Source organism: Rattus rattus, chromosome 6, assembly GCF_011064425.1.
Source record: "Rattus rattus isolate New Zealand chromosome 6, Rrattus_CSIRO_v1, whole genome shotgun sequence".
Taxonomy (NCBI): domain Eukaryota; kingdom Metazoa; phylum Chordata; class Mammalia; order Rodentia; family Muridae; genus Rattus; species Rattus rattus.
Genome location: NC_046159.1, coordinates 21,142,791 through 21,214,879, shown reverse-complemented (window position 1 = coordinate 21,214,879; position 72,089 = coordinate 21,142,791). Strand labels below are relative to the sequence as shown.

The window sequence follows — 72,089 nt, the reverse complement described above, 5'->3', positions numbered from 1 at the left end:
GGGGCCCACTGGGTATCTCCACACCCTGGCACTTCAAGTCTCTGTGAGGCTAGGCACTTCCTCTCCTCCTGATGCCAGACAAGGCAGCCCAGCTAGAAGAACATATTCCACATACAGGCAACAGCTTTTGGGACAGCCCCCACTCTAGTTGTCTGGGACCCACATGAAGACCAAGCTGTACATCTGCTACATGTGTTTATGAAGGCCTAGGTCCAGCCCATGTATGTTCTTTGGTTGGTGGTTCGGTCTCTGAGAGCCCCAAGGGTCCAGGTTAGTTGACTCTGTTGGTCTTCCTATGATGTTCCTATCCCATTAGGGGCCACAGTCCTTCCTCCTATTCTTCCATAAGCGTCCCCAGGCTCCATCCACGTTTGGCTGTGGGTGTCTGCATCTGTCTGAGCCAGCTGCTGGGTGGCGCTTCTCAGAGGACAACAAGCTGCTGTCGTGCCCGTCCTTTTGGGAATGCCACTGACGCTTTCTAAGCTTTCGGATCCTGGTCTTGCTTCCAGTTAAACAGAGCTGTATGTTGACTAGAGGCAATACAAGGTATAGTTTGTGTCATTTCTAAGGTTAATCCCTAAGTATCTTCCAGGCATCCCTCTCTTACCTTCTACCCACAAGCAGTGGGATGATGTGGGGGCTGGGAAATGCCAGGACTTGACCCTCTGAAAGACTCCATGGGACAGTACCCCTTCCCCAGGCCTCTTTCAACAGCTCACAGTCACCGTGATGTGAGCACAGGCAGGCTTGGGCGCTGAGGGTTGGGTGGAGCTTAACTGCCCTGACGTCACCACCCACAGGTCCATAAAGACTCGGTGCCCACATGTGTGGCCAGGAGCTGCTGTGGACCTCACCTTTAACAGGTGAGGACTTGTAGGGTCTTTGGAAGCTTCTCTACAAGTCGTGCCTTCTTTCCTCGTCCCTGGATCACTGTAGTACAAAACCTTCTTTCCCTGATGTGTCTGTCTTATTTCAGCAGAAGACAAGACAGCAATGGAGATAGAATGCTACCCCAACGGTAAGTCTGTTTCACATCTATTTCCTCGCTGCTGCTGAGCCCTCCTCTCTGGTCACTGTCTTGAATGTCTCATCCATGGGAGACTCCAGTCATGCCACTCTTTGCTCTGGTTCCAGAAGTGACCAATCGCTCCCATGCATGCTCCCATCACAATGAGCTGTCTGTCATCCACTGCCTTCAATAGCAGCCAAGCCATTGAAGCTGCCTGATCTAAACCATGAGCTTATAAACGTTTTCTCTTCATAAGTCAGCTGCCACAGGTGTCTACACTTGTCACCTGATACATAATGTTAATCTACTAAGAGTCGTTCGGTAATCTGCACTGTCTCTCCTGGCCATTACGCAATGGAGGTCATTTTCCTTTTTTTAAGATTTATTTATTTATTGTATATAAGTACACTGTTGCTGCCTTCAGACACACCAGAGGAGGGCATTGGATCCCATTACAGATGGTTGTGAGCCACCACCTGGTTGCTGGGATTTGAACCCAGGACCTCTGGAAGAGCAGTCAGTGCTCTTCACCACTGAGCCATCTCTCCAGCTTATAATTTTTCAAATTAGCCAAAACCAGAATAATAGAGAGAGCACCCTACTGTCAAAAGAAAATGGCTTCAGGCTGTCTACTACTCTTCTGGATGTTCAGGTGCCGTGGTGGTATTGAACTAAGAAACTTTAGACCTATGGTCATACCTGTGTCCCCGAAAGCATTCAGGGGTTCAAGCCTATCCCAATTTTCTTCCCTTGCTCAAATGGAATGAATCTGTGTCTCAGGGAAATAATATGGAGTCTGGGAGGTGGTCACATTCATCTGTCATCTTCCTTAATAATGCCATTCCATCCCTGCCCCCACCTCACCCCCATGTCACCTACCCCTCACCTACCCCTCACTCCTACCCTACTCCCACCTTATCCACACCCCACCTCCACCTCACTCCCCACCTCACCCACATCCCACCCCTACCTCACCCACACCTCACCTCACCTCCACCCTACCCCACCCCACCCCATCCCACCCCACCCCACCCCAGAATGCTCCTCATGGCCTTCTGAGCACCGAGTTCACACTTCCTTCTATCCCTCATCTCTTCTGAAGAGGAAGTGTCCCGAGCTGTCTCATCTCAACCTCTTTTTTGACAGTGAAATAAAAGACAAACGTTCACTCATGCCTGTCCTGCATCCAGCCACCCCTGGCCTTCCTTAGACACCACCCCGCCTCAGGTGTGTGTGGGGGGAGGGGTGAGACAATGCTGTCCTGCTCTGAGCCCTTGCCTTCTCTCCCCTGCTGTGTTCCTGGGCAAGCAGCAGGTCTGGAGGGAGCAGGGAGGCAGTGTGAGCTTCAGCTAAGGCCTTCCCTTCAACAGGGCTGTGCTGTTCAGATGGAGACTCATATAAACAAGAAGCCCCTGTTCTCCATCGCAGTGTCAGCTAGTGCCTGGCTCTCGGGCGGCTGAGAGCTGGGCTATGATCTCCGTTTATACTTGGGACGTCCTCTGAGAGCTAGAAATGTGTCCTGTGTAAACATTAGCACATGCCCTGACAGACACATGGCTGGAGAGTGAACCCTTGCTCCTGTGATGCTGTGGGCGCAAAAACGACATCACTTGCCTTCTTCCCCTCCAGTCCATCAGTCATGAGGGACACACTCAGCTGATTCTCTAGCCGGGCTTCCTGAACCTGTGTTCAATTGCTATTCTCTCCTTTCCACTGGCACTGTAACCTAGCAGCTGTGTGACCCTGGGCAAGTGAGTTAACCTCTCTGGGCACTGATGTTCTCAAATGAATAATGTAATAACCTAGAGATGCCCCCATGATCATTAGTACTTCAAAACCTATGTGTAGGGACCCTCACGTGATGGTTAGAGGCCTGTGAGGTGTCTCTAACAAGCATTAATTCCTTTCCTTCGCCTTGATCCCCCCTAGTATCTGACACTATCTCCTACTGCCACAGAAGGCTATAAAGGACCCAGTGACTCTCTGCCATCTTCACATCAGGTCCGCCCTGAGCAAGTTTTCCTGCTGCTGCTGAGGCCTCTCCCCAGCCTTTGCCCTGGGCTTCCCATCCATTGGCCCTCGAAACTCTACTGACTGCTCACTCTTCATGACCAACGGCTGCCTCTGCCCGTGACCTCTGCTCCCACACGGGGTCACACAGCTGCTAGGTTACGGTGCCAGTGGAACGGAGAGAACGGCAATTGAACACAGGTTCAGGAAGCCCGGCCAGAGAATCAGTCCAGTGTGTCCTTCCTGACTGATGGACTGGAGTGGAAGGCAAGGACCCTTCTCCAGCTGGACTTCCTCTTTGAGTAGGAAGGCAAGGGTCAGTAGCCCAGTAGCCCAGTAGCCCAGTAGCCCAGTAACCCGACTTGCTGTATCATCTCCCTCCCCGGCTCTGTGCTTGCCTCCTTGGGTTTTTGGGGGTTTTTTTGGTTTGGTTTGGTTTGGTTTGGTTTTGGTTTTTAGGGTTTTTTAGTTGTTTTTTTTTTTTTTTTTTTTTCACCTGAATTCCAAGAAGAAGAGGATGCCTTGGGCACCCTCTTGTGAGCAATGGAGATGTGCGTGCTTCTGCCTGTCCATGGCTTCAGAATTTACTGAGTGGCTATGTTAGTTGTATTGGCTACAACTTGTCAAGTAGACTGAATTGCCTTTGCCTGACAGCCATTGGAAAACACACTGAGATTTTTTTATTCCGATATTAGCTAATATTGGAACTCTCTCAGATTACACATCACAATCTATGTGCAATATATATGAACATGTGTATATGTGTACTGTGTGTGTATGTGTGCATGCGTGCGTGCATGCGTGTGTGTGTGTGTGTGTGACAGAATGCCACGAGAGGGCTCAAGAGACTGCTACAGAGTTGAAGGCCCTTTAAAGGCCTCCCTGAGTGATAGAAGGAGGGGGTTGACAGAAATTCAAGGCAAGTCTCTTCAGGCATGAGGTAATCCATCCTCCTGGTGGTACTAGGGGCCCCAGCGTAGAGTCAAGCCATGGGGTCAGAGTTCAGCTGGGCCTCAGGGTTGAGCCATCCTGTCCTGGTGAAAGGCTGTGAAATCGATACAGGCAAAGTACAGAACAGGAGGTGGTTAGACAGACAGGCAGACAGACAAATGATGGCCATTAGAGCTGGTCAACTCAGTCAAACTAAGACTCCTGGTAGAGTCAGGCTTTCTCTGCTTGTCAGACCCTTAGCATATATACTATGGGTCAGCTGACAGGTTGTCTGGGGCCATCACCACTCCAGTGTCTTCCTGCTTATGGGGTCTGCAGCCCTCTTCCTTGGTCTTGGGTGTTTGATATATTTGGTCCTAGTTTTCCTAATAAAATTTTAATTATACTTGTGTGCTCCTAAGGTCTAGGTTTATGTGGGTAAATTTAGAGGGGGCATCCTTTCATGAAAAAGTCATTTATCAGTCTGTGCCTTGTGGGTGGCAGTGGCCAGATGGTGTTATTTATACGTCCACCAAGGTACAGAGTCATCTGCCTCTGGGATCGCCCTCTAGATGGTATCCAATGCTGCTTCTGAAATGGAGTCTCCCAAAGCAAGACAGCTGAACCAGGTGGCTTCCCTAAAGCGACAAGAGCTAACTCCCAACAACTTCTCACCAGCAACTTCTCCAGCCCACCTTACAGAACTGAAAGATAATGACGAACCAGACCTGTCTCACCCAGGACTGCTTCATGATGCATAGCCCCGTCCTTGTTCTTTCTCCATTTAAACCTGAACACCCCAGAGGCAGACCCTCTTGTTTGCTTCTCTTCCCCATGGGGCCGCATTAAATAAATCTCCATGCTTTTCTTCACTGGGTATCTCCTTTTTCTATTGGATTGGGGGTGGGGGTTGTTGTTGTTGTTGTTGTTGTTGTTGTTGTTGTTGTTGTTCTCTTCCTCCTTCTCCTCTTCTTCCTCCTCCTCCCTCCCTCCCCCTTCTTCCTCTCCTCCTTCTCCTTCAAGGGAAGGTCTAATGAAGCCTACAATGACCTCAAACTCACTACGTGACCTGGACTAGCCTTGCACCTCCTGCTTTCACCTCCCAAGGGCTGGGATTACAAGAATGTGTCTCCATGGCCCACTCGGTTGATTCTTTAACTGGCATGCTGAGAGTGTAGTCTTTGGGGCACTTCTGAACCCTGGGCTTTTGCCCTTAAATCTTCAATTTTTCAGTACCCGAGGATGTCGCTCTTCTGGAGCTGACCGTCCCAACATCTGAGCTCCCCACCCATGTCAACTGAGTGACTAAATCAGTCACCAAATGAGTGAGTGAGTGAATATGTGCCCCATATAAATTAAAACGGTGTTTAATGTCCCTGCAGACCCTCTGACTCAAACCCCCTGAGTCACTGCAGGGGACCTATACCGACTAGCACTAATTTGTGACATTGCGTTTTGAGCTCCAGACAGAGGCTGTGGTTGACCCGTGTGTCTTAAAAGTCAGAGTAGGGGCTGCATGGATGGTTCAGCAGCTAAGAGCACTTGCTGCTCTTAGAAAGGCCCCAGGTTCAGTTCCCAGCCCATCTGTAACTCTAGCTCCAGATGACCCAATGTCCTCTGCTGGACTCTTCAGGCACAGCATGCTGTGGTACACAGACATACGTGCACATGGAACATCCAGACACACACACACAAAAAAAAAAATTAAATCTTTTTTTTTTTATCAGAAGAAAAATTTGCTGTTACCTCTCTTTGGGAGAGGGACCAGGCAGAGATGGAGTTTCAGCTGTAAGACAGAACCTCCAGAAACTTCCAGAGGCCCTAGAGTCAAAATGCTGCTTCCTGGGCTTCAGTGTCATGAGGAGAATCTGTGGCCTGGGCAAGCATTGTTGCTCCTCTTTTCAAAGCCTTCTGGGAGCTCCTGCCTGCGTGAATATAGGCCTGGGTGTCGTCGTGTGTCACACAAGGGTGTGCTGGGGCCAGCTTGTGCTAACTTCCTAGAACTAAATGTCAACTTTCAGGACGTCTGTGATGCAGGTGACATCATGCCGGGACCTTAAAATAGCCCGCGGTGGGAGTATTCACAAGGGAGACTAGCAAAGGCTTCAGATAAGGGCTTCTAGCCCAGAGGATGTACATTCACCGACAGACACCCACTACTCCCTCACCTCTGGGTGCTTTGGGAAACTGTCATGGTTAGTTTTAATCATCAGCTTGCTACATTCACCCCAGGCAGGAAAACAAGTCTCAAAGGTGGATTTTCTAGATCAGATTATCCTATGGGCACATCCATGGAGGCTTGGCTATATTAACTGATGGGAGAAGACACAGTAGTGCATCCCACTGCTCCCTGGGTTTGGGCCCTGGACTGTAGAAGAGTGGAAGAAACAAGCTGAGCACTGGGAATGCACACATCCATGTGTGTGCTCTTGACTGCATACAAGGCAATTGCCAGTTTAACAGTTTTAAGTTTCTGCTAACATGTCTTCTCTGCCTTGAAGAATATAGCCTGGAATCAGAAGCTAAAACAAGCCCTTTCTCTGGACCCTCGGCCTCCCTGACAAATGTAAGAGATATGCAGCTTGGTCTTCGTGTGGGTCTGAAAGAACTGGAGTGAGGCTATCCCTAAAGCTGTTGCCTATACAGGGGATATGTTCTTCTCGATGGGCTGCCTTGTCTGGCCTCAGTGGGAGAGGATGCACCTAGCCTCCCAGAGACTTGATATGACAGAGTAGGGTGGACATCCAAGAGTCCCTCATCTGCTCAGAGGAGGAGGAGGAGTGAGAGGATTGTGGGAGCAGGTGACTTGGAAGGGGCAGTGAGAAGGATGTAAAGTGAATAAGTAAAACTAACAACAACAACAACAATAATAATAATGGTGAGAAAAAAATAAGCTCTTTCTCCTCTAAGTTGATTTTTGTTGGAGGTATTTTCTCACAGCAACAGAAATTAGACTAGGACAAAAGCCACCACACACACACACACACACACACACACACACACACAATCTCAACTGGGTAAGAAGAGGGACTCCCTTCATAATTCACGCTTTGATTAGCACAGTGTAAGTTTCATTGTGCCATTTTATGTACATAGACTTTGCTCCCCATTCATTTCCTGTTATCGTCTCTTGCTCTCCCCTTGCCATTGCTCTCTTCTCTCTACTTCTCAATAACTCCCTTTCCACATCCACATATATACCTCAGGTATAGAGATCCAGATTCTGAATACGAGAGGAGATATGAGATGCATGTCTATCTGTATCTGACTCATATTGCATAGCACAGCCTGTTCATTTCCCTTATGAACCACCACTGTGCATACAGATCACAGCTTACTCATGACTTCATCTGTAATGGGCATCCAGGTTGGTTCCATTTCTCAGCCCCTGTGGATGGCGCAGCAGTAAACCTGGGTGTGCAAGTGTCTCTGTGCCGTGCTGACTTAGAGCCCTCCTGGTGCATAACCACGAATGGTATAGCTGGATCTTACTCTATGCTTGATATTTGAAGGATGAATGAGGGGAGTGTATCCACGGGTATGTACTACCTCTTGCATGGAGGAAGAGAGGACCCTCCTAGTTGTGTGGCAGGAAGGGATGTGGGTAAGATTGCCCCATCCAGCTCTTTCCACTGCAGATCCCTTTCTGATGCCCAATTCTGTCTTGCTAATTTCTCTGCTCAACAGCTTCTGATGGCTCCTCCTGACCTCTCAGGCAGAGTCAAGTCCTGATCTTCATTACCTAGCTCCTTCTGCTGCCACTGTCTTCTTACCAGACATATTCTGGAATTGTGCTCCATAAATTTTATGGTCGGTATTTCCAGCTATTGCCTTCTCCATACGCTGTCTACGATACCTTTTGTGCAAAGGGAACCCTATCGTCTCTCAGGAGACAAGAGAGCTCTTTACCTGAATGAACAATCTGGAATGCATGAATCAAGTAGGTATGGAAGCCATGGGTTCTCTGGGACTCTGCTTTCTCATCTACAGTAGCCCCCACTTTCAGGGTAGTTGTGAGGTTGGGGAGCTAGGGTATGCAAAGGTCTCGGAGAAATCCCAGCATGGAGAAGACGGTGCTTGGTACATCTCCGCCACAAGCAGCAATAGCAACCCAGAGTGAAAGCCTAGAAGCCTGGAATGGACTCCTGACCCCAAATGACCCACCTTTCCCAGCTTCGATGGCTCAGATGTCCACAGTCAATGTTCCCATCTCTGTCTTCATTTTCCACAACTCTCCCTACCTTCGCCACTCCATCGTGAGTCTCCAGCAGGTTACCTGTCCCCAGGCAATGTAGGCAATTGCATCTCAAGATGATTAGCTGAATTACAGCTGCAGAGAGCCTGCACCCCAGCATCCCTCCTCCTCGCTGACTGTTAGTCTCTGCCGATTTACTTCTCCTCGCCTGTTTCTCCCTGTCATCAGAACAATGCACACATCACTTCTTTGGGTTCCCGGGGACTCAGTGCCCATAAAGAGGATTTATATCCAATTCACAGGAAGCAGTAGGTAGGGGACTGGGGTGGGTAATCTTGGTTGTCAACATCTGAAAAGAGAGACCCTCAATTGAAGAATTGTCTCCATTTGATTGTCCTGTGGACATATCTATAGAGTATTTTTTTGATTGCTAATTTATGTAAGAGAGCCTAACTCGCTGTGTCTAGGTAGGTGGGCCTGGGCACACACACACACACACACACACACACACACACACACACACACACACACAGAGAGAGAGAGAGAGAGAGAGAGAGAGCTCACATATACACATTATATATTACACACATACACACTGTATTTATTACACACATAAACAATATATACACACACGCTGCTTTGCTCCCTTCAGATTGCTCATCATGTATGTATATATGCATATATATGCATATATGTGTGTGTGCATTATGTCATATATATAATGCATGTGTATAATATGTATGTGTGTATGTAATATATTTTATGTCATATACACATATACGTGCATGCACACATACAAGTACATACATTCACACATGCACACACACACACGTGCACACACATATATATACACAAAAGTCAGGGCAGGAACTCAAGGTGAGAACCTGGAGTCAGGAACTGAAGCAGAGACTGTGGAGGAACATGGCTCACCAGCCAAGCACCCAAGCACGGCTTCTGGACAAGGGACAAGGATGGGCTTTCTGTGTAGGAAGAGCAGGCTGAGGGGAGCTGGCAGCACCATGATTCGCTCTGTCATTGCTGAAGGGGTCAACGTCTCACGGCCTTGGGAGCTTCAACAAAGACGCCCATTCTCTCACATCTCTGGAAGTCAGACTTCAGAAACCAAACACCATCATGGCCATGTTCTCCACAAAGACTGTAGGGAGGAGAGCCCTTCCTTACCTCTTCCAGCTCCTGATGGCCTGGAGATCTACGACTGGCATTGCCAGCTCCACTGCCATCTTCCCTGGGTGTCTCCTCCTCTGCCACTCCACTGTGAGTCTTTAAGATGAGTCCTTGTTCTCACATTGCAGGGGCCACTTGCACCTCGAGATGAATAACTGAATTACATCTACAGAGCCCCTGTTTCCAGATAAGGTCACGCCTTTGGTTCCCAGGAGACAGGCTGATCTCAGCAGATATCAGGATTTACAGGCCACCGCCTCTTAATGGCTTCGAGGTTCTTATGCCATGGAACAAGGAGATGCTCCATTGTGGCGAACATAGACATAATTAATTAGGAGAAGATACACTTCCGGGGGGAGAGGCCGGAGTAGGGGGAAAGGTTTTAACAACCCAAGGGGCTGGTGCATAAAGGGCTGAGCTGATGTCATGGGCTTCTCTGTGGATGCTTGACCTGTGTTATGTTGCTCTCACTACAGCCTCGTGCACTGTGGGTCTCATCAGCATCCTTAATTTTCACCCAGAGATGTGCATCTTATTGTTAACATGGGGCATAGGTCATTGCCGAATACTCTTAAGGACCTTTGTGGTCAGAGGGTGCTAGTAGCTGAAGGGGGATATCATAACAGATTTAAATGGTTCCGAGTTTCTGAACAACGCTACCCAAATAACCCCCTGGCTGTGATTGTAATTGTGTCCATGGAGGTAAGGCAGGTCAGGGGAGAATCCTTGCTGAGTCTGTTTTCAAACCAGTGATTTGGTCAATACTTCTCTATCTGTTTATACGAGTGACTTCCTTCACTTTGGGGGTGGGGCAGTGCTGCTCTACTCACCCCAGAGTCCTGAGGGATTCCATTCAACATTTCAGGGAGGGTAACAGAAAATTGGGAATCAAGAGTCCCACCTTCCGGGTGTTTGGGCCCACAATCATGACAGTGACAATGTGGCCCGATTACATAGGCACATCATAGAAAAGCAAGAGGCTTATGATCAGATTGATTTCTCCACAAGTACCTCAAAAACACCCCTACGAAGCTTCCAGGCTTTAAGCCCTTTAGCCCATTGAAGCATCCTTTTGTTTTTGTTGGGCAAAGTGGCTGCTGTGGCCTTCCTCTTTGTCATCCTGACAGTGTCCAAGGTTGTGGCAAACTGCTTCTAGACGAAGTGTCAAAATGCATCTTAGACATCTAAGAAATAAAAAAGGGGCGTGGTGGGCTCATTTGACATGAGAGTGGCCCTGCCAAGGACATGTGTCTTGGCCCCATGTGAGTGTCAAAGTCTTCCCTGGATGAGCCTCTGAGGAATGGCAGAGCAGTCCTCCAGTCCAAGTACAAATATTGACAGTGCGCGCAGAAAACGTCTCCATAGCTTTCTCCTCTGGATGAGAACACCTCCGACAGGGTCTGCTCCTACTAAGAAGCACTGGACGTCCCTCCTTGTACACCAGATACCATAAGCCCCACCTCCCTGCTTAACTGTATATGATAAACATGCTGAACTTCCGGGGTGCTGTGGCTTCTCCATCCAAGAGCCTAACCCACTTGAACCCTGCCTCTCTGTGGACATGTCAGTTCTTCCTTCATTTCCTGGCTGCCTCAGTCAGATCAATCCCTGGGTTTGTGAGACAATGCCGCAAATGAATTCTCTTGATGCATCAGGAAAGCTCTTGCCTCCCTGGCCTAGGAAATAAATTGCATCCCCCATGACTTTAGCTGAGAGAGATCAGAGGTCATTTGAGGGCCTGACACAATTAGAGGCAGGGAACAGAGAACCTGCTCCCTACCTGCTGTCACTAACAAGCTGTGACACCATGAATCACCATGACCTTGACGGTTTGGACATCAGGTCCTCCTTATGCCTGGATGTAGGGCTTATGTTTGATGGTTATCATCACTCTCCTGTTCTGACATGTGGTGAGAGAGGAATCAATGTCTCTCATGCCCTGGAGCCTAGAGCAGATCCATTCTGTGTGAGAGGGACACTCACTTCCTTGTTACCTTCTTGGGAGAATAACCTACATTCCTCCGCTCTCGCACCAACCACAAAGGCCAGCATGCGACTCTGTAACCTTGGAAGAAATGGACATTTCTCCCCAGCAGGAGGCAGTAAAGCGACTGCAGACAGCAGCTGGGGCGCTTGAATCCACACCAGATCTGACACCATCCACCGGTAAATACCATAAGACTCACTGTGGGCGGTTCTGTCTGTAGACCTGTCACATGGAACGCAGGTCACAAGTTCCGCTTGCCTTACCTGTGACTCTGATCCACCTGCCTTGCCTTAAGGTCCCTCCAACACCCTCCTCAGCTTTGATGAATTAACCTGATTGGCTCCCAGACTTCAGAGAAACTACTAGCTGGTATAAAGAACATGGCCAAGGATCTTGACAAAGAGCTGCACGTGCCATGAGAGGAGGGGCAGGTAGAGAGAAATGTGTGGAGGGGGTTCTGTGTCCTATGTGGCCACACCAGATCTAGACACCTCCACATGTTCAGTTACTCAATGTTCTTGGCCCTTCGGAGATTTTTTTTTAAGAGTGTGAAATAGAATTACATTGCTTTATTACATTATTTTGCCATCTTCTTTTGTCCCCCCAGCCCCTCCTAGCTACCCTTCCCCAGACCCTCCCTTTGCCCCCTCTCAAGGTGCTACCTTCTTTTTTCTTGCTACATTTGTTACACATATATATGTACCTGTATGCGTGCATGGGCACACACGCACACGCACATCCACACAACTAAGTCCGTCTTTGTTGTTTGTGTGTTTAGGGCTTCAAAGCTGCACTCTCACCCTGCACGCTCATCCCATACAACCGGTAAGGGATCTCAGCCGGCTGGAAGTTCTTTGTTTAGGAGTAAGTGTCCTGTGAAACTTCCCACCCTCCACATCAACATACTGCTAGTATCTAGTCTGGTTTATGCAGCCATTTCTAGGAGAGACTGGTTCACAGCAGACTCCTGGTATTCTAGTTCTTGTGGTCTTTCAGCCCTCTCTTGCACGATATTTTCTGAGCTATGGATGCAGGAGCTGTGACATGCATGTATCCATCGGGGTTGGGCTCCCCCTGATCCACTGATCTCTGCACTGTGTCCGGTTGTGGTTGTCTGTGATGGTCTCCCTTTGTCACGAAGGAAGCCTAATGGGTACTAACTCCACATATCCAGGAAAGATGGCCCCCACCCATCCCTCTGGAGTTTTAGGGAGTTTGGTAGCATCGCTATGAGTGATGTCTTCATTGGAAGTTGGTGACCGACTCCATCTTGAGTCCCAGGGGGCTGGTAGGCTCTCCCTTCCCATCTCGCCTTGTCTTTCCTGTATCTATCCTCACTCTGAAGCAAAGGTGAGCCAAACGTGACCTCATTAGCATAAAAATGGTGCAGCCATTTCAAAACTTCTAGGATTGCTAGAAGTTGGTTACCAAGAGAGGGGACCAAACTGAATACAGACTTCACCCCATCCTTTCCTCCCTGTATCTCCACTTTGCTGAAGCCTCCAGCAAGGGTCAGGAAAAGGTGTCCTAGGGTCCCTCGTGTATGTCATCATGTACTTTGCTGCTACCTATTCATGCTACAACCGCCTACTTACTTAGGCAACAATGGTCTGTGCACACCAGTGTTGACTCGTGGCCAAAATAAACAAAAATCCCATTCCTCCTGGGATGCTGTGTTAGAGGACAGCCATAAGTAGAGTGATCACACATGGTGACAAAGTTAGGAAATGTGGGAAAGGGAGGAACTTTCACCTTACGCTACCTGTCAGTAAAGTCAGGTTGTTCTGGAAATGGATTCTAGTATGTGGAACAGGAATTCGTAATGTGAGCAAGAGTACAGAGTGTAGAGCAGAATTCCTGAGTGTGTGTTGTGATCTAGAGTGTGTGCTGAGATCCAGAGTGTGGGTTGGGATCCAGAGTGTCTGTTTGGAGTATAGAGTGTGGGTTGAGATCTAGAGTGTGGGTTGGGAGCCTAGAGTGTGTGTTGGGAGTCTAGAGTGTGCGTTGGGAGTCTAGGGTATGGGTTGGGATCCAGAGTGTAGATTGAGAGTCTATGGGTTGGGATCTAGAGTGGGTTGGGATCCAGAGTGTGGGTTGAGAGTCTAGAGTGTGGGTTGGGATCCAAAGTGTAGGTTGGGATCCAGGGTATGGGTTGGGATCCAGAGTGTGGTTGGAGTCTAGAGTGTGGGTTGAGAGTCTAGAGTGTAGGTTGGGAATCTAGAGTGTGTGTTGGGAGTCTAGAGTATGGGTTGGGATCTAGAGTGTGGGTTGAGAGTCTAGAGTGTGGGTTGGGAGTTTAGAGTGTAGGTTGGGATCCAGAGTATGGTTTGGGAGTCTAGAGCATGGGTTGGGATCTGGGATCCAGAGTATGGGTTGGGACCCAGAGTATGTGATAAGAATCTAGAGTGTAGGGTGGCATCCATAGTGTGAGCTTAGAGTCTTGGCAACCATGAGTCCTTCAGAGACTGATGGAAGCAACAACAACAATGTGGACAGACACTTGCAGGGATGGTGAATAACAAAGAGAAACTTCAGAGGGACACAGGGCTCTGGCATTGCCCACATCTGCTCGTGGAGGCTGGGAGGACAGGCTGCCCCTAACTGTGCCCAGTACTGACAGTGCTGGTCTCCAGGCCAGCTTCACCACAGGAGGATTGCCTCACCCAGAAGCCCTGGCAACACCACAGGGCCACTGCAGCACCCTCAGCCTGTGCTGGTCTCGGAGAACAGTGTGACAGTCTGCTGATGGATCAGGATGCAAGCGTCCCTCTCTCCCTGCCTCTTTCTATGTATGATATAAAGGAACTCCCAATCCAGTGGTAGAAGTAAAAGTGAGACAGGCACAGTGAACCCCAGAAAAGGAGGAAAAGAGCAGTTGGAAAAGGGCTAGACCTAGGGACTGCCAGAGGATAGAGCCAGAGTCTTATCAGCATGTTGGAGTGGTCTGGGGACATGAGCGTTGTTAGTCTTTAGGGTTTTTATTTACTCTGGGTGCACACACACACACACGTATGCACGCACACACATGCATGCTTACTCAGAGGCCAAAAGAGGACATCGGGTGTCCTCTCCATCACTCTCTGCCTATTCTCCTGAGGTAGGTCCTTTTCCTAAATCCAAGGCTCAAAGTCTGGGCTAGGCTAGAAGACAGCAAGCCCCCGTCATCCTCCTGTCTTCACCCTCCTTGGTGCTGGAGTTGCAAGCATTTGTAAAGATGGCCAACTTATTACACAAAAACTGGTCTCTGAACTCCGATCCTCATGATGAGTAAGCACTCTTAACTGCTGAGTCATTCCTCCAGCTCTGACATGGTATTATTCTAAGAAATCTTGTAGCTCCTGCAACTCTGGTATCCCTATACTCAGTAGGCTTTCTCTCTTGTGGGGAGGGCAACAAAGATGCGTATGGTACATATTATTAACAAAGGAAGAGAGGTATTGTGGGTAATTGATTTATGTATTAAGGGAGTGAGGAGTGGTTGTCTCTTGTCGCTATGAGGGTCTCCATATCTATCTCGTCTTCTCCTCACTCCTTGCCCTACTAGAGTTTAGAAGAGGAACAGGCAGAGCAGGTTGACATCAAGAACCCTGGTCAGTTTCAAGGAAGACATGGTCACAGGGACTGAATTTTATGAGGAGAGAGGAAGGGGGGTCATGTGAGGCCAACTGGTGAGGTAGCTGCCAGGCTGCCAGCTAGGCCATCCCCTCCATCCATTGTGTGCAAAGCAGAGACAAGGAAGTCTTTAGGCTCAGTCTATAGCATTGTCATCGTCTAGAATTTTCTGTCCTACTGCCCTCCTCCATTCAAGCAGGCCTGTGAAACCTGCTTCCAAATATGGCCGTTGGGGTGACAGGCTCAGGGAGACAGAAGAAAAGGACCCTGTGCAACCACTCTGAGGAGGACCTAGTACTCATTTGTCAGTCCCCTTCCCTTCTCTAAAGCCAGATCCCTTTGTCCTGCCACGTGCCGTCCCCTTGTACCTTGGCCAGCATATTGGCACACATAGCACTCCACCCACACACCCAGGGCTTTAACTCTACCTGCTCAGTGTTGGTTTCACGCTCAGCACAACATGGTCAGACCAACGGAAGAGCCAGAGCTATGATACCCAGGGGAAAGACAAGGTGATAAACTCAGTCAGTGGCAGTGTCCTCTCCACTGCTGGGTGCCGGCATTTGTAACACTAGGACTGGAGACTTGGGAGCTTGACGCAGAGGCAGAGAGGTTCTTACTCTTGTGTCCTGTGTGAAAGCAGCTTGATCCTGTTTTGTCTTCACCCACCCTCCTAAGCTTTCCTGACTACCCCACAGTTGCAGGCAGGCACCCCTACCCGCTGTCCTAGCCTCTCCCACCTTGCTCTCGCAAATCTGCAGGAGGAACCCTTGGTTATTTGGCCTCCGTAAGGGCTTTAAAAATAGATGTGGATCCCCTATTTTTTTAAAAGTCCCTAGCTAAAAATAGCTCTCAGCATCTAGGGGAGAAAAAAAAAGAAAGAAACTGCAGCAAAATTCAATTGGAGCAGTGACTTTCCTGCCTCTGATGTTCCAGGCCAGTTGCAGGGTAGAGAAGGCTTCAAGGGAGGGCAGGGGGCAGGGTTCTTTCAAGGACAGAGCCAGTGAGGGATGGAAGGCAAGAGATCCGCTGCAAAGTCCTCTCGATATTCTCTGGATTCTGGTCACTAATTCTGTCGTAATCCAAACATCCAGGCAGCGATGAAGGGAAAGCTCAGAGCAGCAGCAGATGCCCCAGTGGCTGATGGGAGCCTGGGGATGAGAGCTCAGGGACAAGGCACCCCTGAGACATCCCTCAAAGACTCATGTCTGGGGGAGCCATAGAACAGAGCCGTCCTGTGTATCCAGCAGCAAGGAGAAGACTGGGGTGAGACGCTCTAGACTCCAAGGGAGTGAGGGACTCTTAGGAAATGGACTCTTGGAAAGCTGAGTTCCTATCTAGGACATGGATACACGGGGATGGGGATAGCCAGCCGTCTTTTGTGCCAGATTCTCTTGGTGGTTTGTGGTGAGGAGAGAGATCGTGGAGATGTGGTTTCACTTCCCCAAAGGGAGCATGTTTGAGATAGAAGGCAAACAAGTTCTCTACCCTCACACTCATTCGTACACACACAAGCACACAAAGATCTTCGCTCACATCCACACACTTCACACGTGCACACACGCACACACACACACAGAGTACAGACACACCATGAACACATCTACACAGTACACACATGCACACTCATAGGCACAAACATACCATGCACATGTTCATAGACGCACCATGTATACACACATAGTACACACGTGCACATAGACAGGCACTCATATACACATACACACATACATACCATACACTCATATACACTCTCATACTTAACATACAGCACATACACAGATTCATATGCATACACTCATCTATACTCATATCCTAACACACACACACACACACACACACACACACACACACACACCACACCTCTCATTTCAAAGCATTTAAAGGGATTTCTCCCGTGAACAGCCTTCATGGTGGCCTGGCGAAACACTTAACTGAGACCACAGTGGAAATGCTCTGGTCACTGGTAAGCTCTCGGATACTCTTAACACGTGCTTTGCACACGTTGGTCACCAGGGCATGAGCATGCTGAAAAGCCCACTAAGGATCCTCTGTTAGGAAAACAATTGGAGCTTCTGAGAAATGTGCAAGTCCCCAAACTAAAGTCTTACAGACCATCCCTGTTTCTACAGCTTGTCACAGAGGCTGCGCAAGTACAGCCGATGCATGTGGTGGAAACTGGTCCCTCAGATAAATTAGAGCGCCACGTGTTCCAGTGTTGCCTGAGCTCATTTTTTGATCTTCTCTCTGAAGTTACAGGATGGCCGCTGTCCTTCCTAGGAAGAGCATGGAGAGGGAGCCCTTGGCAGCTGACGTAGGAGCTGCTCTGAAGTGCCTTGAGGAATATGATGCTGTGTATAATGCTCACACATGCTCGGATGGAGAGGAAAAGGTTGAATGAGTAAAGTCCACGCAGAAAGAAGAGGGCTGAGAATGCTCACGGCGAGAGAGGGTAGCCAAGTGCATGCTGCTCGTGTGGAGAACAGAGGGCTGGATGCTGGGTACTCGTGTGGACGAGAGAAGGCTAGGTACGGTCTGCTCGTGGGGAGAGGGGCTTCCACACCTGATGCTCCTGTGGAGAGGAAAGGGTTGAGAACCTGACATCGCCTCACTCGGAAAAGACGGGGCTGACGAGTGTTGAGTGTCACAGAAGCTGAGTGGTCAGTTCCTGGTCACACGATCTAGATCTGTCCCTCTGCCCCGGTGCTGTTCAAGGTGTGGGCATCCTCTAAAGAGATGAGCTAAGGGGTGTACGGTGTGGACCATGGGCTTTTGCAAATTCAAGGTAAAGTATTCTCTGGATTATTTGTCCTCTTAACTCGAGGTTTGACTTAGTCTTTTTTACTACAGGATCCCTGGTTCTTCTCGTCATGAGGACATGTACACAGACCTCAAACTAGCCTTTCCTTTTGCAGATTTATGTCCCCACACACCTGGGCGGGAAATGTGCTGGGCCAGCCAGTCCAAGTCCCCTGTCATCCCCTCTCATCTCTCTCTCTCTCTCTCTCTCTCTCACACACACACACACACACACACACACACACACACTTTTTATAAGCCACTTTCTTCGGCCCAAAACAACACAGCATCCTCATTTCTTCTCATAACTGCAGCCAGGCACCTATTGCATAACAGAATTGATGTAAGGCACTTTGAGGAACGGAAGGAAAACCAAGTGACTTGGGAAATAAACAGCCCCTCCCCTCCTCACCAGGCCCGTGGTTCCTGATGGCATCTGTGCGCATCCAGATTGCAGTGCAGTGCTTTGCTGCAGCCCTGGAACAGTGAGCTTTGTTGCCGATGTTCTCAAAGGCTTTGCTCAGTACTTTTCCTCTTCTCCGCCGCTCAGGCCGGTAAAACAATAACCTTGTCTCCCCCTAGTGGCCGAAACTCGCAAGCGCTGACCTGGGAGCCTTCTCCCAATCCTGGTAATTAACCAAGGCTCCGTTGCCTTGGAGACTAACTCGCTCATCTGTGGGGCTGCCTCTTGCCTACAAGCTTAGAAGCCCATAGGTTATGATTTTAGAAGTCCCTGAAACGGATGTAGGTGACACATGGCCGAGACTGTGTTTCGGGCTGGAGAGAAGGCTAGGCTCACAACCAAGTGTTTCAAGTTTAATAGCGCAGAGTATCAGTCCCCTGACCTAAAGAACGACCTTTGCCTGGGAAGGATATGCTCATTCTTGGACCCTTTTTAGCCGAGGTTATTCGATAAGATGCTTACCCAGCATTCACAAATCCCTAAATTCTATCCCAAGCACCATGTAAACCTGGAGTAGGTACAGGTCTGCAGCCCCAGTGAATTCCAGGGCAAGCCAAGCCACTTGAGACTTTGTCTTTTAAAACAAAAACAAAAAACAAACACCCCCCCCCCAACTTTCTCATACCTGTGCATTCAGCAACTCTTAGTTGCAGACCAGGAACCTACCTTGTCTGTCTGTCCTAGCATCTGACTTTGTATAGCACAGGCTGTCCTTTAGTTTTTGGTTCCCCTGCCTCAGCTTCCTGTATGCTGTGATTACAGGTACAAACCTCCACACTCAGGTAGGAGTTCCCATTTAATACATCCTCTAGATGACTCTGGCCCACAGTGGGTTACCACAGCGTAGCCCAGATAGACCAAGTGTCCTTGGCGTTTCGTTCCTGTTAATTTTCAGAAGCCTTGTGTGAGTACCAAAGAGCTGACCAAAACAAACGTGGGAGATACTTGTCTCAACCAGTCATTACCGACAATGCTTCAATTCCAATAAGAATCCTTTCTTCTGGCTCCCCACCCCCGCCCTGCTCCTCCCCGTTATCTTCAGAACCCATCTCGGAAACCGGGATGCAGCTCAGTTGGTAGGTAGCCAGATCTGCACAGACCCCAGCACTGCATACACTGGGCATGGTGGTGCCTGCTGCAATCCCAGCACTCAGAAGACGGAGGTAAAAAGATCAGGAGTTCAAGGCCATCCCTGGTTACAAAGTGAGTTTAAGGCCAACGTGGGATACATTAGACCCTGTTTCGAACCTTAAAAGGGGGAGGGGCCGAACCTTAAAGGGGGAGGGGCCAAACCTTAAAAGGGGGAGGGGCCAAACCTTAAAAGGGGGAGGGGCCAAACCTTAAAAGGGGGAGGGGCCATGATGATGCACACCTTTGCTCTACCTAGGCCAGTCAGTACTGTATAGTGAGACCTTGTCTCAAAAAACACCAGACAGCAGTCATTTAAAGACAGCTTGAGTGCAGGTGAGGCCACCAGAGCCCCTGTGAGACACACCACTCGGAATCTGAGAGGAGTGAAGATCTGACCCCTCGCATGTCAGGCTCCGTACCAAAGCTCACTAATGGGCACCATCTCTCAAAGACTAAGGATGTCTGGAGAGGCAGCCAGACGGGGCAGGAGATGAGGGATTGGTGTTTTGAAAAGACACCTTTGTGCGGGCCATTTTTAATGGGCTCCTTTACAAAACTCAGGAAGCTGGGGACTGGTAAGATCAAACACACATCCGTTATAAGAAGGAACTTGGAGGCATTTGATGCGGCTCCCTGCTTGACAGAGGGGGAAGCTGAGGACACGACTCAAAGACTGGCCCTGGAGTCCTCTCTCTCAGACCCCTGGTAACTCAGGTCCAGGTGCCGGGTAGGAGTTCTCAATGATTTGACTTTGCTGCTTAGCCCGTTTAGAGCCCATAAAATGTGACCAACTGGTATTTGTGCTGGAGGATTGTTTTCCCAAGAGACACCTGGTTTTTTGCTTTGTCATCTCCTGGTTCCTGGGGATAGTTCTTCTCCACAGAGAGCAACTAAACCCAAGTCCCCTGGCCACCAGGCTTCTGTTTGGAATTTCCTCCACGGTGTCATAACTGATTCCTAATATTCCCTTGGCCCTTCCAGGAGGTTAAGAGCAACTTACAGGTAAGGGCTCCAGAAATTTCTCACCTGCTTTCACAGGCCAGAGAATGAGGGGCCTTTGTGCCCTGGTTGCTTCCCTGTTGGCACACGATGTGTAAGCAGTCATGTTTACCAGAGCACACAGTGATCCCACCGGTGGCTGTCACCCATTTACCTCTGGTCATGGGCAACCTCAGGGCAGCTGTACCACATCAGGGAAGCTCTGACACATCCCCGCCAAGGAGAGAGCCTAACAGTCCCAGCTGAATGACTGTGCAGACTGTGAACCCCAATAGATTTACACAAGAGGGCTTTGGTTGGTCCTTCCAAACCGGAGTGGCTAACTCAGGGGCTGCAGCAGGGAGCCTGCATTCGGGAAGGAAAGTGACTGTAGCTCCCTCTAGTGGACTGTTGGCAGAAATCCGAATGGAGAAGGGTAGGAGAAGGCACCTGACCCTGCTGCTGATGCTGGGTGTCACTGTAGTGAGTTTGGTCTTCAGAGGAAGTAGCTCCCTTCACACCCAATACAGAAAGCCTTGGAGACAGGTCACGAGGCTGTCCTCATGATTGAGTAGCAGGCCCAGGAGCCATTCAGCTGTGAATAGGCCAGAGGCATTTCTCTCTAAGGTTACTTTTCTCCCATTTGCCAGAATGTTTAGAGAGCATTCAAACCGCCCAACTTCCATCCCTGTGGTGCTTTGAAATGCTGGGTGGCCGTGACAGTGTCTCTGTGAACTCACAATCAATTGCTTGTCAAAAGAGCATGCTAACGGAGCTTCCCATGGGTGCAGGGAGTCTGACTGCAAGCATGTTCTCCAACTTCACCATGCCTTGCCACCACAGCCATCAGTCATGGTTCCTTTTCCTCATTTTGCCCACTCTACCCCAGGAAACCATGTAATACTCTGACGTCAAGCTGAGAGAGAACAGTCCTCTTCTGTGACTGAACAGACAAAGACGCCAAGCTGAAGCAGCCATCAGGACTGGCAGATATTATAAAGATGGGACTGAGCAACTCATAGGGCAGGAAGAGCACAGCCACAGGACCCATCCCATAGCGAGGAGAGTAAAGAAAGGTGATGGCTGGAACTTACACAGACTCACAGCCAGCGAGTCAACACTCTACTTATATTAACCCGTTTAATCATCATAAAAGCCTTGTGTCCTCGGCAATCTATAAAACTGCCATTCTTGCCTGGGTACCAGACGCATCTGAATGCTAGCCAAAGCCGTCTGGTTATTATAACTGCCTGCTGCTGAGTGCGGAGTCTCAACAAGAGCTGAACCAGTGCGGGTCTCCCTAGGCAGGAGATGGCTTCGGTCCCCATCGTGTGCCTGTACCTGGAATCGAGTTCATCATGGATGAAGGCCTAAACCTCAGAGCTATGACTCAAGAAGAGACACTGGGTGTCACAGGTCAGGTTGCCCATTTCCCAGATGGGCTTAGGGCAGAGTGAGGACATGAGGAGTCTTGGCACATGTCACAGAGAGATGATGTCAGTGTTCAGATGTTCATCCTAAAGCTCTTTGCCCTTCACCAGACTATAAAGCTACCAGGAACGTGAATGGATGACCAGAACTGAGGTCTCACCACATCCCAGGGAGTTCTCTAGTCACCCAAGACTGTCTTGTTGTATCAACTCACCCCACAAACAGAAATCACCCCTGCAATGGTGCATGACCCATGCTGTTCTAGGACCATGAACTTGGCATAAGCTCTCTATACCCACAATGCTCTGGGGCTCTCCAGTTACTTTCTCTAGGCTGTGTTCTGCCACTTGACCGAAAAGCAGTCTCACCGGACTCTAGGTCTGATAGAAGCGAGGGAAACGTGAGGAGAAGCGTGAAGAGCTGAGAGGGAGGCTGTGTGGGGGAGGAGAGTGAGAGACAGGGAATGACTCATGAAAAATCAGATGTATCCCATCCCGGGCCCAGGGTCAGGACAACAGATGGGCACGATGACAACAGCTGCCCCCTCCCACTGGCTTCCTGGAGAAAAACGGGTGGAGCTGTCAAATACTTAGACTCTAATGCACCTGCTCGGAACACTGGGGAGGAAACAGAAGCCACTCTGCTGGTAGGGAGTCAATCAGAGCCCGGGCTCTGTGACTACATATATGTCTGTCCTTTAGTGGCCGCCCAGGAGCGGGGCCAGACAGTGGGGCCCAGTGCTGAAGTGCTGGCTTGGCTGCCTCCCTTCCCCACATCACCTCAAGCTCACCGCCTTGGCGTCATGTCATCCTTGCTGTCCATACTCAAATATCCTACATCCAGCCTCTCTTGTTGGCACTGCTTTCCCTGAGGATGGGATCTGCCCATGTCTCACTAGCTCCACTGTGACAGCCCAGCCCAAACCATCCACTCTCTAATGTGTTCAGGCTCATCACTGGTATTTTTTTTCAGATAAAATGAAAATGTGATCAATCATGTCTCAAAATCCTGCGGGGATAGATTCCCACTGTCTCAGAGCACAAAAGAAGTGCTCTAAGTCCCTGACTAGCCTGCTCCATCTTTCTGCCCCTCAGCTCTCTCTACATCATCTGCTTCCCTGCTGATGGCTTGCTGGTCTCCAGACCCTCCTCCCTCTGCCTGCCATACAGCAGCCACGCTCCTACCTTTGTATGTGCACCGAGTGGATAGTTTTCTCCTGTTCTCTTATCCGATGTCCTTCTGCACTTTACTCAAGCACCACCTCCTCCATTAGCCTCTCCCTGCCTCTCTTTCCCCAATATTCCTACACTGCAGATGAACTCACCTACTGTACAAATATCTAATCGTTCCTTTTACCAAGTGCCTGCCTTCGTCATGCACGGAACCCAGTCTTATCACTTGCATTCATTAGTGAATCTCTGGCAACTAGAAAAGAAGTTGCCCCAAATGTAGCCAATGCACGGGAAACAGTGAATGAACAAACCATCAAATGCTAGACAACGACTGGAGAATTAGAGGCTTACGGGAGATATCAGCCACTGGGATCCGTCAGCAGGAAGAGAAGTCTGGTTGTAAAAAGGATGTGTGTGTCTCCGTGTGCGTGCGTTGGAGATGTTTGACAGCCATCTTCACTTGGAATCAACAGTTTGTGAGCACTTGATCATTTGAATGTACGTTCTTTGACTATAATTATCAGCCAGAGCCTACGCTTATCCATTCAAGCTCTCTGTCACCGGTCCAGCTGATACTCATCAATGGTCCTTCCATACTGGGTGTCCTGCTGAACAACAGATAGGCTGTGGTTCAGTCCATAGAGTAGGGTGACGAGCCCGGCCATGAAAAAAGAATCTAGAAGGATTTTAACATTATGGAAGGCTCCCATGTGCACACACGCTTCCCCCCTCACCACCTAATTAGGAATTAAATTTAGCTCAACAGGAACGAATCTTGGGTGTGTGGATACTGGTGAGGATGGCCCTCTCCAGAAACCCCAGAATTGGATGAGAGTGTTCGTTGGGGGACATCACTGTTACTTCTCATGAGGGAAAGCAATCGACTACAGGTTTCAAGGACAGCAACAAGAGTCACTAGAAGGGCTTGCATGATGGCGCGTACACACAAACACACACGTGCGCACATGCGTGCACACACATGCGGGTGCTGTCATCTCAGCGCTGAAGAGGCCAAGACAGGAAAATCAAGAGTTCAAGTTCATCTTTGCCTCTACAGAGAGCAGGAGAGCAGCCTGGGCTACATGAAAAAGCCTGTTCCAAATAAGGGGAGCAGAGACCAGTCTTGCTACCCAGAGAGGCCTGTGTGTGCTCTCCGGAGGCCCCGGGAAACCACTTGAAAGACAGTTCTGACCTTGACACATGCTCTGTGCTGTAGACTCAAGAGACAGAGCATGCCAGGCAACGGGCTCTGTCTCCGGTCTCCTCAGGAAACATCCCCTCCCTGAGGCTGAACCTGCAGAAGCTGAAGGAGGCCTTCCCTGGTGGCCCACGGGTGGCCAGCGCCTGGGGTGGCAAATGCTGGGAAGCCGACTAAACACTTCAGCATCTCCTGCCCTCATCAAGGCCTGTGACATGAGTGCTGGCTGGGCTCAGCTCTTGCAGTTGTCACACAGCAGAAGGCAAGACCTCTGAGACTGTCATTTATTTATTAGTTACTCTTCCCCAGCCAGCGAGTGCCTGGGCGTCTCTGCAGCACACATGATCCCACATCATCCTAACACCCTTTCTCCTTCTATCAGACCAGCAGCTCTCCCCACCTTCCTATGGCCCCACTGCAACATCCAGAATCCCCCGTGTCAGCCTTTTCCAGTCCCGGTCAGTGCTTGCGGAAGGCCGCCAGGGGCTGCCAGGCTGAGTTATTCAGGGAGGAGGCGTGGGGTCTCATCCTCCCGAGAAGTTAAAGGTCTTCGGATGCACAGGTTTTCCAGAGTGACCACGAGCAGCACAGCCCTGCAAAGGAAGGAGGAGAGCAGGGGAAGTTCGGTGAGCGACATGAGGACTGACAGGGGAGACGTCACCATGCAAATTAGAAATTGGCTTCTTAAGGCTGGAGAGATGGCTTGGCTGTTAAGAGACCTGGGTCCGATTCCCAGCAAGCACATGGCGGCTCACAACCGTCTGCAACTCCAGTTCCTTGGGCTCCAACTCCCTCCCACAGACATAAAAACATGGATGCACATTAAATAAACTAAACTAAAAATAAATAAACAAACAAACAAATGACTCTTTAAGAGTCACCTCTTCTGGTACTCATATGGACCCACTACCAGACCTCTACTCTCCAGTTTGTCTAAACTGTCTCCCATCCTGCACTTTGATTCCAGAACTGCCCAGTTCCAACTGTGCACAGGCAGCAAGAAGTGGTTTCTTCATACCTGACCGAAGCTTCCAGAGCAGGTAAGCGTTCCCTAACCAGGTATCTCCAGTGCCTGGATGCAGCCTCCTCAAGATGGAAACTGAGTTACACATCATGAACTCAGTCCCATGCTCCCCTCACAACCCTCACAGGTCAGCAGATTCAGTATAATTCCTACATCGATCGCCCACCAAGACACATTGATAACAGTTTGGTCTAGAGCTCACAGTGGCGGAATGAAAAGCACTCGCTGATAGCCTGAGTTTGATCACTGAAATCCATGGGCGAAAGAAAAGAACTGACTCATTTAAGTGTCCTCTGACCTTAGTACATATCTGTGCTCTCTCTCTCTCTCTCTCTCTCTCTCTCTCACACACACACACACACACACACACACACACACACAGGCACACACACACACACACACACACACACACGAGCACACACACACAAGCACACACGGGTGCCCACACACAGGTACACACATAAGCACACACAGGCACACACACATACACACACACACACACATCTCAATTTTTTTTTTACTAAAAGTAATGTTCTCCAATAAATAATGGAGTTTGTTTGTTTTTTTTTGTCTATGAGAAAGAATAGGTTGCTTCAAAACAAAATCCATACCAAAAAAAAAAAAAAAAAAAAAAAAAACCTAGAAACAAGGGAGGTGATTTTCCACCTAAAATGCTACTCATCCAAATAAGGATTCTCCTAGCCTCAGAGAGGAGAGGGAGGCTGTGAAGGGGTCTCAGAAGAGGAGTCTTGCCAGAGGCAGAGGCCACACTCAGCAGGAGGATAGGAAGCCAAGGAAGTCAAGATGAAGGTTAAGTTCAGCCCAGTGCAGCCACCCATACTAGAAGATTTACACTGCTGACAGGACGTTTGCTGCACCCAGCAGGAGATTTACACTGCTGGCATGACGTGTGCTGCACCCAGTGAGAGATTTACACTGCTGACAGGACGTTTGCTGCACCCAGTAGGAGATTTACGCTGCTGGCATGACGTGTGCTGCACCCAGTAGGAGATTTACACTGCTGGCATGACGTGTGCTGCACCCAGTGGGAGATTTACACTGCTGACAGGACGTGTGCTGCACCCAGTGGGAGATTTACACTGCTGGCACAAAGCTTACTGAACCCCATTCTCCTCTCGGTGACCAAATAATGACAAGTATATAGAAAATATGTAGAATATAGGGGGGAAGACCCTTAGTAGTTCCAGAGGAAAATAAGTCATATAAGAAAGATGACTCTATCCCAGCCTTCTAGTGAGGCCTCCGTGAGGAAAGCTATTTACATAGTCACAATAAAGAAGAATGAATGCAGAGATAATAAAAACTGTGGCATGCCTAGATGCACAGAACTCATGAAACTCAAGAAGGATGACCAAAATGCGAATGCTTCACTCCTCTTTAAAAGGGGAACATGAACACCCTTGGCAGGGAATAGGGAGGCAAAGTTCAGAACAGAGACAGAAGGAACACCCATTCAGAGCCTGCCCCACATGTGGCCCACACATATACAACCACCAAACTAGATAAGATGGATGAAGCAAAGAAGTACAGGATGACAGGAACCGGATGTAGATCTCTCCTGAGAGACATAGCCAGAATACAGCAAATACAGAGGCGAATGCCAGCAGCAAACCACGGAACTGAGAACAGGACCCCCGTTGAAGGAATCAGAGAAAGAACTGGAAGAGCTTGAAGGAGCTCGAGACCCCATATGAACAACAATGCCAAGCAACCAGAGCTTCCAGGGACTAAGCCACTACCCAAAGACTATACATGGACTGACCCTGGGCTCCAACCTCATAGGTAGCCATGAATGGCCTAGTAAGAGCACCAGTGGAAGGGGAAGCCCTTGGTCCTGCCAAGACTGACCCCCCAGTGAACGTGATTGTTGGGGGGAGGGCGGTAATGGGGGAGGATGGGGAGGGGAGCACCCATATAGAAGGGGAGTGGGAGGGGTTAGGGGGATGTTGGCCCGGAATCCAGAAAAGGGAATAACAATTGAAATGTAAATAGGAAATACTCAAGTTAATAAAGATAAAAAAAAATGTTAAAACTGTGGCATGCATCCTGCAGTGGGTGGAGAAGGTATCCAATGTGCTCACGTCTGTTGTGCACAGACATGGCGGACGGTCTTCCATAGTAGGAGGTGAATTGTTCTAAGACTTAGAAGACGAAATTTCGAAAGCAATACCAGTGAGTCACGGAGAAGAACCCCAGTAGGTCTGGACGAAGCAGCTGAGGTGAAGGAGATGGGGGAGTGTGAGGGCCGGGCTGGTTAGTGTTGGTTATGAGGCTTCCTGGGGTAACTTGTCTCTTTAAGCGTGAGCTATCATTTTCATTTCCTTTTAGAGCGGCCATGCTCAACATGTAGGTCGCGCCCCCTTTCGGTGTTGAACAACCCTTTCAATAAGGGTCGAGAATCAGATATCCTGCATACCAGACATTTAAAGTATGACTCCTAACAGTAGCAGAGTTACAAACTTATGAAGTAGCAATGAAATAATTTTATGGTGGGGGGGGTCACCACGACATAAGGAACTGTCAAGGGCAGTAGCATTGGGAAGTTTGAGAAACACTGGTTTAGAGAGACAGGAAAGATATATGACAATTTCACAAACCCCAAAGACACAATGTCAACTTAGAGGATTGCTCGATTCAACGAAATCAAGAGAGAAGAAAAGAAGAGAAAAGAACATTCATCAAAATGTGAGTTTCAGAAGAACAGACCAGTGTCTTTTAGCATGATCCTGTCCTAAATATTGCAGACATTACTCACAGTTTATCTGAAGTTCAGATTCAATAAGCACCCTCCACTATGTCCAGAACATCCACACCAAGGCACAGAGCCATGACTGCAGCAGAGCCGGGACAAGGACATCCTAACAGTTCCATAAAGCGGCAAGTTCCCATGGAAGGCAGTCAGGAAACGCCTCGGCCTCTCTCATGGCAAGATTGGGGGTTAGGAAACAGAGTATGGTGCCTTCAAGATTCTAAGGAACAGTGGCATCTGTCCTGGAGTTTCCTATCCATCCAGTCACAAAAGAAGATTGAGAATGGTGTAAAGGCACCAGGCGTGCCAAGTTTAAAACTGGACATGCAGCAACCCACCCACCAAACCTTCAACCAAAGCATTTCCTGCCAACGAGATGTGCAAGGACAGATGGACAAAGGTGGAGGGAATGGCCAACCAATGACTGCCCCAAATTGAGACCCATCTCATGGGCAGGAACCAATCCCTGACACTGTTAATGATACTGTTATGCTGTCAGACAGGAGTCTGGCATAACTGTCTTCTGAGAGGCTCCATCTAGCAGCTGATGGAAACACCTGAGACCCACAGCCGAACATCAGATGGAGCTCGGGGAGTCTTGTGGAAGAGTTGGAAAAGGATTAAGGGACCCAGAGAGGACAGGGAGTCCAGAGGAAGTCTATTAACCTGGGCCCTAGGGCGTTTCCAGAGACTGAACCATCAACCAAAGAGCTAGACGGACTGGACTTAGCCCCCAGCTCATATGTAGATATGAAACTCGATCTTCACGCAAGTCCCCAACAACTGGAACCTGGGCTCTCCCTGAATTAGTTGCCTATCTCTGGATCCTGTGTCCCTAACTGGGCTGCTTTGTCCGGCCTCAATGGGAGCAGATGTGCCTAGCCCTGCAAAGACTTGAGGTGCCAGGGTTGGGTAACACCCAGAGAAGACTCCCCCTTCTCAGAGGAGAGAGGGAGAATGGGGGTAGGAGCTATGGGAGGGGGGAGTGGGAGGAGAAGGCGTGGGTATTGGAATTTAAAATGAATAAATAAGTTGATTCATGAAGAAAAACCTGGACATCCGTTCATTTCTTAGAGGCTGAGCCTAAGATCCTCCCCACCTGAATTAAAGCAAACCAAGACTTAGGACAGATTCCAGTAAATCAGAAGCCCAAGATAGGGAAAGGAAAACAAACTCTCAGAGTAACAGCCGTGCTGGAGCAGAGAGGAAGCAGGCGAGTCAGATGGGGAGAGTGGAAGGTTTCGGAATGGAAAACCCACGTGGTGGGGGACCAACAGAGAGCCCGCACGGAAAGCAATATAGAAGGATTTTCCAACTGTGTCAGAGAGCTCGGAGAGCACTATAAATGTGAACACAGAAAATTAATCAGGTGAAGAAAATGAGGCGATTATTAACAAAGTGTTTACAAGAGATTAAACAAACATTATCATAATGCGCTGCTCGGCAACGCAGAAAATAATACTTGATCGTGATAATGGCATAAACGCCAATGTAAACAAAACATTAAGTAGGGGCAAATAGAAAATTAAAAAAAAAAAAAAAAAAAAAAAAAAAACCAAGCTCCAGGCACGTGGCTGCGGCCACAAAGTCAAGAGCTGGCGCTCTGTGACTCAGAGACCAGAGGCTAACCCACAGAGCGTGTTCTCACACCGCTTTCCCACGCTGACTTCGATCCTTTCGGCTCCCCGCCTCACCCACCTCGCTCCGCAGAGAAGGCTCCTCTAATCTCACCCTCAGTTACACCACATCGTCCTCCTACCTCAGGGTTGTCGCACCGCCGTGTGTGACCTCCGTAATATCCACAGGGCTCACTGGCCCAACCCCTCGCCAGGTCTTGGCTGAGACACCACCGTCTAGATTATCCCCCCCATTCCTCCCGTAACGCAGTTTCTTCTCTGACTCTCCCCACAGTACTCTTGGCTGGCGTGCGCTTACTCATAGCCATCTGCACTTAGCACCACAGCACCAGATCGAGATGGCGAAGCCATGCGGATCAGTTACCTTTCCTGTCACTGTAACCAAATACCTGTGTACTGAACGCTCAGATGGTAAGGAAGCACTCACTGGCTATGGGACCTTCGGGGACTGGGGTCTAGCAGGACGCCCTTAGATCCTTGAGTGCTTGCTCTTGATAGGGACGCTGAGACAGCAGTCCCATTTGCACTCTCCTTTTCACCCTAAAAATGAGGTGAGAAGTTTTCACACACACACACACACACACACACACACACACACACACACACACACACACACACACACACACACAAAAGATGCTGCCTTACCCCAGGCTCTAAGCAGCATGTTCAAGGAATCAGACTAGACCTTCTGACTGTGGGGTTGGGGATTTAGCTCAGTGGTAGAGCCCTTGCCTAGCAAGCGCAAGGCCCTGGGTTCGGTCCTCAGCTCTGAAAAAAAAAGACAAAATAACAAAAAGAACTTTTGACTGAACCAGAGTGAAACTTTTTACTTCGTAAGTTCATCGTGGTCCCAGATATTTGTTACAGTGAGTGAACTAACTCAGACTTCCAGCGTCTAGAAGTGTTGGAATATTAAACTCTGTTGCTGAGGTCACCCAGCTTTGGTAGTTGGCCATATAGGCCGGTCACATGCGACTTGAGAAACAAGGAGACCTTCCCTACATCTGAAAAAAAGACACAAAGGCCATCACCGTCTACAGATGTGCTCAGGAGTCAGAAGGCGTCCTGAAGGAAAGGGAGCTCTTTGTATGATGACTTGGAACGCAAGGCTGTACTGCTGAGGGCTACCCTTACCCACTGAGCCACCTTAATCGTCTCATCCGAATCGAGTGGGATGGGCAGAGGAGACTCCAGCACGTGGATGAACAGACCTGGACAGAATCCATAGAAATAGCCCCATAACGCTGGATATGGTAGCCCAAACCTATACTCCCAGCTCTCAGGAGGCTGAGGAAGAAGGGTTACTGTGAGCTGAAAACCAGCGTGCACTACATACTCCAAGCAGGAGTACTTAGTGGGGGTTGGGAGAAGGAGGGATAAGGGAAAAGAAAGGGGAAAATAGCTCCATACAAGTATGGACAACGGATTTTCAAGGGTTTTAGATGAACAGTTGAATGGCGGAGAACGGTTCAGATGATGTAGGCAGAATGGGTAAGTAACCATTGCGTTAAAGGTGGATTTTCACGTATGCTTCTCACCTGCGTAAAGACAAGTTCAAGCAGTGCATAGATTTCAATCACACTATTTAAACCATGAAACTCTCAGACTACAGGAGAAACGCGTGAGGACAGCTGTATGAAGGGTTCCTGAACATCACATCAAAGATATGGACTGACCGGGGTGGCACAAACCTTTAGCCCCAGTACTTAGGAAGCAGAAGGAGGCGGATCTCTACATGTCCGTCTGAGGCCAACCTGGTCTACACAGTTCGATCCAGTCCAATTGGGGCTATATAGTAAGTCCCTGCCTCACTATAAATCAGTGGGTAAGATTAAATAAGTACACGAATCCCTTTAAAAATTATTTCAAAAAGAATCACAATTCCTCAAGAGTATGTTGATGAATTTGACTCCATTGATATTTAAAATTATCCAATTATCTAATCCTCTTAAGGAGTTGAAAACAAAAGCCACTGACTGTAAGAAAATATTTGCAAACCACATGGTTGATAAAATATTCATTTCCAGACTATCTGAAGAACTATAAAAACTCAGTAGTTTAAACAAAACATTTAAGAATTGAGAAAAAGAATATATCACTGGAGGGACTACACAGAGAGCCAATCAGCTCACTGCGTCAAAGAAACGCAAATTAAAGGCCAGAAGAGCCATCACCACATTCCTAGCAGAATAGCTACAATTACTTACATATGTCAATTATATGTATAGTTTACATGCATAATTTATAGTTTATGTCTATATACTACACACACACACACACACACACACACACACACATTTTACATACTGACACAGATCAACACAGCTCTTCCAGTTTCAGTCTCTGGTAAGCTCCAGTGCAGGCTACTGTTTCCCAACTATCAACTGCAGGAGGCAAAGCCAAGAGGAATGCAGACGGGCAGATCAACCTTTCTCTTTGTTTCTGAATAAACCGATTTGCCAAGCCTCTCCGTTCGAGGACTTCCTGACCACCATGAATATTTTATGAAGGATGTTCCAGGAAAGAGATACTGCTTTACACACACACACACACACACACACACACACACAGAGAGAGAGAGACAGAGAGACAGAGAGAGAGACAGAGAGACAGAGAGACAGAGACAGAGAGACAGACAGACAGACAGACAGAGACAGACAGACAGAGACAGACAGACAGAGAGAGACAGAGACAGAGAGAGACAGAGAGATAGGGACAGAGAGAGACAGAGACACAGAGAGAAAGAGACACAGAGAGAAAGATCCAAGTCATCTGAGAAAGGTCTTCTGGTACTGGCCGAGAGAATTTTAGCCTGACCCAAGGAAATGAAGTGAAGACTATATATCCATGGTTTCTGTCAGATAATGAGCAGCTTCCCTCTCCTCCCCTCCCCTCCCCTGCATGCCCCATGCCTATTTTTCAGAGTATCATGGATGCGGTCCACTCTAGAGAACTCTTGGAGAAAGTGTCTTCAGCTCAGCAGAGCAGTACCCCAAAGGTTTGTTTCCATTCCAGGCTGCAGAGCCCACACAATGGCCTTTCCATCCATGGGCCCTGGCAAGTGCAAGCCTGGAACTGTATCCCCTGGATTACTGTAACAGTCCCGTCTGCTGGGTGCCAGGGGAGTGGCAAGAAAGGAGGCCCCAGCTCAGCCAATCCACGAATACATCATCCACAGTAGATTCGTGAACAACCCAAAACCATCCCCAGAGTCAGATGGCTTACTATTTTCACCAGTGTTGGTGATAAAATTCACCTCCTGACCCCTGGACCACCCAAACAACTCTCTCCAAAGCGGGCCACACACAGCTACCACCTGCACAGACCCCTAGCCTTTCTCATTGCTGTCTTACTCCCAAAGGGAACTAAAAATCAACAGTTGCTGTTTTAAAGCCCTTAGCTTGGATGCATGAGTTACACAGCATAAGCTGACAGATACATTGCCCAGTCTGGGAGCTGCCTTTCCTGCAGAGTCATGATTACAGATGAGACTTTTTTTTATGTCCTACTGTTGGTTTGTTTTGAAAGGGTTTCAAGGCTGAGAAGAGAGCTCAGTCAGTGAAGTGACTTGCAAGTGTGAAGACCTGAAGTCAACCCTCAGAACTCAGGTTTGGAAAATAAGGCCAAGCCTAATGACGTGGGCTTATAATCCCAGTCCTGCGAAAACAGAGGCGAGAGACAGGAGATGGCTGGCCTCACTGGCCTAGCTGTCTAGACTACTTGGCAAGCTCCAGGCCAATGAGAAATCTTATCTCAAAACACAAAATGGACAACCTCCCAAAGGAATGGCATGGGGTTGTCTGCTGGCCTCCACATATGCACACACACACACACACACAGACAGAGAGAGAGAAAGAGAGAGAGAGAGAGAGAGAGAGAGAGAGAGAGAGAGAGAGAGAGAAAGCCATTGTCAGAGGCAGCCAACAGCTCCCTGACATAGCAGTGCCCCAGGGGACAGAGTGACCACAAGCAACTTCAAACATGCCACTGTGGGAGCTTTGGGATGGAGAGTACTATATTGTATTGAGAAGCCTTTCTACTGCGGAGCCCAGATTATGTGCTAACCCCACTGATCTGCATCAGAACACCCCACCCTTCAGTATGAAATACGGCAAGAAGAAGGTCTCTTGTTTTATTTATTTTGGAGAGATGTAGTAAAGCTGGAAATGGAACCCAGTGGTTCACCCAGCACACAATCTACCACCGAGCCTTATAGTTCCCCATTTTTAAGTTCAAAAGAGATTAAAAGGCATAGGAAATCACCCAAGGTCCCAATGTCACCAAGGGAGAGGCCAGGACAGAACTAAGCCAGCAGATTCAGGGACTTGTGCAATTTCCACTAGGCCTCACACAGCACCTAGGTAGGGCCACTTCTTCGAAGTCTAAGCTGGTGCATTACCTCTTAGTCAAGAGAATGTGGGAATGAGTCATTCGGACTCCAAGACCCACCTCTGTTACGTAACAGCTGTCCGTAGGCAGCCGTGGAGGCTTGGGACACTTAAGCCATCTCTCAGCTCCTCAGTTCTTTTTCTCAATTGTATACCAAAGTAAAGCAGAGTATGGATCAGATCCCTCCCGGCACCTGTGGCTTGGATGAAGTCTATCTCTCCCACAGACTGACCAGCCTGGACCTTCGATAGCCACTAACGGTCTTCGAAAGAGGCGCAGACTGACTCAAGTTCATCAATAACAGAACCACATTGGGGTGAGTCCGGAAGTGCCAGCCTGCCTGCCCGGGGCTCACCCTTGTGGGTGATGGGCTAGGAGGGGCTTGCTGTGAAGGTCTCCAGGCCACTCTGATAGGTAAAGAGTTACCAAGCCAGCTTTTCTGTCCCTCAGGCATCTTCAGGAACCACTCTGCCTGCCTGTCTGCCTCTTCTTCCTTCGCTCAGGAAAGGAGAGTTAGCCTTTTTTCCTCCTCCTCTCCCCTCTCTCCAAATCTTCCTACCCAGCAGAAGTCACAGCTACACAGGGGACTGTTGTGTAAGAGGAGAGACACAGAGTCAGGGCGGCACTGCTAACCGAGAGTGAGCTTTTCCTGAAAGCTGGAACTGGGGATCAGAAGTCACTGAGGACACCACTGTCCTCTGTGCCAACCCACAGTGCGCAAGCCCCGGTGCAGGAATCTGCTGACAGTGGCTTCTGCTTGGGGACAAAGCTGCGTTTCACAGGTACAGGGAGGGGATGGTCGCCGCAGTCTTGGTCCTCTGCCCTATGCAGCAGAGGTACTGCAAGGCCCACCTGCATTGCCGAAGAAGCAAACTCCACCTCCGCCCTCCTCCTGAGCATCCCAGGATCTGCTGCAGGAGCCCCACGCAGAAGCCTGCAGCAGCTGGGAGCTTCTCCAGGACACTGCCTAGTCTGGCCAAGGGAAAAGAGGTTTGGAGGGGAAAAGAGAGAGAGGAAGGGCTACCTTGGTTGGAGTCGGGGAGAGAGGTGGAACCCATAATTGGTGCCCAGCTGGGGGTGGAGGTGTGGGGGGGTGAGCATGGTTTCTGGGTATGCCTGGTGGGATTCACCTCAAGCGGGGAACTCCCGGTTCCAGTGACTCCAACTCTACGCAGTAGCCTCACATGAAGGACTCGGATGATCTATGGGGCTTCTGGAGAGGTGGGTAGTGGACACAGGGATGAGGGACACTCTCAAAGTGGATCCAAGCTCGTGATGGGGGAGACAGGACACAGTGGCGGGGCTGCTTCATTGTAGATGGGACTCCCCTGGAACTGTTGAGGTGATGGAATTTCTAGCGTATCAGCAGGGAAAGGGGCTTCACCTGAGAGCTGGGAGTTTGAGAACTGTTGTCAGAGCACTGGAGTTAACATGATGTGGGCTGCCAGGCTGCCCATCAGTGCCGTTCGCTAACTGTGCTGTAGGAGAGCATGCGGGAGGTGGCGCAGATGCTGGCCCACAGGGACGCTGTGTGAGGACCAGGGGTGGGGGCAGAGGCGGAAGAGGCAGTGACGGAGGCTACGGTTGTCTCACTTTGGACCACTCTGAGGGGTAGGAGACGACCCCTTTCATAAGAGCTCAGGCTGTAGCTCAAGAGCATGTTATGGGGCCCTGGGTTTAAGCTTCATCACTGCCAATAACTACACACCCTGAACAGACAAGAGGATGGATGAATGGTATCTGGCGGGGTGCTGCTAATGAAAGGTAATGCTGTGTCATCTTGGGCAACTGGGTCTGCCTCTTCCAGGACAATCATGATGTTGCCTGCTCTGCTGGTTCTCATAGACTGTTATGGTAGCCCACCATTAAAAAAATTATACAAGAAGCACCATTCAATGTAAAGGTGTGACATTGTCACCACCGAAATTTCTTTAGCTGTTGGTAGATTCTAGAGTCTCATACCCATCTCCTGAAAAGTTTTTTAAATCCCGTACCTAGACACCACTCTGGGTCAATTATGTAAGTCCAGCTTGGCAGACAGCAAAAGGGCAGGAAGGGAGAGCCTGGTGCTCAGTGAGGGTGGAGAGCCATTTTCTGGGGCCTTCCCAATCTACCAGTGTCTTGATGTGAGGCAGGCACGTGTATCTAGCTGGCAGCACCTCAGACCTCTCCCAGAGCTGCTCTGTCCCCCGTGACTTCCCCAAATTCCCATCTCAAATACTTAGGGGTGTGATTCCTCCGGACAGAGTCATCATAGACTTTTTCTTGTCATTGTTCTCTGAAAAATACTAACAAGTATGATCTACATTTAAAGAACGGGGTGGGGGTGCCTGAGTATCCATGGGTGTTGGCATCTGTGCCCCTCCGATTCCATGAGCAGAACACATACAGCAGGGGAGCTGTATCTCAGGGAAGGTCTTCAGAACCTCGCCTGCTGGGTGAAAAACCATACCCTCCAGTGCCACCTACAGCTGTGTGCTCTGGGGGCAGAGTTACTCCTGCTCCTCCTCCTCCAACAGAGTGACAGACCACCCAGGCAAAGAATGAGGGAAGGTTAAGACGGAAGGGAGTGCAAATGAGCTTTGGTAGCCGATCCAACAGTACCCCTAAGCCCTGGTTTGGTGTCTGTCTGCCTCAATTTCCCAAGTAGTTCTAGCATTCTGTCAATAGCTTGTTTGAGGATGCTTGTGTCACACTTTCCCTGATGCTTTGCTTCATTCACTGGAGTATATAAACACACACGTGAACACACACACACACACACACACCACCACCACCACCACCACCACCACCACCATCATCTCCATCACCACCATCATCATCATCATCATCACCATCACCACCACCATCATCATCATCATCATCAAATACCACAATGGGAAGATGGAAAAGAGATAAAAGCCTACAAGCTCCTATTGACAACTGTGTTCCCTGAGGCATCCCTGAGGCTGTTCAGTTCAGTTCTTCCAACTCACAGGGGTGACATTAGCTTAGTACTTGAACGAGGGACTACAGTGGCTGACTATCTACGTCAAAGTCCCACCACCTTACTTCCCAGTATGAAATGGGTGAATGGTGGGCAACTGGGCAGATAAGATGGGGTACACAAGGAACACAGCACGTGTTTGTTTATTCCAGATGGGGAAAGCTGGGGCCTAGAAAATGACTTCATCTGCCCAACTAGTTGAGCCCTGAGAGCCTAAGGAGAGAATTTTATGTGGGAGAAAATATCCATACCGAGTGTTCTGACTCAGCATGTTTGTCCCACTGTCACTGAGAGCTTCCACGGGATGAGTTGTTTTTATTTAATTTGTACTGTAATTTTAAAGATATTTTTAAAAGTATTTAATTATGGGTGGGTGTATCGGTCCGAGTGTGGGTATGTGCACATGCGTGCAGGTGCCTGCAGAGGGTAAAGGTCTCAGATTCCCTGGACCCGGAGTTACAGATGCTTGTGAGTGGCCCAGTCTGGGTACTGGAAACCAAACATGAGTCCTCTGGAAGAGCAAGTGCTTTTGACTACTGGGACATCTCTCCAGCCCCTCTAGTGTATTTTTTGATAAAATAATTTTTCTTTTTCTAAATTTCCTTATTTTTTATGATGTGTCTCGATTTGCCCAGGCTAGTCCTGAGTTCACGATGTAGTCAAAGATGACTTTGAACTCCTGATCCTCCTGCCTCTACCTGTTGGTGCTGAGATTGCAGGTGTTGTACCCACCATATCTGGATTAAGATGCCTTTTAAATTATATGATATATGACTGCTGCAGTGAAACAAATGCAGGGGTGGCTGGGCTAGATGAAAATCTCCACCTCACTGTCTAGGTTGTAGAACTCTGGAGCTATTTACTGTTTGGATTGGATTGCTTCTTGTAATGAGTAGAGAGGTTGCTTTTAGAGTCAAAACTCAAAATGTTTGGTTTTGGCAACACGATCCAAGTAAAGCAGCAATTTAGAAGCCTACTGTGCTGGTTACTCTTAATTGTCAACTTGACACACTCTGAAACCACCTTGGAAGAGGGTCTTAATAAGGAATTATCTGGATGAGGTTAGCCAATAGATACGTCTATGGGAGAATGTCTTGATGGTTAATTGATGTAGAAAGACTCAGCCCATTGTGGGCAACACCATTCCCTAGGCAAGGGAATACCGAAGAGTATAAGGGAGAAAAAGGCTAACTGAGCAGTAGGCATGCTTCCATTCATTTCTCTCTGCCCTTGACTGGACAAAGAAGCGACCAGCTGTCTTAAGTAGTTGCTGCCTTGATTTCCCTGCAATAATGGACTATAACATGGAATAATGAGCTAAAATAACACTTTTCTCCCCTACGTTGCTTTTGTTGGAGTATTTTAACTTAGCACCAGAAATAAAATTAGGACACCCACACTGCGAGGTCCTACCCCTGCAAGCTGGAAGGGCAACAGGAGCCAAGGATGATGAATGAATATCAAACAATGGCAGGACAGGGTAGAACGGGGTCCAACCTGAAGCTTCCTAAGCGAACCTGGGTTCTACCCTAGAGCCACTGCACGGCACACAACACAATGCCTGTGGGGTACTCTTCTATGAATAGAGAACAAGTTCTGACTTTAAGGATACCAGTGCATTGTACCGATCTCTCTCCCCAACCCCTGCTGTGGGCTCCTTTCCAAAAGCCAAGATGCTGCTTAGCATCTGGCTGGTTTGCATCCCCTGCTTCTCCTTAATATAGAAAAGCCTTTCCATGCCCAACATTTTTCCAATCACAATGCCAAGGTGTGTGACACAGCCAAAAAGCAATGAGTGTTTATTTTGCAGCATCGAAATAGAAAGAATGGTCTGGAAAGACTTAATAGCTAAGATAGACCTCTTCTGAGAGAAACAAAAAGGAAATAAAGAAGAGATGAAGGAGTGGATGGGAAGAAGGAGAGGGATGAAGGGATGGAGTACGTCTCTCTTCAAACTGTCTCGTATAACCTGCTCAAGTATTTTTCAATGGTATATTCTGTGCTCTTTGTCTATAAAATAGGAAGCTGGCATAGGGTATATAAGCTGTGGAATACAAATCGCACTCTGTGAAGTTGTGATTGCAGCAAGCTCATCTCTTTTTCTCCAGTGACAACTGCTTAGCAACCATGCCCTACTGGGTGTGCAAAGAGGCAGCTGTGCCTCCAGTGAAGGTGCTCGAGCATCCACAGAATTTTCAAGCAGGAACCCAGTCATCTACTCCGACCATTTCATATCACAGGTCAAGACCACAGGCCAGGGGATAAGGCTCATGTCCATGGCTGGTACTTTCTAGATGAACAGCAAGTGACTTCCTGAAGGTAACACAGTGGGGAGATCCAAGATGACATTTGATTCCCATCTGCTCTGACTATTTCTGGATTTAAGGATCAGAGTAACTAAATATCAGAAACTCTTTCAAGGTTCGGGGAATTCAGAAAAGGAGCAATTACCACAGCACCAACAGGCAAGAGCAGCTGGTCCTCTCTCCTTTTGCCTTAGCATGGAAGGCAAACTGTAGCAGACACCTTTAAGAGGACTGATCAGCAACTAAAAAGTGGACCATGTGAAAACTGATGGTTAGTGTTCCCGTGGCCCAAAGGCAACAGAGAAGGGCCTTCCATTCTCCGTAAGTTTCTCGATAGGCTGCTTGGGGTAGACTTTTCCACGAGTTGCGAATACAATTTCCTCCAAGACAAAAGGAGGGTGGGGACACCGCAGTACAAACTGACTTGGCAAAACACCAGATAAAAGAATTAAGAAGTGTTTGATTGCTACAGGGCTTCTCAGGGCATGTCACTTGTGTTTACATGCAATGTGTGCCTCCGCGAGGCACTGTCTCTGAAGCCAGTGCCTGGAGGTGCTATTCACATGGGATGGCACGTTCTGCACAGCCAGGTAACTCTCAGATGATCTGCTCTGAATCACTTGATTGGCTGAGCATCCGTCTAAGGAAAGGGCCAAACAGGAGAAGAGAAATTTAAGGTACGGCAGGTGGGGTGTGACTGGGACATGGCGGAAACAGCAAAGACCAGGAATTTCAGACAAGAACGACACCAAGGAGCTAGCACTCAAGTCTACTCTCCTGTGAGTCTTCAGAAGATGCATGGCACCATTAGAAAACTGTAGAGTGGAGCGGAGGACCCCAAGACTTTGACATTCACAGTCTCCTCCCCTCTTCTCTCTTCCCCCCTTCCCATCCGTTCTCCCTCTTCCTCCTGTCTCTCCCCATTCTTGCTGTCCCACAGCACCTGTATTGAGCCTAAAACCTCCTTCATGAGGTTTGAGTGGTTTAAAAATGAGCTACAACCCCAACCCTCATGATACTTTTGGCACGGGCCCTCTAAAGAGCCCCGGCTGGCCTTAAACTCATTCTGTAGCCCAGATTGGCTTTAAACTCATTCTGTAACCCAGGCGGGCCTTGAACTTTTGATCTTTCTACTTCAGCCTCTTGAGTACCTGTGATTGTTGGCTTGTGCCTTGTGCATGACTCAACGTCTCTTCCTTCCTGACTGTTTCGTGTAAGTTTGTCTTTCTATGTGTCACTGAGTTCAGCTGACTTACTTGCAAATTAAAGACAGTCCTGGCGGCTGTATATAGAGCAGATGCTTTATCTGCGAACCAAGTCATAGTTTCCACTGACTTGTAATCCCAGCGAAGAATGCTGACCTCACACACATCATTAAAGGCACATTCATGAGCCTGCTGTTGCAGCAGGAAGCACCTTACCTGTGCCCTCAATCAACACAGTTACTCTGCCCAGCAAGAGCAGCCAGATGTCAGGCAAGGAGTGCACTGGTCATGTGACCTGTCTACACTCAGCTAATCCCCAGTCCTATGGGAAGCGTGACCTCAGCAGCTCATCATTCACATTCTTCCTCAGGAACTTATCTGAGTCTGGCATTTTTCAGTATGGAAGCAGTTTTCTCTAAAAGGATGTTAAAGCCTCACATAAGGCATTCGTGTTAGAACCAAGTGCTCGATGACTGTGCACGAAAGCATGAAAATATACGAAGTAATGAGAGAGAGAGAGAGAGAGAGAGAGAGAGAGAGAATAACTACATGTTACCGAATGTTTGCTGCATGCCAAGCTTCCTGTATGCCAGACATGACCAGAGTTAACAAGACCTCCCATAATTCTACACAAGACTTCTATCAGTCACTCAGTTTCACAGAAGAGGAAAAACTCTTCCTAAACTCCTCCTAACTCTCCCAACATCACACAGCTCACTGAATGCAGCTGGCAGTGTCCAGCCCTAACTTGCTCCAAGGTATGCACACTTCCTCCTCTGCCTGCACTGTCAAAGGCATTTGTGTCAGGATGGCATCCTCACCCAGCATGTGAGACACGGCATGCTGCACATCTGCAAAGGCGTCACCTTGGGAGTCTGAATTCCGAGTCCCCATTCTGAAGCATACACGCCCCCTTGCTTCTCCACTGGGAGAAAAGACTCTCGGATCTGTATGGCTAGAGCTGGCATTTCCTTTGGTTGCAGTGGAGGGAGGTATTAGGGTTGTGAATATGGTAGTCACTTCTACTTCCTAGTTCTAATGACTGAATGTTGTTAGGCCAATTTTTAAATTTTTAAATTTTTTTTATGGCCCGCTTCCAGTAAAACTTAGTTCTAATAAGAAAACAGTTCTGTTCTACACCAACAACTTTTCACACACACACACACACACACACACACACACACACACACACACACACATACATGTTGTCCTAGTCCATTTTCTGTTACCGTGATAAACACCACAACCAAAAGCAACTTGAGGAGGAAAGGATTTATTTCAGCTTACAGTCCATTATAAAGGGAATTGGGGCAGGAACTGAAGGTAGGAACCTGAAGGCAGGAACTGAAGCACAAGGCATGAAGGAGTGCTTGCTCTCATGGCTCAGTCAGCCTGATTTCCTACAACCACTTGTCCAGGGATGGTACTGCTCCTAGGGAACTGGGCCCTCCCACATCAACTGTCAATCAAGGCTTGCCTACAGACCAATCTGACAGAGGCAACTTCTCAGTTGAGGTTCCATCTCCCCAGACTCTAGCTTTTGTCAGGCTGACAGAAATTAGCCAACACATACCTACTGGGGAAACTGAGGCACATACATATTGAATGAAGGCTCAGGGTGGATTTTATTTTATATCAGCCTGGTCTAACTTCTTCTGCCCTACTACAGGAGGTAGATATTTTCCTGCCTTTCAGGAACAAAAGATGTCCCTGAGGAAAGATGACTTTGACGTGTCAGTTCCTCTCAGAATTTTAAGGCTTTAATGCTGACTGACTCTGGCCTCAACTGTCCTTTTGAATTCCAGGCCTGAATCATTTTAGTAAAATTATAGGTAAAGCAAGAAAATGAGGAGAGCCTTTGCCTCCCTCTTGAGTTGCTTATGCTGGGACAGTTACAACCCTGCAGCCATTTAACGTCTGAGCAACAAATTTCAAACCTGGAGGTTTCACCAGAAAGCTTGTATTAGTCACATTTGTGAGAATAGTCCAAAGAAGGAATAAAATCATTTCGGCTCACAGTTTCAGAAGGCTCAGACTGTGGGTGCTTGGCCTCCTGCACTTGGACAGAAAGGATTGGGTGGCCCAGAAATTGTTTTACCTTGTGATGCACAGGAAGCAAACAGAAAGAAAGGGGCTGGGGCTGGGATATACCTTGTAACACAGAACACTGAACACTGTAGCAGCACAGATAGATACACTTTCAAACACATCCCCCAAGTGACTACTTCCTCCAGCCTTCCTGAGCTCCACCTCCTCAAGTTCACCCCACCTGCCGAGGACGAAGCATGCACTATAGAGGCCTATAGGGACATCTCACATTCAAAAACAGGACATAGTGAAAGGCAACTGCAGACATCCTAGGCAGAGAGGCAAGTGAGAAGCCAGGGGTTAGCATGACGTCACACAGAGAACAGTGCAGGTGGGTACCAAGTGCCAACCTTCATCTCAGAAATCTACACGCTCTCACTTCTGAGTCCCTGTTCTTAATCCATGTCTGTCTTGAACAGTGGGAATGGAATGGTGGGTTCTTATACCCTGACTTCCTGCAAATGGAAGGCAACTCTCAAAGATGAAATGATCAAGCACTGTCTTGGTTTTTTTTGATCTGTGCTATACCTTTGGAGTGTGTACGTGTGTGTGTGTGTGTGTGTGTGTGTGTGTGTGTGTGTGTGTGTGTGTGTGTGTACAGACCAGATGTCAGTGCCAAGTATCTTTCTCAGTCACTCTTCACTTCAGTTTTTGAGACAGGATCTCTCAGTGAACCTGGAGCTCTTTAATTCACCCAGGACAGTGTGCCTACAAGCCCTGGGGATGCTCTTGTCTCTGCCCCTAGCTCTGGGATTACAGCATCCACTCCTGCATTAGGTATTTTCTAATGTGGATGCTGAGGACTGAATTCAGATTCTCGTACTTCAGTAATAGACATTTCACCAATTGGGCCACCTCCCCAGACAGCCCCTGGGGTTTTGTTCATCCGTGGTGTTGTTGTTGTTGTTATTGTTGTTGTTTTGTTTTTGTTTTGTTTTGTTTGCTTTGGTTTTTGAGTCAGGGTCTTCCATAGTGAAGGCTGAACTTAAATTCATATGAGGATACCTTTGTATTCCTGATCCTCCCGCCTCTGCTCCCCAAGTGCTGGGACTGCAGGCTCACAGGACACCCAGCTCTTACTGCTTGCATCTAATGCTCTCGGGACCGCACTGGGAAGTAGTGAAAACTTTGAAGACATCATTGGGAGTCGCAGCTCCTCCCAGGTAGCCAGTAAGCTGAACACAGGACCTACGAAGTCAGACGTCTTGTCTTTCAGAAGAAAGACACCAAAACTCCAGACCTGTGTATAAGTGCCATTTCTTGAAGTTATGTCGCATCTGGACCATAAAGAAAAAGCAACACAGTAGGAGCACTCATAAGGAGTAGACACCCCACAGTGGCTCTTTGGAACCTCTGCAGTCCCCTAACATCAAGTACCAGAAGGATACATGTGGGGGAAGTAAATGAATGCGTGAGTGGATAAATTTAACAGACACGGCATTCAGGGCAATGTGCTGGGCTCCTACTGGTCCACGCAGGTGGGCTCGTAGGTAAACAGACTCTGTCATGAAGCACAGATAGCAGGCCTCGGTGGCCAACACAAACTATATTCTCTGGGTTTCCAGACTTTTTTCTTTACAGTAAGGAAAAAAGTAAAGCCAAATTACCTTAAAGCAGCTCAGAGCCATTCTGATTTATAGTTCAGCCACCATGGCTTCTGGAAGCTTTGTTTTCCCCCCACCCCCCAATGATCCTGTGATTTATGAAGGAAATCTGTAACTCAACAAGAACACCCCCCTCCTTCTTCCCCGAGTTCAGAGCAAAGAGCACAGGGAAGCAACTCAACGCTGGTTTCTGCCTCCCAGGGCTTCAGCAGATAATCGCTCACACTCCTGGATAAGATGCTCGTGTTTTCCATTCCTTCCTTCATCCCCCAAAGTGGCTTCTCTTAAAAGCTCTCATTTTCGGGGTTGGGGATTTAGCTCAGTGGTAGAGCGCTTGCCTAGCAAGCGCAAGGCCCTGGGTTCGGTCCCCAGCTCCGGGGGGAAAAAAAAAAGCTCTATTTTCCAGATTCCCCATCTCTGACAATTTCCTTCACTCTAGTCACTAAATTAAACAGAAAACGCCAACCTCAAAGATTAAAGAAATTCTCAACAGGGAAGAGTGGAAGCCCAAGGTGGGGCAGCTGAAACCAACACTCTCAGCCTCCCTGCTCAGTGCTGAATAAGGCTGGTCCTCCCAGGGCAACACTATCTAACCCGTGCAGAGCACTGAAAGCAACTGTCAGATGCTGGTTCCCAAGCCAAGCTTGCCAGGGACGGAGAAGAGAAAGATAAGATTCAAAATCACATCACTGTGTTCCCATGGGCCACTCTGCCAAACAGTATGGCTGGGTGGGAAGGAACAGTTTATTCACTTCTGTCTAAGTTCACGTAGTCCTTCGGTTTCCATTGGAAAAATGCTGGGATCAGATACACAAACAGGAGTCCTGCAATCAGCCCTGCCCCAGGGTCTTGCAGTGTTGAACTTAACCCTTTAGACTCTCTGTGTCCGGTTCCTCTTTCTTACTTGAGATGTTTACCACCTCCTTTCAGCTCTCACACCCCATCAATCTGCAAACCTTTGGAACTGTTCCTTGTGCAGCTCGGGAAGGGAAAGGAAGAGGCCTTAGTCTGAGTTTAGTTAGAAACAAACTTGCTTTTTAAAAAGACTATTTTACCCAACCCAGTCTTCCAAGATACATCCACACATTTCTGTATATGAGATCACATCCTAGGGAAAATTATTTTAAGAAGTTCTGCTGTGATTCCTCTAGGCAAACAGCCTTCTGGCACAACCAAGAGCTAGCATATATAGCCAGAATATATACATATATGGGTTTACATATATGCGTATATGCGTATATGTGAGTCCATTGAAATGGTTGTAGTCGGCAGGGATGCTGTCTTTCTTTGAGGATGCGGGTGGCCTGCCTGCACCCCCAATTCAGCCTCTCACTCGTGTCACTGAGGGCCCCTCAACTAGTTAGAGGTGGCAGTGTCTGGGCCTCATCTTGCTACCTTGAGAAGCTACTGGTATTAGCTTCCTTGTTTTGCAGCTGTCAAACGGAAGCTTGGTGAAATTAAAAGAGGTGCAGACTCGGGTTCAACTTGGGAGGCAAACGACCCATGCAGCTCTTAATGCGAAAACAGAAGGACAGATGTACGCACAGCCTTGCTCTAGGCTGGATCCCTCATGAGAAGGTGCAGGGATGGAGGGAACGAGTTGACAGTGGGCAGAACATCCTAGGCTGTGTGTGACCTCCAACGAGAGCTAAAGCTTCCAAACGGAGACAGGCAAATGGAAGACAGCTTGTTGCAGCTGCAGCTGCCAGCCCCTGTGTGCTCCATCTTAAAGGAAGGCAGAGACGCCGGAGCGTGTCTTAGAGATGGATGCTAAAGACTGCCGATCAGCAGAGCAGAGTATGGTCAGGCAGCCTGAGGGTGGCTGGGGAACAAATGTGATCACAGTAACAAGGGGTTCAAAAGGAAGAAGTTCCATATCTAAGGTGAGTGAACAGAGGCAGATATAGTAGATGGAGACGCTGACCACACAGGTGCAGGTGCAACTGTGGGTGTAGATGCAGACACAGACGCAGGTGCAGATCCAGATGTAGATAAAGACACAGACGGAGATCCAAACGCACGTTTAGATACAGAAGCAGATGCAGGCAGAGACACAGATGCAGGTGCCAATACAGACGCAGACAGAGAAGGAAGTGAGCAGATGCAGGTGCAGATACCAATGCAGACGGATATAGCCAGAGATACAATATCTGATGCAGACAGATAGACGTGCAGTAGCAAATGCAGACAGGGACGCTGATGCAGACAGAGATTCAGATGCAGGTGTGTATAGACACAGATTCATACAGACAGAGGTGCGGCCAGTGCAGACAGACACAGATGCAGATGCAAAGACAAATGGAGATGCAGGTGCGGGCAGAGTGCAGCAGGAAATGCAGACAGAGGTGAAGATATGAGTGCAGATGTACATGCACATGGACGCAGAGGTGCAGTCGCCGGTACAGAGATGAAGACATGGGTGCAGACGCAGACCAGATGCAGATGCACAGGGACACAGGCAGAGAATGCAGTAACACACGCAGGCATAGATGCACATGCCCGTGCACAGACAGACAGAAACCGATGGAGACATGGGTGCAGATGCAGACAGACACAGAGAGATGAAGAAGCGGGTGCACAAGGATACAGATGTAGACCGAGGTGGAGACGCATAAGAAGACACAGATACGTAGACAGAGCTCATGGGCTTTCCGAGCTGAAGAAAAAAGCATTAACACCTGCAGCTTTCTTATTGGAGACACACTGGTGGGCAAATCAAAACCTATGCACAGTCAGGAAACACAGCCGTGCTTGTCTCACTCAGCACCAGAAACGCCCGGGCACACCTTCTGCCCTATAACATTGGCAGTGACTCACAGGCATGTATGAGCCTTTGCATGGGTCATAACCCCTCTCGCCTCAGTTTCTCTTGCTACCAAAGAGGACAATTCAACTGCTTGCCTGCCTGCCTATCAACCTATCTTGTTTCATTACCTAAAAGTATCATCAAAATTATCGATGTTTAATTTCTTAGTTATTTTATGCATATAGGATGAGTCGCCTGCATGTATGTCCACGTGCATCTTTAGTGCCTGCAGAAACCAGAAAAGGATGTTGGATCCACCAGAACTGGAGTTAGAGCTGTGAATCACTATGCAGGGTCTAGGAAATAAACCTAGGTCTGTTGGAAGAACAACCAGTACTACTCTGAACTGCCAAGCTACCACTCCAGACCCCAAATATTCAGTCTTTAAATAGAGACTGATCTTTTAAACACTTTTCATGTATTAATTCATTCAGTCCTAAGAATAGCCCTATCAGATCGATTTTACTACTCCCCATGTAACAGGAATGGAAACTGAGTTGTGGGACAGCTTCATACTTCCTGGCGTCGCACAGCAGGGAGGGATTTAAACCTGAACCCCTGGCTCGTTACCACTTTGTTCTAAACCAGTGATTCTCAACCTGTGGATGGTGACCCCCTTTTGGGGGGACTCAAAGGACCCTTTCACAGAGGTCACCTAAGACCACCAGAAAACACAGATATTTACATTACAATTTATAACAGTAGCAAAACTACGGTAATAAAGTAGTAACAGAAATGATTTTATGGTGTGGGGGGGTGAGGGGGTCACCACAACCTGAGGAATTGTGTTAAAAGGTCGCAGCGTTGGGAAGGTTGAGAATCACTGTTCTAAAGCCCACCAAAGAGCCCCAGCCAGTTTCCAGAAGATTCTAAATGACAAGAACTGACGGAATTCCTGTCCCTTCGGAGGACCCAGAGCACCTTCAGCTTCCTCAGGCAAGGGTACAAGAGCTCAGCCGGATCTCTGCAGATGCTTACAGCTGCACGCCAGTCATACTGTGTGCTCTCTCAGAGCACGGCTCTGCTGCCGAGACCTGGCTGTCTCCAGGAGACAGCGGTGGTTAAGCCCCAGAGAACAGCAAGCATGTCAAAAATAGCAGCCGGCAGACCGAGTGACTGCAATTTCCTTTCGAAATGTCAGCGTTGCCTTCACCAAAGGGCCCGGGTCTGAATGCACTCTGCAGCCAGCAGCAGACGGCCCTAAGGTTCCAGGATGGTTTCTAAGGGCAGGCGTCTGCATTGGACGAAGCTAGAGGGGCTGAGGAAAGCACATCTTACAATTGAACACATGGGTCTGTGGCTTTGACTCAGGGAGATTCTCCCTATACTATCAGTGATGGAATTGGAGTTATTTAAAAAAAAAAAGTCATAAACCTGAGCAGGGTAGGCCCCAAAGAGGTCAAGGTTAGACCATCATTAACATCGAGTTTCTGACTAGTGGGTCTCTCTCTCCCCTTTATACTGTGAATGAGTCAGTATCGTGTAGGAATAACCCACCATAACCTGTAAATGTCGGCTCTACCCCCTCTGTAGGAGCTTTGTAAACAAGGGCATGAGGACAAAGAGGGAGCAGAGAGGCCAGAGGAACCACTCTCTCCAGTTCAGAGTGAAGAAACAGGAAAACATCACAGTCTCCAATCCCATGAGGCCCTCGAGCCCAGAGCAGGAAAGTAACAGCATGAGAAGCAGGCGCCCATCTGTCCACATCCCAGTGGCCTGTGTCTGGCAATATGTGTCCTCCCTCCAAAGCCCTGGGCTCCAGGCCTCATTCTGCCATGAGGTGTCTGAGCAGAGGAGTCTAAAAGGGAAGCGGGCAGTGACTCCTACAGCTGAACGCATGAATTCCTCTTCCTCCCGTAAGCGACCATGACACATCAGAAGGAGAACACACTTTCCTTCCTCAGGCAATAACACGCAGTCAAGATCAATCAGAGCTAAGGCAGCAGTTGCAGCCAGACAGTTCAGGGAGCATGGCATCTCCTGGGAATGGAACCTTTCTTGGCATTTAGAGAGAGATGCAAGGTGAGAGAAATAGTGCCGCCAGCAAAGCCTGCCTCAGAGAAGTGAGTGCAAAAGACAAGCGGAGAATGAGAGGTGTCATGTGGAGGGGAAAGCCCAGAGGGAGAAGGACAAGGCCCCGTGGGCATCAGGAATCCAAAGGGACACCAGGACGAGCTCTTGTAGACAATATGAAAGCTATGATTAACTCTGACTACCTTAGTTTAGCCAAAGCCTAAAGGACTGCCAGCTCCCATCACACAGAGCTAAAAAGGGTTAACGATGACGTCAGGGAAGAGAGGAAGAGGGTGAAGAATAACTACATTTAGATCTGGATGCTTACAGATGCAAGGATTTGGTGGCTCGGGGAGCATTATAGGGTTGCTTTGTTCAGAAAGGAAATATGAAGTCCTTGAGCAAGTCCTTGACCCTACTCCTGTGTACTATGACGCATACAGTGCCTGCTCACCAAAGAATGGCCTGGTGGGTCTTCAGAGAAACACTAAGCATGTACATCTCATGAAAACTTACAGTCAAAATAAAACACCACACCAGACCCACATATACACATCCCACACATGCCAAGTACACACCACAAACATACACATACCACACACACCACATATACACACATACCCCACAGACACCTCACACACTTACACCACATACACACAAAAACACACACGTACACCATACCCCTGTATCCATGCCCCCATAGACACACCCCCACCCACACAGAAACCACACACACACACACACACATATATATATATATACCACACACACAACACAGAAACACATAACACACACACACCACCAACACACATACATACAGCCCCAAAGACACCATAGACACATACCACACACACATATGTACAACACACACAACATATATGCATCATACACCACAGACACACATGCACACACCCCAAAGAGACACTACAATCACAAAGATACCTACCTCACACACCACACATACTAGACAACACACACATTACATATACCACATACTGCAGACAACAAATACGCACATGCCACACACATCACATACATCCTGTCACCTACATCACACCACAGACATACATACATATACTTCACAGAGCCCTCACAGACACCATACACACAAATAGACACACACATACATATGGACACATGGACACAATACACACACACACACACACACACACACACACACACACACACACACACACACCCTACTTCTTGGTATTTTGTGACAGCTGCAAGGAACAGCTACGGGATAGATCTGAAGTATGTCCATGTAGCAGAAGAAAAAGAACTGTCACTCTGATTCAGATAGCATTCATGGTCTATCCTTTTGATTTATAAAACCAGACCTTTGTCCCAGAAAAGGACTTGAGCTATTAGAGTCCTATCTCCCTCACCTGAATCATATGATTAGCAATACATCTGTTTTAGAACAGTTATGTCACCCTTGAAAGTTCTCTAGTGCTGGTTTAACAGCCTATGTTGACCCTGGTATGTCCTGATGGCCACCAGGATGTCTTGATGTAGAGAGGACTTCACCCTATGCTCTGGGGCAGGGACAGTCCACTCACTGTCCCTATAGACTAACCTGAATCCTAGCCTCCCACACCAAGAAGCATCCCCTTTACTTTACCCCACCAGGAATGGTGTCTTTTCTTCCTGCTCTGCCTTGAGCAACAAGGGACCAGCTGGAGGCTGAGGAAGCCTTCACGCGAGTGCAGAGGAGTTATGGGATCTGCCTCAAGTTAAGGCTTCCTCCGGGCTATTCTAATTTTCTCTCTTTTACTATTTTTACCATTTCTTTGATGTCAACCTCTCTACAAAGCTCCTGAGGTTGAAGGACCCTGAGATGGACATACTCCAGGGCTAAATGGCTGAGTATCTGAGATTCAAATTCCCCATCTGTCTGTCTGTCTGTCTTTCACTACATTCTTTTCTCTTGCCACCTTTCTTTTTTTGTCCAAGAATTTTCATGCTCAAGAAATTTCCAGAAAACCTTTTAGTAGCCGAGTAGAATCTCCTCTGATTGTGTAAGTGCAGTCCCTCCAGGAACAGAGACTGTGCAAGGGAAAGGGTACACAAGGGAACAGGGAACTTTCTTGGCATAATCCCAGGTCACAGCTATCCTGTAGTCCAAGGTACGGTCCTCACAGCAACACTGAAGAGGCTCCCCAAGGCCAAAAAGTGTGGGGAGGGGGAGAAAGGAGATAGAAACACTCATGAAAGGAAGATGCTGCTTAAATGGGGGGGGTGGCAGAAGAGAATCAGGGAAGGAAAAAGACAAAGTGGGAAGGAAAGGAAGACTGCGGGAATGAAGAGATGAAGAAAAAGCAGGGAGAGAGAGAGTTGGAAAGGAGAGGACAGATCAGATGAAGGCAGACAGAGCCATGCAGCAGGAAAGATGGACACCAAAACCGGGCTTTCCCCAGACATTGAGCCCATCCCCCCTCCCCCACCCTTCCAGGAATCAGGGATGAAACACCTCTGTTGGGAGACCTACCTCAGAGGCAAGGAAGGCCAGCTGTTCCTTGCTCCTCTGGGATGCTAGGCAGGAGGAATGTCCTCATCCCAAGCAGAAACTGGCAGTCCTAGGGCGTCCTCTGGGAGCCCCCACTGGCTTAAGTCAGTCATTGAGATGGCTTGAACCCCACCTTCTCAGGCAGCTGTGATGCTATTCCAGCTGCTGAGGCAGCACACGGTGGTACACGTTCTCTCTGGATGCCAAGGTTACGTCATCCACAGGGAGGCTCAGAAGCAGGGAGAGCTCCCTGGACAAAACTCTTCACAAAAGCTAGATTGAGTCACGGCCTCTCAGGTTCTGTCTGACATCTTAAGAATCGCTTCCGTAATTTTTGTCAGGAGCAATGCTGCTCCCTGGGAGGGAGGAGTTCCATTCTTCTCGATCTCTCTTAGAGCTGGGAAGAGCCTGCATCTGAGATGAGAATACCATGACACCCCAGACTGGTGTCCTCTGTGTCCTCAAGGCCCAGTCTGACGGCTACGGAGAGGACCTTTTGTACCCCTCTCTGAGGTCTCCTTTTGAAAACCTGACATTGGTGTTGGCAGAGTTGGGCAGTTTCTAAGCATTCAAGTTTCTGAAGAATCGGGGTAAGATGTGGCAGCTTCAGTGACCGGATAAAGAGCCAGGAAGAAAGGTCTAGGCAGGAAGTGTTGAGAATCTACTTCCCCCACGTTGTCAAAGGTCCTGAGTCCTTGTTTTAGTTCTGCCAATGCCTAAATCGATAGATTGGAGGTGTTCCCACACGAGAAGCTGGGATATGTAGTCTGCTCCCCCTTGATACCCAAATCAGTAGAAAGAACAGTCTGGAAGGTTGCTACAGCAACCAGAGTCCCTGGAGAGCCTGGCTCTCCACAAACCTTTTACTTTCAGGCATGTTCTGACTTGAAAAGGCAATGTTTGCATAAAGACAGGGACAGTGATGAGGGTGACAATATATACACAGAGAGAGAGAGATCCATGCACACATATCCCCTCATCCATCCTCAGCTCGGGGCCTCCCTTTGGTCGCTGGGGTGGGCTCCTAACAACTAAAATCACTGGAAACAAAATACTTTCTTACTGGCCTTGGAATAGATCTCGGAGCCTTAAACATCTCAGTCTTTTACTCTGTTGCAGGCTTGGAGAAGTCAAGCCTCCGAGGAAATGACTTCTGGCCACCAAGTCTACCACAAGAATATACTCCATTCTGAAGGGTGAAAGAAAGGATGGGGACCCAAGCCCAAAATGCCAAGGAGAGACTTAGAAAGCTGGTGGTCTACAATGACCTAGTCTTAGGCTTTGGATCCACAGTGGAAATTTCTGGGGGAAAGGCCTTGCCTTTGAGAGATAGGCAGGCAGTATAATGAACGAAAACTCAAAGCCATTACTAGAATTCATACACTTGCATAGCATCTTCCCCACCTTCCTGGGTGAGTTTATTGATAATTCCCCCATGAGGTAGGGAGGGGAAGACTTTAATGTCCTCATTTAACGGGTGGGAGAAACTGAGGCACAATGAGGGACCGTGACACCAGAGTTACCCTGTAAAGCTGTGGCAAACCTCAGACTGTGATCTGTCCCTCCCTGGAGCCACAGTGGCCTCTCAAGCCAGTAGTCAAGGTCACTCTCCTTACTAAGTTGCTCTTCAGGAAAATCTTTTGAAAAAGCATTCTCTTCGAAGAATCTTAAAGCATCAATATAAAATTAAAAACATGTTAACAGTCCTTTGAGTTTCAGAACCGTACCCATGAGAACTGAGAACAGTGTGTCACAGTTTATCAAAGGCAAAACTGAATGGCAATGTTACGGGGGAGGGGGGAGGGGGCAGTGGGCAGCTGGGAGGGTGGCAGTGATTTCACAATGGTAGAAGATGGCTTGGTCCAAGTGGGAACCACCGAGTTACCTTAGCAGTTAGAGCAGGCCGAATGCAGCTCCAAAGGCAGAGCAGAGCGGACCAACGTTTGCTTGACTCAGCAGAACAGAAGCTGCCAACAACATAGCCGTGCCCTTTCCTGGCTCCCAACCAAAGGCTGTTGCCCGCAGCATAAGAGAAAAGCTCTGCTGGCATTCGATGTGTGAACTCACCTGTCTGTAGGTTAGAGCTGAGGTCCGCTTTATAAAAACAATCTGCAATCCTAGGTCAGGTTCCCAGGGAGAAGGGAAGAGGATACCTTAGAGAGATCTGGGCTAATCTCAGAGAATTGGCTGCTGACTGCAGCAGGGTCCCTCTGCCTGTTCTAAGTTGACAGTCTCTGCTAAGGGGCACCTCGCTTCAGATGTGTGGTCCAGCCAGTCCTTCGGCTCTGGTCAGGCTTTTCTCCTGTCTCCGTGGTTCTGTTTTCCAGTTCCTCCTCACACCAAGGCGCTTGCTCACAAATAGAACTTGGCTCTGAGAAGGTGCCTTCCTGAAAGCTCAAGGGAGTCAGGGAATCTGAGTGGTGAGGTCTACTGTAGACCCCCCTGCTGTGGTCTCCTGTGACAGATCACAACTAGAGAAGTCCACTGGCCCCCATTGGTCTAGAACTGACCCTCGTGTCCTTCAAATAATCCAGTTGGGTAGTTTTTCTCTAATTCCATCCAAATTTAGCTGTGGATAACTTTCAAAGCCGGGCAGCTAATAGCTCTACCAGCCAGAAGCTGGAGAGAGCACCAAAACAGCAAGCTGAAATCTTCCATCGTCCAGAGTCTGCCAGTGACCACGTGACCAGAAGCTAAGGAAGGCGCATGACCCAAAGCAAAGGACTCTAAAGAAGGGACCTGAGTGTAGCTGCTTCCTATTCTATTGGTGTCACCATTCCTAGAGATATTACAAGACCCAGGCATGAGAACTCAGTCTTGAGGGAAGGTCAGTCAGAAATGTGCATCTCATTCACGTGACTGATGGGCATGATTGGGTGGCACCGTTGAAATTTCCAAAAATGTCACTAAGGTGGAGAAACCTCGAATGCTGCGAGGAGCGAGCAACAGTCTATAGTCCAGATATTTGGTCCAGGATGCCGTGTACTGTGTACGGGAGGGGGCGGGGCGGGGGTTCGAGGTCCTCTGGAGCTAAGGCGGGAGTAGTGAGCATGAGAAGGAAGCCTGAGAGATGACTTGCTCAGAGCTCCTGTTTTCCTGCAGGCCTGCCCGCATCCATCAAACCTCGGTGAGCATCCTTTTCTCTGCATAAGCTCGGTGTGAGTTGGAAGGTAGCTGGACCGCCGTTCCCGTGACGCCTCCGCAAAGTCAGGTTTGCCAAGCCCATTGTCCGTTGCCTTCAGGTCCGGTGTAGGCTGCCCACAAGTGACGTGGGTATACTGGCCTTGCTCCTCCTGCTCCGTCTCTCGGTGGTAGAAGTAGTTGAAATTGGAGACAATGACCGGTACCGGTAATGCAATGGTGAGGACCCCAGCAATGGCACACAGTGAGCCCACAATCTTGCCTCCCACCGTCATGGGGTACATATCCCCATAACCTACTGTGGTCATTGTAACCACAGCCCACCAAAAGGCATCTGGGATGCTAGGGAAGAGCGAGTCAACGTCATCTGCCTCTGCGAAGTAGACAGCGCTGGAGAAGAGGATGACTCCAATGAAGAGGAAGAAGATGAGTAGCCCGAGCTCCCGCATGGATGCTTGCAAGGTCTTACCCAGGATCTGCAACCCCTTGGAGTGGCGGGAGAGCTTGAAGATCCGAAACACCCGGACCAGGCGGATCACCCTGAGGATGGCTAGGGACATGGCCTGCTGCCCATTCTGACCACTGCCACCACTCACAGGCTGCTGCTCGTGACGTTGCACTAGCTCGGTGCCCAGGGTGATAAAGTAGGGGAAGATGGCCACCAAGTCAATGATGTTCATGATATTGCGAAAGAAGGCCGCCTTGCTGGGACAGGCAGAGAAGCGCACCAGGAGCTCAAAGGTGAACCAGACGATACACAGAGTTTCCACCAGGAAGAAGGGGTCTGTGAAGAAGGAACCCCCGAGAGTACTAAATGAAGAAGTTCCTCCGGTCCCCAACCCCCCAGAGGGAATGCTACCAGGAAATGCATAGGAATCCTCGTCTTCATCTTCCTCCTCGTGGCTCCCCCTGGAGGCCGGGGACATGCGGGTCCCACTCCCCTCGTTGCTTCCACCGCGCCCATCTGCACGGAACTGAGGCAAGGTCTCCAGGCAAAAGATGACAATGGAGATGAGGATGACCAACACTGAGACGATGGCAATGCCTCGGGCGGGCCCAGAACTCTCCGGATACTCAAAGAGGAGCCAGACCTGTCGCTGGAAAGGCTGGGAGGGGAGTGGCTTCTCATCCTCCCCACCTTCGGGCAGGCAACCCTCATCCTCCCGGAAGGCCGCCAGGGCTTCGTCTCCCAACTGATAGAAGCGAATCTCTTCCATGAAGATGTCAAGGGGCACGTTAACCGGCCTGCGCAGGCGACCCCCCGACTGGTAGTAATAAAGGATGGCATCGAAGCTGGGTCGGTTGCGGTCAAAGAAGTACTCATTCCTCAAGGGGTCAAAGAAGCGGACTCTGCGGCCAGGGTCTCCTAGCAGCGTGTCAGGGAACAGCGACAAGGTGCGCAGCTGCGTCTCGAAGCGCAGCCCAGAGATGTTGATCACCAGCCTCTCACTACTACAGCAGCCGCCGCCGCCCTCGGCCTCCTGGAACTCACCCGCATCCTGTTGCTCCCCCTCCGGCCCACGGACCTCCCCCGGCGCCGCCAGCGTCAGGGATTTCTCCGATCTCATGTCACCTCGGCGGTGCGCTCCCCGCCACTAGGACGGCGCCCACGACACGAGCTCCGGAGCGCGGCACCGGCTTCCCAGCTCCGGCTGCGCCCTCCTTTAGGGTGGGGCCCGTGCTCTGACCTGGCGGTTAGGTCGGTGAACCCTGCAGCTGGTCTCTCTGCCAGGCTAGGTCTGGGATGTGGCTCTGGCTCTCAGTAGCCGCGCCTCCGTGCTCAAGATTTCTGAGATGCCTGGAACCCGCAAACTGTCGCGCGCGTGAAACTGGCTGCCCGAAAAGACGCTTGGCTTAGCTCTCGATGGTGCCTAAAGCTGGGCTCGGGACCCACAGGTCCGCCCTCCAGACTTGCTAGCTCTCACCAGGTCCTGCTGCGCTTCTCCAGCCTCACAAGACTCACAAGGCTGCCGCTGGTACCGAAGCGCCAGATGCGCCTCCCTCTGGCTCGCCAAAGACTCCTGCCCGGGCTCGGCCTCCGCCTCCGCCCTACGTCCACCACCGAACTAGGTCTGGCCAAGGTCGCGATTGCAGCCGCCACCTTCTTCCCAGGAGCTGTTCTACAGGCCTCGGAACCGCCCTGGGCCTGCCCGGGCGCCGGAGCGCAGAGACCCACCTCCCCACCGCATCAATCCTTGCCCGCACCCGCAGCAGCCCCAGCAGCAGCAGCAACAGCAAGCAGCAGCAACAGCAGCAGCAGCAACAGCAGCAGCAGCAGCAGGCTCAGCTCTCAGCTCTGCCCTTCCTCCTTAACACACTCTCCAAGTGACGTGGCAGGCCCCGCCTGCTGCCCCCTCCCACCCCACTCTCACATCACACCCCTTACCCAGCTAGGGGCTGCAGCAAGCCTGGATGCTAGAAAGAGAGAGAGAGAGAGATGCACACTTGCCTTCCCGGTAATCTTTCCCGCGCTCTCCTGGCATGCCTCTTGCTTTCTCACATTCACACGCACGCCCCCACCCCCACCCCCACCCCCACCCCAACCAAGCCGCAGTATCCTAATAACACACCCACTCCATCCTCCACAAATCGTCTCCTCTCATTTCTGTTCACCGGGCTGACCTACGCAGTGTATTTCATCAAAAAAGAGATCACACGCTAGCCCCCCACACACCCTGCCCAATAAGCTATACTCAGCACCTGACCCCTCAACCGCTGTTTACTGGGGGGTGGGGGGCGGGGCACCCATGGTTTCTATATCCACGAAGACACATTTGCCAGTTTCAACCTCTACTGGGGGTTGAGGGGGGATGAAGTATTTTTAAATGTCTTGAGAGCTTTCCATTTCGGCTGTGTCCCAGTGTTAATTCCCCAACAGACTCTCACTTCTGCAACCTGGAAAGGCAAGGCCGCATCTCACCTTCAAGGCATAGTGAAAGTAAGAGGGCAGGAAAAACCTGTCCATGCCCAGTGAGTAGGAAACCGTCCTCTCAGAGAGTCCAGAAGACCTCCACCATCATCTCCATGATAAAGCACCAGGAGGCTATGTTACTGAAGATACACTATGTAAAGGAATGGCAGTCAGGAATCTTTGCTCCAAGCCTCCCTAGGGGGGAAAGAAAAAAAGAAAAGATTGTGCAATTTACATGTATTTATGTCGAGAATGGGGAGGGAAGGATAAACAAAAAGGAGGTACGATACAATGTCAATAAACAATGCAGCCATCTAATGAGCATCTAATAGACACATTTTAGTCGCTTTACCAGAATGACAGCCTCCCTTTCTAGGCCACCGAGACTCATTTGGTAGGATTTGGATGGGACAAAATACTCTGCCTCTCTTAGAATGCGAGGAAGATTTCCCATCCATTCTCCCAGAGACTTTAGAGAGCTTCCTCCCTAGATCACATGGAGGGTACATCCTCGTGTTTCAGACTACCACATCCAGGTTGCTCGCTCTTGACTTCCTGTGGCCACAGCGGATTGGCTGCCAATGACCAGTGCTTCTGTGCAGCTGCTTCCTCGTAAGGAAGAGCGTCCATAGGATAAGGGTGGGAATGGCACCTAAGATTCTCCCAAGCCATGAGATACACACGTGGGTTCTTAGCCATACGATATACACAGACTGTTTTAAAACCATAGCAGTTTTCACAGCAGGTGCTTGCACAGGGACGAGGCAGGGGAGGAAACCAGAGCTCCTGGACCTGCAAGGAGGAAATCAAGTGGAGATGATGCTGACTTCAACAAACCCTGCCGCTTGTGCCCTCGCCCGTCCCTCCCCAGGTCTACCTGCAGCAGCCTCTGCCTTTCTTGTATTTGACTTGGTCTTCCCTCCTTCCCCTGGCCTTGCACAGTTCAGTGAAGGCTGAGAGAGCAAGTCTTCTGCATTTACCCAGTCGATAATTTTCCCATTTGCAGGCTATGTAATTAAGCCATTTAGACATCACACAGAAGTTACTCCCCTCAAAAGAAAAAAAAAATAAAATAAAGCGACAACAAACACGGTATAGGGGACACATTCCCACCCTTGTCCTATGCTCCACGAATATTTCCTGGATTGCAAATTGCCTTGCCTGTAATTCTTTGGGGTTGGTTTTTGAAGTTTTTTCGAGAATTACTCATTTTACAGGTCTCTTGTTTTCATGGCCGCTCTTCCAGAAATGGGTTGTTGGTGAGATCAGTAACAATGAAACAAAGTATGCGAAGAAGTTGCATTCTTCTAGAAGAGGCGCCAGGCGCTAACATGACTTTTGAATACTCCTGTTAAACTGGCTGTCACTGCCTGCCATCCCACAGGCAGATTTGTGGTTACCTTCAAGTCAGATGTGAGGCTGAGCCCCTGGAAAGGTCTCATTTTACACGGGGAGGTTCCCTTGGGAGGCAGAAGCCATTAGCGAATTCATGAATCAGACTTCTGTTTTTAGTTCTTTTGTGAAACAGACTCATTCCCTGTGCCTAGATAGTTCCTCCTAAGAATATATTAAGGATGAATTTTAAAGAATCACACCTTCAGAAGTGCCAGCTCCCTGAAGAGGAAAGACACAGGCTTACCTCCTTCTGTAGACACTTTGTTGCTACTTCCAGTGACAGGTAACTGTGATTTGATTGTTCCTCCTCCATTTCCTGGGCTCTGATTTCATTTCAGCACAGACCATTTGTTTATTGTATCTAAAAATCAGACATCTGCAATGACCACCAAGGTCAGTCATTTATTTAATTGGTCGTTAATTGAGCAGCTACTTAGTGGCTGCTATCGTGTCAGTTGCTAAACAGTTAATAGTGAATACCTTCCATTCTAGACAGGAATTAGTATCAGCACACAAAGAAGATATTTACACACGGCAGACAGTAAAGAGAATAAAGGGGATGCTATTTCCAGGACAAACATAGAAAATAAAACTTTTGAGAAGCGTGTTGGATAGGGAAAGATCCTATAGTGGTTCATTTTAATTGATAATTTAACTGGACTCGGAGTTTGTGATGAGACAGGCTTCTGACCATGCATACGAGAGGCATTCGCAGAATTTAAGTGAGGAAAGATGATCTTCCCATAGGGTGAGCAGCACTATCCAATTGGTTGGGGTCTTGGACAAAACAAGCTGAGTACTAACATTCATCTGTCTCTTTCTGTTGCCCGAATGCAGACACAGTGTGACCAGCCTTTCCCACCATCATGCGAGACAAACAGGTGAGGCGAAAATGCACCCTTCCTCTCTTACTCGGCTTTTGTCTAGTGTTTTGTCCCAGTGATAAGAAGGGTCAGTGATACAGTTCCCCTGGCAGAAGGAATGTTTCAAGTAAGAATTCAAAGTAGGGAATGGATCCTGAATCCACCAGGTCAATCATCAGGGAGAAAACATCCTGGGCAGACAATTGTAAAAGACTAGACGAGTTGTGGGTGTTGAAGACTCGTAAAGACCATGCAAGAGCAAGAATAAAGGCAGTTGAAGGAGAGACAAGGGGTGAGATCTCGAAGAACGAGGTATTCAGGTTTTGTGATGCTAATGGTGGTTCCCATATGGAAGAGATGGGATTTACTCAGAGGATGGAATGAGAAAGAACTCGGGACAGTCTCAGTTACTGTTCTGCTACTCGGTGATGAAACACTATGACCAAGGCAACTTAGAAATGAAGGCATTTAATTAGGGACTTACTTACAGTTTCAGATAGCAAGTCCATGCTCATTATGTTGGGGAGCATAGAGACAGACATGGAGGCATGGCACTGAAGCAGGAGCTGGGAGCTCACATCTAGTCCTCAGGAAGGAGAGAGGGGTTGACAAGGGCTTTTGACACCTCAAAACCCATCCATCCCCTGTGGCATACCTTTTCCAACAAGGCCACACTTTCTAATCCTTCCCAAATAGTTTCATCAACTGGGGACCAAACACTCAAACGTATGAACCTATCAGGGCCTATTGTCATTCAAGCCACCGCAAGGTCAAAGAAAGAAATGAAAAGACTAGGAAATAGATGAGTGGAATTCTAAAAAAAGATGGTGGTAAACTGGACCAAGGTAAGTCATTTGTGTAAGTACAATGGATAGATATTCTGGGAGGGGGTGACTTTAGGAGATGGCCCATCGGAAACTGGTCATCTGCGAAAAGCAAGCAGGGAACATGCCAGGCTTGGATGGAGGATCAAGCCAGGCCATGCAGCTAAGACATGAAAGGTGGGATTAAACCAGTTGAGTCAAGACCTTGTGGTTTTTTGTTTTTTGTTTTTTTTTTGTTTTGTTTTTCTCTCTTTTTTTTTTTTCCCGGAACTTGGGACTGAACCCAGGGCCTTGTGCTTGCTAGGCAAGCGCTCTACCACTGAGCTAAATCCCCAACCCCAAGACCTTGTGTTTAGACATGATAAATTGGAGAACCCAGGAAAGCAAACAAAGACACCATGGATGGAGCAAGTGGCTGGCTTAGGTCTGGAACACAGATGAGAAATATACAATTTGTGATTCTTTTAAATTTAGAAAGACCTAAATCTATGGCACTGAAGTCTTTCAGAAGAAAAGACAGAACATGGTCCCCTGGAGACATGTGCCAAACGAGATGGTACACCCAACACGGGTGTATTGATGATCATTTTCATTCTGTGGTAGCTTCCTTATTATTTATTGAGAGAGGGTTTATTGTGACCCAGGCTTGTCCTGGACTCACTATGTAGTCAAGGATGACATTGAACTTCTGATCCTCCCACATTCACCTCCCAAGATCTAGGATTATGACTGTGCAGCCCCACTATGTATCCCAGGGTGGCTGTGAACTCTATCCATAGTAATCCATAGTGGTTTTGAACTCTCAACTTCTAGAGTGCTAGAATTACAATAGTGTCTGACTTATTTATTTTCTTAGCTTGGCCATATATCCTAAAACATATTGATCTAGATACACACATGATGGTTCTGTTCTATTGTTTTACTTTGTTTTACCTCTCTCTCTCTCTCTCTCTCTCTCTCTCTCTCTCTCTCTCTCTCTCTCTCTCTCTCTCTGTGTGTGTGTGTGTGTGTGTGTTTTTACTTGAGTTTTTTTACTTAATCCCAGCCATAAGATCCCTGCAGCTCTCCATAGGGAAGGAGGAGGCTATTCTGAGTGATATCTCAGGGTGCTGATGCTCCCTGCCGTGTCCTAGTAGTCATGGCCCTGTTCTTTCTGAGCCTCACCTGTGTGTGAAAACATGCCCTCCTCAGATGTATATTCCATGCCCTTCTCACTGTAGAGCGCAGACAGGTCAGAGCTGACTAGAAACAGGTGGTGAGTCAGAGTCAGGCACTGTATCCCCATCCTGCTGTCTCTTCTCTAAGCAAGATTCATGCCTACACTCTAACTATGCTCCACGAACTGTATGGAAGTTGTTCTCACCCAAGATGGTCATGGCCTACAGGCCCCAGCTGCTGCTGCTGCTGCTGCTGCTGCTGCTGCTGCTGCTGCTGCTGCTGCTGCTGCTGCTGCTGCTGCTTCTTCTTCTTCTTCTTCTTCTTCTTCTTCTTCTTCTTCTTCTTCTTCTTCTTCTTCTTCTTCTTCTTCTTCTTCTTCTTCTTCTTCTCCTCCTCCTCCTCCTCCTCCTCCTCCTCCTCCTCCTCCTCCTCCTCCTCTTCTTCTTCTTCTTCTTCTTCTTCTTCTTCTTCTTCTTCTTCTTCTTCTCCTTCCTCCTCTTCCCTCTTCTTGTTCCCTCTTTCCACAAATCTCACGACATTTCTACTTTCTCTCACCTTTTCTATCTTTTCCCTGTTGCTGTGGTAAGAGAGAAAGCTTTATATCCTAGAAAACCTGGGTGGGAAGAGTGGACACAGGATGATTCTCTGCTTCACAGACAACTTTTGCTGTTTCATTTTTGACTTCCCTCTACAAACACACACACACACACACATGCACATGCACACTTGCACACGCACACACACACTCACAGAGGGGGAACTATTAAAGATAAACCAGATACCCTCAACCCAAGGGTGAATTTCCTGCCAGGACCACTTCAGAGTGTGAATCTGAGCCCCAGTGTCCCTTCCTCATTCAGTTAGGGCTGGAAGTGATGTGACTATTTCCTTTCTCCTAAGTTTTCCCCATGAGCAATACACCAAGGAAAAACAAATGCAAAGGCCTATCCTGTGGGTGAGCACTATTTATAATGAACTGTAAGGTTGGGGTTTTTAATGAGGAGGAGGAGGGTGCACATAGCCAGACGGTGGTGTTGATCTTAGGGCTGGAGAATCTGCCAGAGAGAATTCAACAGCTCTCGCTTGAGTGAAGATATATATATTGGGAAAGGAATGCATTAGACATCTGCGCCCTGCAAATCAACAGCCTTCAGAAAGGGCTCTCTGTGCCAAGAAACCCATCCATAAGAAACCCTTATCTTTCAGAGAAGGTCCCAAAGGAGCTCGCTAGCATCCTAAGTTGGCAATCAGCTTCTTCCTCCCATTTTCTTGCTGGGAGCAGCAGGGATGCTATTTCCTACATCCCTCCAGTTTTTAGGAACATGGGATCTTGTACTTTCTGGCTCTCTTGTGACTATAGCAGGCAAATGGGTCTAGCCAGTAGGGCAGTTGTGGCTTCTGAACCCAAACATTTAATAATAATTAAATTAGCGGAAAGCCCCCACCAGAGCCTTCTTTCCTCTGTCCACAATGACCAACATTGCAAGAACCAGAGGAAGGGCACTCTTCCAGAAGCGTTCCATAAAGAGAGACATAAAGCTAGAACTTCTCAAGCCCCCAGACAAACCAAGTGTAGCCTGAGGGAGAAAGAACCCGTCCTGTGTTTAGGGTTACTTTGTTACCTTTGCGTAATGAGTCTATCCAAGTTGATTCAAAGTTAGTGCCTGACTGCTATGCTAAACATTAACAATTAACCACACTGTGTCACAGGCTGGACAATGGATGGGTGAGAAAGAGAAAAAAAAAAACCTTAATAAATGGTGTTGCTGGAAAGACATGTCACAAGAGGCAAAATATTTGAAAAGAAAACTGTAGCAGTTTAGAAGGCAGATAAAATGTGCATATCTAGGAAGAGGTTCAAAAACAAACTGTTAATAGCATATGGTGGCTACTGTTGGCTCTGAGTAAGAATGTAGCGAGCCAGATTGATGAGCTCAGTAAAGAGCTGGCCAGTTAGGAAAATGAGAGAAATGAAGTGGACAAGACAGAGTCCAGAAACGTGTGAGGAGGGGGGAGCTCAAGTCAAGAAGTGACTACTCCCAAGGAAGTGAGCAAATACTTAAAAGCCTTTGTATGAGAGAGGCTGGTTAGGTCTCAGACTCACTTTCTGGAACAAATGCCCTGGATAAAACAAGCTAGGTTAAAGCAAACAGTTATCTTTTAGGCTTATAAGTGAGTTGATTGAATTGGATACAGTGACATAGTGAGGAAGGAGAAAGGAAGGGAAGAAAATGAGAAAGAGAGGGAGGGAGAGACAGAGACAGAAACAGAGAGACAGAGAGACAGAGAGAGCCTCCTATAGCAAATTGATAGTATCATAGTGTGCATAGTGAGGTTTGCATTGAGGAGAAGCAAACCTGGACCATACATGCAGTTATTGTCACTGGGATGCCTGAACGATAAGAGAGGACAGCCTAAGAAGGCTTTTGGATGCTCAATATTCCTCTGCTTTCCACCATTTGGACAAGACAGCTGAGGTAATCCATGTATAAGGAAGACATGCTCATTGGAGTAAGATTCTCAGAGGTCACATAGTCCCATTTCTTGGGGTCTAGAATGGTACAGGACATCATGGTGGGAGCATGTAGTCAAGTCTTTCATCCCAAACATCAAGAAGGCAAGAAAGACGAGAGGAGTTAAAGGCCCAACATTCTTCTCCATTCCTTTTTGCTATTTTACTATTTTCTGTGACATAATGCCTGGCAAAAGCCACTTCTGGATGGGAGAGTTTCTGTGGTTTGCAGTTAAACATACAGTCCATCATGGTGGGGACAGTGTGGGACAGGAGTGTGAGGCACTGGTTACATTGTATTCATAGACAGGAAGCTGTGAGAGATGAATGCTGCTACTCTTTTTGCTGTCTCCTTTCTATTCAGTCTGGAGCTCCCCCATCCCCACCCATGAAATGGTACTGCTTATATTCAGGGTGGGTTACCTTCCTCAGTTAAACCTCACTAGAAACGCCCTCTCAGACACATCCCAAAGTCTATTTGCCCCATGATTCTAAGTCCCATCAAACTGAACATCAAGATTACCCAGCACATCCCCAATGACCTAACTTCCTCCCATCAGGCTCTGCCTCTTAAAGGTTCCACCACCTCCTGACAGCAGCCAAATGTTGGGAGACTTTTATGATTCAAACTATAACACAGTCATTCTACCAGAGGAACTGGACCTCTCAGGACTATTCAGAACTATTTCAGGACCCCAAATGTAAATGGGCAAAGAGGAGACTGAGGAAGCTGTTAAGTCCCCAAGGAAGATGACACTGCCTTTGGCTATCAGCCATGGCCAGGAGCTAAGCAGAAAGGAGAACCTTTGGAGAGAGTAGTCAAGGGCCAGAGAACAATAGTTTGAGGTAGGGGGAGCATTAGGCATTGTCTTAGTTGGGGTTTTACTGCTGTGAACAGACACTACGACCAACTCAACTCTTACAAAGGACAACAGTTTATTGGGACTAGCTTACAGGTTTGGATGTTCAGTGCACTGTCATCAAGGTGGGAGCATGGCAGCATCCAGGCAGGCACGGTGCAGGCAGAGCTGAGAGTTCTACAGCTTCATCTGAAGGCTGCTAGTGGAAGTCTGACTTCCAGGCAGCTAGGGTGAGGGTCTTAAGCCCACGCCCACAGTGACACACCTATTCCAACAAGGCCACACCTCCTAATAGTGCCGCCCTGGACCAAGCATATACAAACCATCACAGGCATCTACATGAAGCCTCATGATGAGCTTGTCCTTCCCTTCTCTGCCCTCCAAGTAAGAATATGGACTGCAGGGGTTGGGGATTTAGCCCAGTGGTAGAGCGCTTGCCTAGGAAGCGCAAGGCCCTGGGTTCGGTCCCCAGCTCCGAAAAAAAGAACCAAAAAAAAAAAAAAAAAAAAAAGAATATGGACTGCAGTTTCCCTGTTGTGAGTGAAACATTTTGGGATACTAAAGCTGAATCCAAAGGCTTCCAAACCCATAACAGAGTTTAGAATGAGTTACTCTCTAAAGAAGAAACTGCTGCTAATTCACGAGTTGATGGTGGGGCTGCACAGGCCCTTAGGAGTTACAATATTTGCTGTATATAGCCCAAACACTTATGACGTTGGTGGTCTTTTCTGCTGGTTTTGGGGGATTTCTAGCTCCCTGTCTCGTGGGCACACAGTACGATGTACTCTACCTGATCTTGGAAAGACCAAGTTATAACATGTATCTGCATGTATCTGATCAGAGTCACATCCCTTTACTGGTCAGAGCCCTCCCCATCTACAAGCCGATAGCCTAGCGCTTGAAGAGCTAATAGCTTCGTGAGCCTATGCCTTAGACCAAGAGCCTACAAGAATCCCTGGGATGGATAGAGTCCAAGCAATAGCTACTCCAGTATAGTGCGGCCCACCAGAACGTCCAAGCTGGGCATTGCTGCGGCACAACCTAGCCCTTGCCGACCAATCTGCTGCTTCCCTCTGTGTGAGATGCAACAACAGAGATGATTCCTGTCCTCTAATCCATCACTAAAGAAGAATTTCAATTCTTCTCATGAGTTCGTGAACTCCATTTCGAAAGCTTCCCAGTGAGAACACGTTCGTTCTCATCATTGCTTCTTTCCTCTCCTACCTCGCCATTCTGTAGGGAGTCCTGTGTGTGTTCATATGGGGCTGGTCTGCAGTTCGTTCTTTTCTTTGCCATTTCTCTGACCTAACTATATCACTGAGGCGGCAGCAGCCTGGCATGTCATTGTGATGTCCCATCTGGCATCTCCAGTGGGGTCATGGGCCTAGCTAGGTCTCTATGACCCCACGTTATATGTTCCTTTTCTCCATTAACTTTTTGATAAATATGTAGTGGGGGTGGCCATCACCACTTGCAGGCACTTAGAGTTCTTGCTGTGTTCCAAACATTTTACTAAAAGCTTGGACCTAGGAATCTTTCCTGGCCTCCTTTTTAAAATGAGAAAATAGAAGGACAAAGAAGATAGTTTCTCAGGGCACAGGGCATCATCAAATATGGCCAGCAGTGTAAAGCCCAAGTCATAAGTACTGTTCATCACCTCCCAAACCCTGTTGTACACAATTCTTGTATGCATCATGTTAGTACATATTCTTACATACATGCGGGCATGCATACACTCACATGTGCAACACACACACACACACACACACACACACACACACCCAACAGCAGCAGCAGCAGCAGCAACAACAACTAAATGAGTTTGAAACTTCCGTTTGCCAGAGAAAGGCCACAACAGACATTAAGATTGTAAAGGTTCCTATTTATTCCTTAGCGTTTTGTCTTGTCTTGTTTTTAAATAGTAGCCCAGGCTTGCCTCGAACTCACCATGTAGCCCAGGCTGGTCTCAAACTCACAGTGATCCTCCTGCTTCAGTCTCCCACATGCTAAGGTTTCAGCAGGAGTCACCATGTTCTGCTGTACCTGACTGACTATTGCTTAAACCAATAGATTCCAAATGGAGTCAACCATGGGAGCTGCTTGCTGCTACCTTACATTTTAATAATTGTGCATCCTAGAAAACACAATTTAAGAGTGAGATCACAGACCCCGCTCTCTAGAAGAGGTCATGGCCGTTGCCTTACACAACCGTTCTGTCTTGATGATGCCGAGGCAGGAGTTTGAAATGGGAACACGAATTCTCAGTTTGGAGGTACAGATTCCTTTGTTCTCTCTACACCAAAATTATAGCACCTATCAGGTTAAAAATAGCAAGTGCTTCCGGGACAAGATAGCAGATCAGAGAGAAGCTCCCTTCCCCAAGCAGGTACTCAATGGACTATAGCTGATGAATAGCAGCAAGGACAGAAAACGGACGCAGCATCCATGAGATGAAGGAGTCAGGAGGCCTCAACAGGGAGGGCAGGGGTTGCTAAGCAGTGAAACAAAGCCTGCCACGGGCTGGGGACGAAGGGCAAATTCTACTAGTGTGTGTGTGTGTGTGTGTGTGTGTGTGTGTGTGTGTGTGTGTGTGTGTATCTGTGTGTGTGTGTATCTGTGTGTATGTGTATCTGTGTGTGTATGTGTGTGTGTCTGTGTGTATCTGAGTGTGTACATGTATCTATGTCTGCATGTGTCTGAGTATGTTTGTGTGTGTGTCTGAGTGTGTGTCTCTGTGTATATGGGTATCTGTGTCTGTGTCTGTGTATTTGTGTGTCTGAGTGTGTGTCTGTATGTGTGTCTGTATGTGTGTATATGTGTATCTATGACTGTGTGTCTCTATGTTTATATGTATGTCTATGTGTGTCTGTATGTATGTGACTGTTTATGTGTGTCTGTGTCTCTGTGTGTGTACACACATGTGTAGGGAAGGGCATATGGCATAGAGAAAATAAACTGGATAAGACGTAAACATGTAATCATAAATGTTGTCCTAATTATCAGACATGGGTGGAAGGAGTATCAATGGCCTTTCCAGTCACTGAAAAACAACAAAGTCATCTTTCTGAGTATTTCCAAAAGACTCAAGAACATATTTTCCTGCCTTTTTTCTTTTACATTGTTGTCATGAAGTATAAGTTTGTTGAATATGATCTGGAAGAAATGGAGGCTGACCCCCTGGCACAGTTAAGGTTTACTTTCTATTGTGTGTACTAGCTTGCTAGATGGGATAGACAGTTCTTTCAGTTCTCACAACAGAATAAAGGGCTTTGTGAGTAGGGGTAGAGAAGCCCTGAGTGTGCTGTGACCGCAGAAGTTGTACTGCTTTGCACCAAAACAAAGAAAAATGATTTTTGCCTTGTCAGGAACTGGGGGAGGCCTATATGCTTTGTGTGAGAGAGGAAATCAGAGGACGAGTCTGCTAAAAAAGACAGATGGTCCCCAAAATAGAGTGGGAAGGGCAGGGTCTCAGATACATTACCTGTAGGACAGAATCTCAGTAGGGATGTGGGATTAGACAGTGATGACTGAGGGCCACTTTCAGAGTGTTCTATTCTCAGCTTGATTCCCCTCCAAGTCTTGGGGATTGAAAGAGCTGCTTCCACAGAGGAGAAAGTGTGAGTTTTGGCAGCATCCAACAGAGAAGACCCCACCAGGATCTCTCTCCCGTTCCCCCACTTGGTGCAACTACAACGGCACACATGAGGTCCTCCGTTTGTGCCTCACTCCCCCCGGGGCCAGACATGTCAGACACAAAGCATGAATATGCCTCTCTGGGAAGAGGGGCCTGAATTCCGCACCCAGTGAGTCAGGGCGTGTGTTTTGGGGGCTCCATGCTGCTGTTTCCCCTCCTCAGAGGCACAGGGTGTGATTTTAGTGTTCCAGTCCTCCTGCATTAGGGATATAATGAAATAGCTGGGGTTGAATAATGCAGAGCTCCTGGCCAATGGATGGTAACTTCTCTCTTTTTTTAACTACAGCTCCTAATTCACTCCGAGGAACAAATTATGTTTTATGGCCATTTATAAAATATTCATGCCTTCTTCCCCCAGCACTCTTGGTGGTTCAGGAAGCCAGCAAATGGCCTGGTAGACAGAGGATCTTATTTCCTCCCAGACACAATTTACAGAGGCAGCCAGCCTCTGGACAAAGGAAAAGGAGGGGCCCTGATGCTAGAGCAGGCAGAAGGAAAGACCACTGTGCCCCCTGCCTCTCCTGCAACCATGACTCGGGGGCTTTGAACCAAGGTAGTAGCAAGGGCAGAGTGTGGGGGTGATGGGTAGCACTTCTCTGGGGTGCTTACCCCTGATCCACTTCTCACAGGTTAAAGCCTCCATCCACCAAGCACCCATCCTGCACACAGTGTTTTCTGCATCCTCTTCTCGGAAACATGTTGTGTCGTTTCCAGGGCAACATCAAAATGGACAGTACATAGGGAGATGGAGGAAAGGGTTGGGAATCGGATGTAGCAAGACTAACAGCCCTGTCTCGTCCATCCCCTTTCTGTTTACCACAATCAGAAGGAGACAGATGGATTCTGACCTTCCTTCAGGAGTTCTTCAGAGTTTGTGGGGATATTTCATCCTGAGATGGAGGGAGGTACTAATGGCAGAGAGGGAGCCTAAGTGAGTATATCGCCACCTTCCCTGGACCTGTTCCTTCTGCATAGGAAGGATCTTGGGTTAGAGGAAGAAGACCAGCACAAGACAAGCCCTAGTCCTACGGCCCAATGAGTAGTCCGGCTTTCTGCCCCTGACTTGAGGCTGACACTGTCTCAGAGGGTTCCTGGGCATCTGCTCAGTGACTGGCAGAAAGAGATACATTTCTCCCACAGGCAAAAGCAGAAGCAACTTCACCATCCCACAAAGCAACCAGACTAAAGAAGGGGCCTCATGCCCTGCTCCCTACAGCGTCCAACCGTGCTTCTCAGAGGGGTTTCCCAGAAAGACACGGGCTCCAGCTGGTCTGTCACCTAGGGTGCCTCCCCAATTCCCTTTCCACTCCAGAGCACTCCTTATTGCCCCATATTGTCTTGAAGGTCCATATCATATTGAAGGTCCAAGGAAGGGAAGAGACTGGAAGTCTTACAATAGGATTTATCTAATTCACTTGTCATGTGTGTTGAGCTTCCTATTTCCAGAGCGTGTTCATCAGAAGGGGGAAAAAAGAAGCAGTCCAGTCAATGAATGTGTGGTTGTATTGTGCTAGAGAAGCTCTTAAGAATCTGAGTCCTCAGCTTCAGGCATTGCAAAACATACAGAATTCTCTGCCCATTTCCAGGCCAACTTAAGCTGCCTTTGGGATGTGGAGAGAATAAAAGGCTCACGAGAAGAAGCCTGTCCGTCCCCTCCTGGATCACCCTCACACACAGGAGACTCAGAAGTCACACGACAGTGCACGCCAGCCATGTGACAAGCACATAGGTAGCAGCTTCTATGCACCGTGCACTTTGTACATTCCATGTCTCAGAGACATTTGCACACTGATGCTCATTTACAGCATCAGTCACAGCAGCTAAATTATGGAAACAAACTAGGTGTCCCACAACTGAGGAATAGGTAAAGAAGACTGACCAGAGGCTGGACAGATGACTCATGGTTAAGATCGCTAACTGCTCTTCCTGAGGACCTAGGTTTGCTTCCTAGCACCTACATGGCAGCTCACAAGCGACCATCTGTAACTCCAGTTTCAGAGGATCCGATGCCCTCTTCTGACCTCCAGTGGCACCAGGCACCCACGTGATGTCCGTACACACAGATGGGCAAAACATTCACATGCACAGAATAAAAATAAATAAATCTGAAAAAAAGAAAAAGGAGAGGAAAAGAGCCATATAAACACAATGGAATTTTTTTACAGTCACAGGGAAAATAAAGATATATTATTTGCAGGAAAAAAAAAATGGATACACTCATAGGAAGCAAATGAAGCCAGGCACAGAAAGATCGATATAAGTTTTCTTGCTTGTTATCCCTAGACTTTGTATATGGATGCATGGTCAAGTGCGTATTGCATGAGATGAAAGCGGAAATGAAGCTATATGTGGGGGAAATGCTGGTTAGGATAGGGAAGGCGAGACATAGAAGAACAGTTCAGCTGGTGGGGGCTGGTCCAGGGTTCCTATGTATTCAAATGCTAAATACTGGCCCCCAAGATCTGGTTGCCTCCCCCCAGAAAAGCAGATCCTCACATACATCAAGTGCCAAGTGATGCTATGTAACCCCCCCCCAATTTAAAACCATTGGTTGGATAAAGGTGGTTATAGCCAATTATTGGGGAGAATAGAAAGAGACAGTGTTTCAGTTCCCAGGCTGGGGTCGCAGGTGGGGACCATGAGGAGAAGGAGGAGAAAGGAGGAAGGAAGAAGAAGACAGAGAGAAGAGGAGGTGTCCATTAGATGTGATGAACCAGGAGTGTCCAAAGGGAAATGCCCCCAGGATAGACTGCTGGAGCAGAAGTAACCAGGGCGAGACTCGAACAGCATGTGCTTGGGTAACACAGCTGGGAAGTAGACAGTCCAGTGATTAGGAATATAGATTAGGGGCGATCCCCAGTAATTGTTCAAGATCTGATTAAATAATCCATGGGACTCTGCCTCCTATTGGGGGGCTATTAATAATCATGTTAATAACTAATAAAGTTCATTAAAATCCATTTACACTCAACATATAATACATGCTTGTACAAAATTTTTAAAAAGAAATTGATTAGACTAAAAATTTTAAATGGAGAGCAAGAGAATCGTCGCCTGTGTCCCTCAGACATTTTGTCGCTGTGACAATCACCTGAGAGAGTATGTCCACAGTGTCCGCGATTCACCACTTTTAGAACTGGGGTAGGAGACACATCTTGATGGGCATGTGCGGCAGAAGAAAGGTGCTTGCCTAATGGCAGCCTAAGAGCAAAGAGCGGGGATGGGGAACCAGGGACAAGATACCCTTCAAAAGCACACCCCATTGCTGCTTCCTCCAACCAGGCCTCACTTCCT

General features: G+C 48.4%; 1 protein-coding gene across 1 annotated transcript; it reads right to left on the bottom strand.

Annotated features, from left to right (window-relative positions):
* Window positions 1-23,357: 23,357 nt before the first annotated feature.
* Window positions 23,358-57,092, bottom strand: Kcna6 (potassium voltage-gated channel subfamily A member 6). Its single transcript, XM_032905619.1, has 2 exons — window positions 51,420-57,092; window positions 23,358-24,693 (listed from the first exon to the last, which is right to left on the bottom strand). Exon 1 carries the CDS (start codon window positions 56,144-56,146, stop codon window positions 54,344-54,346), a length of 1,803 nt encoding a protein of 600 aa, XP_032761510.1. The 5' UTR covers window positions 56,147-57,092; the 3' UTR covers window positions 23,358-24,693; window positions 51,420-54,343.
* Window positions 57,093-72,089: the final 14,997 nt, after the last annotated feature.

What these genes read in the sequence shown, in the direction of transcription:
- Kcna6 (XM_032905619.1), bottom strand. Translation starts at nt 56,146, where the DNA reads ATGAGATCGGAGAAATCCCTGACGCTGGCGGCGCCGGGGGAGGTCCGT.